Source organism: Mustela nigripes, chromosome X (genome assembly GCF_022355385.1).
Source record: "Mustela nigripes isolate SB6536 chromosome X, MUSNIG.SB6536, whole genome shotgun sequence".
Taxonomy (NCBI): domain Eukaryota; kingdom Metazoa; phylum Chordata; class Mammalia; order Carnivora; family Mustelidae; genus Mustela; species Mustela nigripes.
In genome coordinates this window covers 106,852,341-106,924,429 of record NC_081575.1, presented here as the reverse complement: position 1 = coordinate 106,924,429, position 72,089 = coordinate 106,852,341, and the positions used below count along the sequence as shown (strand labels likewise).

Below are 72,089 nucleotides of genomic sequence, written 5' to 3'. Positions count from 1 at the left end.
ATTATCTCCTCTTAGCCAGTCTTTACTGAACCATCTGTCCTTTAAGAGCCATTCTTCTATCTTCTATCTTCTATCTTTACAGAATAAAATTTCACCTTCAAGACCACAATGATCTTCATCAGTTCTTCTCAAATATATGCTTACTTCAACAGCTCAACTGGATCTGCACAAACCCAAAACCTCAGGTCTCCCATGACCCAGATAATTTTCAAGGCTTCATGTATCTGTTTACACACAGAATTCTTTACACTCAAGCATGGAGTGACTGGGTGGCTCAGTTGGTTGAGTGTCCAGCTCTTTTTTTTTTTTTTCCAACTCTTAATTTTAGCTCAAGTCATGATCTCAGGGCTGTGGGATCCAGTCCCACATCAGGCTCCATGCTTAGGATTCTCTCCCTCTCCCTCTTCCTCTGTGCCTCCCCACCCCTGCTGGTCTCTCCCTCTCTCTAAATAAAATAAAATAAAATAAAATAAAATAAAATAAAATAAAATAAAATGAATAAATAAAAATAAGAAATAAATAAAAAATTATTTATACAGAAACAGAGTTTAACAACAAAAATAGTTAAAAAGGACTTCTAATCTCTGCTTGTGCCCCTCAAAAGAACACTAACGGTGACTAAAATTAAAGAGCTGAAAATATCAAGTCCTTATATGTCAATAATATCACAACGCAGCTGGAAAAAAATATTTAAATATCAAGTCCAGGCAAGGACATGGAACAACCAGAACTCTCTCACGTTGTTGGTGGGAAATGTACATTGGTACATCCCCTTTGGAAAAATATTTAACAACAAATACTAAGATATAAATATGTCCATTCTATGACCCAGTAATTCCACTCTGGTTATATACCTAACATAAATGAGTGATTATGTCTACACACACACACACACACACACATATACATTATGTATACACACACACACACACACACACAAACAAACAAGAATGTTCATAGCATTTATCATAGACAAACTCTGGAAATATCCAGATGTCTTTCAAGTAGACAGAAGATAATTAATTTGTGAAATACTACAAATAATCTGTTTCTAACTTAAAAAAAATAAAGGTAACTTTTGCTACCTACCAATAGTATTGATATCTTTTTCTTTAAAGAATTTATTTATTTATTTGACAGAGAGATCACAAGTAGGCAGAGAGAGGGGGAAGCAGGCTCCCCGCTGAGCAGAGAGCCTGATGTGGGGCTCAATCCCAGGACCTCAGGATCATTACCTGAGCCACCTAGTCACTCCACCAGTACTGATGTCTTACAGATGTAATGTTGAGTGAAAGAAAACAGACACAAGAGAGTACATACGGTATGATTCCATTTTTAGGAAGTTGAGAAAATAGACAAAAACTAATCTGTGGTGATAGAAACTAGAAGAGTGATTACTTCTTAGGGAGCAGACTGGGAAGGGGATGAGGAAGGCATGTGGGATGCTGGTATGTTCTTTATCTTGATCTTAGTGGTGGTTACACAGGTGTAGACATATGTAAAAATTCATCAAGCTCAATCCTTAAGATTGAGCTTAATCCCAGGTTTGACTTGGCTTTTCACTAAATCTTTCCCTCTTGCTCACCACCTCTCAGGTCCAGCTTCTCCTAGGTCCATCTTATTCTTCCAATTCTGCATCCTGAAAGGTCTCCAGTAGGATGGCAAAGACAAAATTCTCTTTACTAGACAGTTATGGGGAGAGAGGTAGAGAATCCTCAGCCAGTAATGTATCATATCTTCTCATACACTCAGCTATGAAGTTAATTAAACTTTCCTGTGGAAAAGGTACCACTGAGTAATTATTTCTTTTTAATGATAATGGGTACCCGTACAGACAACAGACTCCTCACTTAAAATGCGGTAAGCTTTGATCTCGCTCTTCTTAGCAATATCTACTAGCCCATACCAGGACCTCCATGCCTCATGGGGTTTTTTTGGCTGAAGGTTATAAAGGTAAAACTGGGAAACAGCAGGACTTCTGTAGAAGGGCAGAAAAGCCAAATTGCAATTTCCTAAAATAGGAATATTGGCAGCACATGTCAACTTTAAAAGGAACTGGTCATTGGCACAGAGCACAGAAATAATCAATAGCACTTGCCTGGTATAAGTCCCCAATGTTAAATTTATAGTCTTTGACCCTTTTCCCCTCAACCTAGGGCCTGAGAATAGCTGGGGTTCGGCAGATGTATTCTTAAAGATCTGCAGTAACTTACCCCTTTAAAAGAAGTCCATAATGGGTTACCAGGGGCTGGGAGGAGGAAGGAATAGAAAGTTATTATTTAATGGGTTCAGAATTTCTCTTTGGGATGATGAAAAAGTTCTGGAAGTAGTGATGATGATTATATACCATTGTGACTGCACTTAATGCCACTTTGAAATGGCTGAAACTGTAATTTTTATGTTTTGTATATTTTACCACTATTTTAAAAAAAACAGGTCTGCAGAGACTTCCATTTCCAGTAATATAGCATGTTAGCTATCCTGGAAAACTTCCTAGGACAAAAATGCATAAAATATTAGAAAAGTATTTTAAATATTTCATAAATGCATGGTTGAGGTAGTGGAAAGTAAGGGAAATCCTCAAAGGTTTTGGGTTTTTTTAAGATTTTTTACTTATTTATTTGAGGCAGAGAGAGAGAGAACACAAGCATGGGGACAGGCAGAGGGAGAGGGAGAAGCAGAGTCCCCGCCAAGCAGGAAGCCCATGTGGGGCTCGATCCCACGACCCTGAGATCATGACCTGAGCCATGAAGGCAGACACTCAACCGACTGAGCCACCCATGCACCCTTCAAAGATTTTTTTTTTTTAAATTCAGGATGAGAAAACATGAATTCAGAGAGGGGAGTAAACTTTAAAACCAGTGGCCGCCCTGATGTCATCTGCTGACCTTAGCTATTTGAATGTGTCCTCAGTAGGAACAGAAGGTGTAGAAACTGGACCCTTGGTGAGGGAACTAGAGCAGACCAACCATCCCCAGAGTGTGACATTAAAGAAGAAACTCGCCCCTCCTGGCCTTGGCTATAGATGATGGAAGAGAGGGAGAAAAAGTCTCCCTTGAAATTTTCTGACTACAAACTAGCCTCCAACAGCTTTGGAGCCTGTAAGTCTCTGTAACTCCTATTGATCCCAAATGAGGCTTCTTTTCAAATACCATCTTTCTTTTAGATGTGAAAAAAAAATCATAATAGATAAACTTTTCAGGTAGTGAAAGACCCTGGAGCCGCACCCAAGAATCGAACAGCACGCCTCCACTGGATGCAAACTGCAAGAGGTTTATTGGTTACACAGGCGCCTGCGGACGCATTAGCCTTTGTGGACTGAGCGTGCCGGGATAAGTTGGGGAGCAGATTATATAGGGCAAGGTTGGGGTGGCGGGAAGCGAGTTTACAGAAGCAGATGCTTGGTTACAGGGATCTGATTGGTTAACTTAAATCAAGCATTGTCAGGCACTGGGTTTAAGGCAAGGACACAACGGTTTGTTCTGGAGGGCCTTGGCTCAGCACTCTGGAAAGTCCCAGGTACACTCTATTCCTCATTTGTCTTTTCTCTTGACAGACCGGGTGATCACACACAATAGACATCCTGGTATGTGTTGCCATCTGGCTATGGGGACAATCAAGCCTTCAGCAAGGGGAGAGGGGGTGCTGTGGGGACATCAGGTTGCTAAAACAAGCCTTTACCAAGGAGGAAGGGGGTCTTTCAGTAGAATTCACTTAATTCGTTCACCTGTTCTCCATATGACGTATTTTCCAGACCTCTCACCCCACTAACAGTCTTTCTTTGGGTACTTTCTGGTTTGTTCCAGTATCCTCTTCAGGAATGATGGCCACAAGGGGAAATAATAACATGGATTTGGCTCAACCTGAACGGAGTGGAATAGGACTGTTACTGCTGGTGATTGGTGTGATACTTATCTACTACTTGATAACAAATTACACCAAAACTGAGTCCTCACCATTCTGTGGGTCAGGAATCTGGGCACAGCTTAGCTGGGTCCCCTGGCTCAGGGTCTCTCACAAGGTGAAAGTCGAGTTGTCATCTGGGCTGCAGTCATCTCAAGGTTCCGTCTGAGAAGGATCTGCTGCCAGCCCTGCTCATGAGGTTGTTGGTCTGAAGGCTTCAGTTTCTCACTAGGCGTTAGGCTGAGGCTGCACTCAGTTCCTTGCCTCTTGACAGGACAGCTTAGGACATAGTAACTTGTCTCATCAGAGTGAGCGAGTGAGAAGAGCGAGAAAGAGAGAGAGAGAATAAGGAAGACAGAAAGCACGGTCTTTTTTTTTTTTAAGATTTATTTATTTATTTATTTATTTGACAGACAGAGATTACAAGTAGGCCAAGAGGCAGGCAGAGAGAGGGAGGGAAAAGCAGGCTCCCCGCTGAGCCGAGAGCCCATGCGGGGCTCGATCCCAGGACTCTGGGATCATGACCCGAGCCGAAGGCAGAGGCTTTAACCCACTGAGCCACCCAGGCGCCCCAGAAGGCACAGTCTTTTATAACATAATCATGGAAGTCACACCCCATCATTTTGACAGTATTGTATTTGTTAGAACCACGTCACTAGGTCTAGTCCACACACAAAGCAAGGGGATTACACGAGGCATAATCACCAAGAGGCAATGATCATTGGGAGCCATTTCAGAAGCAGCTTATCACAACTGGACTCCACACCTCTAATCCATCTCACTGAGACCTAAAAAATTGATGATTTAGATTTAAGTGACCCCTCAGGTTAGTGGGGTCTTTAGGTACTTTAGTAAATGTTACTCCTCTCTGGAGGAACTTACCTTAAGCTCAGGCATTAATTACTTCCACCAGATAGAATTCCAACAAACATGAGTTTGCAATAAAAAGGGAAAAAAACACACATTATCATGAGCAATAATTAGCAGAAACAAAGGATCAGAACAGCCAATATTATAGATACTGGAATCACCAGATACACAGTATATAATGAGTATGTTTAATATGTAAAATTGAAAACATGACTAAGGAACAAGAGAAAGTAAAAAAAAAAAAGCAGCAAATCAGATTTGAAACAAAACCAAATGTAATTTCTAGATATTAAAAATTAAATAATTAAAATTGGAAAATCAACAGACTGGTCAGAACAGCAAATAAACACAGCCAAAGTAAGAAATAATGAACTGAAAGATGGATTTCAAGAAACTACCCAGCATGCAGCATGATAAAGACATGGAAAATATTAAAGAGAGGGGAAAAAGACATGGAGGATAAAGAAACTATTATATCTAAACGGACTTTCAAAATGAAAGGGGTTAAAAGAATGTTCAAAGTGAGAATGGCTAAGAATTTGCCACATTTGATGAAGATGACAAATCCTAAAATTCAGCAAGCTGAATAGTGCCGCTCCACATTCATCCTTCTGTTCCCAGCAAGGGAGCCCTGGGGTTGGATGTCTGCAAAATGCTGTCCTAGGCTCCTTTAGCAGATACCTTCCTTCTGGATTCCACCAAGAAGGGGCATTGGTACCTAATCATAAGTAGAAAGAGGGTAATAGTAGGAGTTCTTCTCTCACACCTGCTCTCTTATTTTTTCTCCTTCTGGCCACAAGCCCTTGGGCACAACATCTCCAATCATCCAGCCCAACAATTCCTGGGATGGTGGCCCCCCTCTCCTCGCCTCCAAGATTCTGGTAGCATAACCTCCTCCCTTTGGTGCCTTGAGCCCTAGAGATGTAATAGCTGCTTTATGCTTTCCAATCTCCCAGCTACCTCACCTTTGTTCCTCTTTCAACCTTCCAATATATGTGTAGCCAATTCCCTTATAAAATCCTGTTTTGAAGTACCTAGTGTGGTTGCCATTTTCCTGCCTGGACCCTGACCCATATCCCAACAAACTCCAAGCAAGTTAAATAAAAAGAAATGCACATCTAAACATGCCGAAGAGGAACACCATAAAGAAGACCCATTACCTAAAACAAGAGACAATTAAACTGACAACAGACTTTTTGACAGCAGCTAGAAGCCAGAAAATAAGTAACATTCTCAAAATGTTGCATGAAAATAACTTTCAACCTAGTATTATATGCCCTATGAAACTATCATCTAAAATAAGAGGGAAATCAAGATATTTTCAGACAAGCAGGAAGAGATTACTTTTAGAGCCTGCTGGATTAGATAACAGGGATACACTGGAGTTTTGTTTAAACCTTAGAACTTAGTATTTGGGATTTTGTTTCCCCCTGAGCCTTGTCTTGGAAGTCCAAATGGCTGCAGCAGAGCAAAATATACCACCCCAGAATATGCCTTTTTGGCATATTGATTATTTTAAACTAGTTTGGTGGGGGGTTTTTTGGTGTGTTTTTTGTTTTCTTAAACAACTGACACAGAGGATGCTCTGAAAACAATACAAGTTACCCTTTGTAAGAAAGAAACATTTACAAGGGGAATCTCTCTGTGTAGGGGTGTCTCCCTCTGCACCAGAAGGAGGAGGAAGACTCTTAATCTCTAGAAACTCTTATCTGTGCAGAAGGCAACAATTTAAATCAGCTTAACAGCCTTACCCTTGTTCGTTGTGCTTTTCCTGGTCACCTCCCATAACTGGCTTCCCCCACCAACGTCTTTTGTTCTTAGCAGAAGGTATTTAAGATAGTAGCTTAGGCCATTTCAAGGAGTTACTCAGTTTTCCTGGGTCTCTCCCCTGTATACAGGATGTGTACATTTTATTAAGTTTCTGTTTGCTTTTCTCTTGTTAATCCTTTATTATGGTGGGTGAGTCTCAGCCGAGGAACTCAGAGGGTAGAGGGAAAATTATTTTTCCTTCCCTATATGGCCAAATGCCTACTTCAACATAATTTCTGGAAACTGAAAATTTGCACAACCAGTGATCATATGACAGAGTAGATATCATCATATATAAGTAGTGAAACAATGTAAATATTATGAATAAGGTATGTCACTGAATGTACTGAAAATATTTTAATATTCTTTCAAACATACACACTTGCAGAGACTAAAATAACTTGAGGTGAAAAAAATTTTACGTGCAAAGTTTATTTATTTATGTATTTATTTAAAAGGTTTTCTTTATTTGACAGAGAGAGTGAGAGAACACAAGCAGAGGAAGCAGAGAGACAGGGAGAAGCAGGCTCCCCACCGAGAAGGGAGCCCAAGCCTGATGGGGTCACGTGGTACTCAATCCCAGGACCCCAGGGATCCTACATGCTATTTTAAATCCATCGTTTGATTAGCAAATGTATACCCATTACTGAAGAGTAAAATGCTATGATAATTATAATTTTTAAAACCATCAAGCATATGGGGCGCCTGGGTGGCTCAGTCGTTCAGCAGCTGCCTTCGGCTCAGGTCATGATCCCAGGATCCTGGAATTGAGCCCTGCATCAGGCTCCCTGCTCAGCTGAGAGCCTGATTCTCCCTCTCCCACTGCTTGCCGCACTGCCTATTTGTGCTCTCTCTCTCTCTGTGTCAAATAAATAAATTAATTAAAAAAAACTATTAAGCTTATGTAGAGAACCAATTAAGAGTATGAATTGCTTGGCCTTTGCTAGGTTATGATGTAGCAACAAATTCTAAAATAAAGAACTGTATTTAATTTTTTTCTTCACTTCCACTTAGGTTGTAAGCCTTAGAAGAAAAAAATCTCACTAAGGAATTATTCACATCTTGCAAGGGTAAATTAGCAACAAAATGTCAGTTTACCATGTCAAAATTTCACAAGCAGGAAAAATTCCCAAGTCCCCTTCTATAGCATCCTTGATATATATATATATATATCTTCAGTTTATACATGAAGAAAGTAAAGCAGAAGAAGAATAAAAGAAAATGCTAAAGCAAAATGAGATCTCAAAACCACATTTTATTCTCACGTGCAAATCTCTAAATAATAGACTTCTTGAGAAGGCTTTAAAAAGAGAAGTCCTAGGGAGCCTGGGGAGCTCAGTGGGTTTGGCCTCTGCCTTTGGCTCAGGTCATGATCTCAAGGTCCTGGGATCGAGCCCTACATCGGGCTCTCTGCTCAGCAGGGAGCCTGCTTCCTCCTCTCTCTCTCTTTCTCTGCCTGCCTCTCTGCCTACTTGTGATCTCTCTCTCTGTCAAATAAACAAATAAAAAATCTTTAAAAAAAAGAATAGAAGTCCTTATAGTTCTATTAGGGAAGCTAAAAGTTAAAGAAAATCTTATCAACAATATTACTACAGATCATAGGTCAGCACGCTTTTTCTTTGAAAGGCCAGATAACATTTTAGGCATTGCAGGCCATTAGGTCACTGTCACAACTACTCAGCTCTACCGTGGTGCAAAGGTAGGTAACATGCAAACAGAGATCATGGCTGTGTTCCAGTCATTTACACAACAGGCAGAGGGCTAGATCTGACCCTCAGGCCATAATTTGACATCTACTACATACGATGAACTATTTTCAATAGTCAAAGATGAAAGGGGGTTTTTTGGTATTTGCTGAAGCTATGAATGCTAGTTCTTAAGTTCCTTCTAGAAAATGTGTTACTGGAAAATTTCTTGAATAGTGTTCTGTATGTGGAAAGGCTACAATATTGTTAAATGTGCTACTTTATCTAGGACATCAGACATTTGGATATGCAGAAACAATTACAGGTCATATTTAAGTCAGGTGATATGGTAGATTAGTAATGAATTCCACTCTGCTTCTGTTCAGTAGTTCTGACTGAAGAACTACTTGTAAGATGGAAAACCAGTTGTAAAATGTGTCACTATTATTAATAATAGAACTAACATGGTAAAGGCTAAGAGTGATTTAGGAATCATAAGTATACAATGTTTTTTTGATACACACTTCAGTACTATAATCAGAAAGCCATTATCTCTGTCTATAAGCAGAAGGATAGTGGACCATATCATCACACTTCCGTCAAAGACAAAGGTAAAAGATGTCCAAAGATTTGGAATTGCCTTGTCATATATTTAACAAGATGTCTAAGCGTGTTTAGAAGCCATCTTGAACAAAACCAAAATTATGTGCTTTTTGGATGAAAACAGTACATCTTACTAAAACTGCTTTCAGAGAAAGTACTTTGCTTGCTGGAACCTGATGAAGGAACCAAACTGATATTTTCAGAGTACACGTATGTGTTACATGATAGCTGCTAAAAAGATTCTCTTCTCACTCCACAAAGATGAAGACAATAATGTACACGAAGTGAAACTGAAATGCAGGTGGAAAAACCTAGATGATTGGTTTCTTGAAAGCAATTATCTTGCTCCGTTAGCACATTTTTAGAACAAAGGTTTATACGATCTTTTTAAAAAAAGATTTTATTTATTTATTTGACACAGAGAGAGAGATCACAAGTAGGCAGAGAGGCAGACAGAGAGAGGGGGAAGCAGGCTCCCTGCTGAGCAGAGAGCCCTATGTAGGGCTCGATGCAGGGCTCGATCCCAGGACTCTGAGACCATGACCTGAGCTGAAGGCAGAGGCTTAGCCCACTGAGCCACCCAGGCACCCCAAGGACAAACATTATCTGCATGACTGTAAAGCAGCAGTTGAGGTCAAAAAGTCTATATACATTAGGAATGAAATATAAGTGAAGACAGCACTTTCAGAGGAGATTCAGAAAATATTTTCTTCAACTGGCACTAGAAACTTCCATTTGTGGGACTGCTTAACCAAACTGTGCCATCTTCAGCAACCATACCAAGACTGGATTTAAAATGGAGAGAAGGGGCACCTGGGTGGCTCAGATGGTTAAGCCTCTGCCTTCAGCTCAGGTCATGATCTCAGGGTCCTGGGATTGATCCCCACATCGGGCTCTCTGCTCGGCAGGGAGCTTGCTTCCCCCTCTCTCTCTGCCTGCCTCTCTGTTTACTTGTGATCTCTCTCTGTCAAATAAATAAAATTTTTTTAAAAAGATCTTTATTAAAAAAATGGAAAGGAGTCTTTACCTTAAGTCGGTTCCTTTTAAATGGAAAAGAAAGACTTAGTAATTGTGTGGCAGCATCAACACTAGCAATATCCCATAATCACAGCACTAACCAAACATTTTGTGCCACCATACCCTCCCTAGGTGAGAGTGAATGGCTGTTTAGGCTGTAGATTACACTACTGTGTATTTCCAGGTGTTCTTCTCTCCTTCCAGGTGATGACACTCCATCTGCTCTTCTTTTTTAAGATTTTATTTATTTATTTGAGAGAGAGGGAGAGAGCATGAACAGAGGGAGGGAAGGGAGAAACAAACTCCTTGCTGAGCAGGAAGCCTGATGCGGGGCTCGATCTCCAGGACCCGGGGATCATGACCTGAGCGGAAGGCAGACGCTTAACTGACTGAGCCACCCAGACAACCTCTCCCTCTGCCCTTTTTGTTAAGTACAACTATTTGACCACTTTTGGCTAATGAAACATGAACAGAAGCAACATATGCACTTTGGGGCCATAGTACTTTACTGCCAGTGGTATATACTCTAGTCTTTTCTTTCTCTGTCCCAGTAAATGCTGAACCTCATATTGAGCATAATAAAATGGTCAAGTCTCCATCAGCATGTCAAACAATGATGGATACAGAGAACAAAGAAAAAAATAATTCTTTGCTATTTTTAGCCCTTGGGATTTTTTAAAAGATTTTTTTACTTTAAATTTTAATTTACTTTAAAGATTTTTTAATTGGGAGCACCTTAAAAAAAGAAATATTTCTGCACAAAACATCAGACTTTAAAAATCTAAATACTAATATTCTTCATAATGAATTTGTAATAGTATTTTAAATTAATATCTGATGTTATATCTCAAGTTGATCTGGTATCTCAGAAGTTTATTGAATGATGTTGATATTCTGCTTCAGCCAAATATTGATTTTTAATAATGAAGCTATTTTACATTCAGCAAAAATACATATCTGATGCCCCCTCTAAAAATGATAAAATTATATGAATAATTTTATAATAATGGAGGCTATGTGTCCTCTATTTAAAATAGTTACCTGACAGGGGTGCCTGGTTGGCTCAGCCAATAGAACATGTGATCTTGGGGTCATGAGTTCAAGTCCCAAGTTGGGTGTAAAGCTTCCATTAATCAATTAGTTAATTAATTACCGACAGAAACCTGAAGCGACTTGTAAACTAGGTCACAAATTTGTTTTTAGGAAAAATACTTTGATCTTCTGGGATTCAGGTATTTTTTTTTTTTTTTTGCTGCCATCTTGCATCCTCTATCTTGTCTCATCTGCTGCCACCAGCTGGCTTCCACCACTGATAAGTTCCAGAAACCAGCAGGATTCAATTCAGTGTTTTGTTTTGGCTGCTGGGTCCCTGAACATCAAGTCAGCTGAATAAGTAAAGTTTTAGGTTGGGAACAGAAAAACACAATCAACTCATTTCCTACATATTTAGGTAATCAGATAGCCACACAGTAGCTGGTACTTGTCCCAGCAAGGGGTCCAGACAAGGCTCCAGGCTAACAAAAAAAAAAAGATCTTAAGTTCTTATTCTCTTCCCCGGGAAGAACAGTGTTAAAAACTGCAGTCATTATGTAAGAGTGAACAAAGACCAATTCAAACACAATAGCCTACCAACAGTGTTAGTGCAGTTTTAATAACTTCAGAAGTACAAATTCCACAAACTTAAAACATCTTTTTTTTTTTTTAAAGCTTAAAGATTTATTTATTTGTCAGAGAGAGAGCGAGCGAGAGCAAGCACAGGCAGACACAGTGGAAGGCAGAGTCAGAGGGAGAAGCAGGCTCCCTGCAGAGCAAGGAGCCCGATGTGGGACTCGATCCCAGGACGCTGGGATCATGACCTGAGCCGAAGGCAGCTGCCCAACCAAGTGAGCCACCCAGGCGTCCCTAAAACATCTTTTAAAAATAAAAATACTATGGCAGCTGGATGGCTCAGTTGGTTCAGTGTCTGTCTTGGGCTTCGGTCATAATCCCAGGGTCTGGGACCCAGCCAGGACTGAGCCCCAGGGTCCCTGCTCATGGGCTCATTGGGGAACCTGCTTCTCCCTCTGCCTTCTGCTTGTGAACTCTCTCTCTCTCTCTCTCAAATGAATAAATAAAATCTTTTTTTAAAAAAGTAAAAAAATACCTAAATTTCTTTCATGCTTAGTCTTGAAAATTTTTAAACAGTAATGTATTTCAATTTTTTTCAACATTTATCTTCAGTTGAGACTAAAACACTTGAAATTTAAAATTATCCAAAATTCAGAACGTGAAATAAGTATAAAAGAAATTTATTTTTTTAAGGTTTTATTTATTTATTTGACAGAAATCACAAGTAGGCAGAGAGGCAAGCAGAGCGAGGTGGGGGGGCAGGCTTCCTGCTAAGCAGAAAGCCCTCTGCGGGGCTCGATCCCAGGACCCTGAGATCATGACCTGAGCCAAAGGCAGAGGCTTTAACCCACTGAGCCACCCAGGTGCCCCAGTATAAAAGAAATTTAAATGAACTTTCAAGTGATGGCTTTTACAAGTTTGTAGCAACTATACTTCTGAAACTATCAAAACCTTAAAGTACACTAAGACTGTTGGGGCACCTGTACATGGAAAACTGTGGGGTCACAGAGTGCTTGAATATAAACTTTTATAATTTACACCCAACTACATCCAAAATAAGTTGAAACATTTTATAACAACATATATGCACACATGTATGCAAGGAGATGTAAAACTGACTTATGAGGTCTCTTGGAGCTGGAGGGACATGGTGTTAAATTATTAAAACTTTAGGAAAAGGATGGGAGAATGAGGCAAATTAGTAGCAATATCTGTAATACAGCTTTCTAGTATTATACTGTCATTTTTCAAATTGGAAGCCGTTTATATATGAGGGTCTATTTTTATTAGGGATACTTGTTCTTAAAATAGTATTATGTTCCCTATATTAATATCGATACTATTATTGCTAATGATGCTTCTTTGGAAAAGTTGGCTTACAAAAATATGAACATTAAGAGAATGCAGAAAAACATTCCATAAATAAGGGTTTTCTTTCCCTTTAGAAGTCATTTAGTTTAGTGATTCTCAATCTCATCTACACAGTGGAATGATGTAAGGACCTTAAAAAAATAGTGACTCGGGTCCCACTCTGAGCTTCTGATTCAATTAATCTAGGCTGCAAATGGACATAGGAAGTTTTAGAAGCCCCACGATGATCCTACTGTATAGCCAAGGCTGAGAACCACTACTCCAGGTCAACACTTAATCAAGTATAGGTCAGCATACAAATATGTGCAGATATTTGGAGCTCCAGTTTTTAAACATAGCACCAATCTCAAATTTCGTAATGGATGGGATTGCAAAAAGGACCTAACTTAATCAACAACATGGATGAATCTCAAAAATATTGTGTTGGTGGATGGAACTAGAGGGTATTATGCTCGTGAAATAAGAGAAAAACAAATAGACGATTTCACTCATGTATGGAATTTAAGAAACGAAACAGAGGCTCACAGGAGAAGGGAGGGAAATATAAGATGAAATCAGAGAGGGAGACAAACCGTATGAGACTCTTAATGGTAGGAAACAAACGGAGGGTTACTGGAGGGGAGGTGGGTGGGGGTTTGGGGTAACTGGGCAATGGGCATTAGGGAGAGCATGTGATGTAATGAGCCCTGGGCATGATATGTAACGAATGCTTCGCTGAACTCTACCTCTGAAATTAACAATACACTATATGTTAACTAATTGAATTAAACAAAAATTTGTAAATAGAAAAAAATTATGTTGAACAAAATAAGCCAGACACAAAAGAGTATACTTACTGTATAGCTCTATTTATACAGTTTAAATACATTAGAACAAGGGTGGGTGCGGGGGACGGCCTGGAAAGAGAAAGGAAGAAAATTCGTGAGGTGCAAATGTTCTCTATTTAGATTAGGGTACACAGATACACACAGTTATCAAAACTAACTGAAATGGACAATTGAAACCTGCACTATGATTTCGCTTTATGTAAACTACACTCAAATTAAAAAAAAATAATAATAATTAAATCTGGATGCCTATGACAGCGTCTGCGAGACGGAGACATGACCCGCTGTCTTCACACGACCCCAAACTCTCACTGGCTTAAAAGGGAACAGCAAAGCCCGGACCAGAACTGGAGAGAGAGAATACAGAGCCAACAGCAGGGAGGGCCAGAGCCTAAGAAATCGCTAGAGGGCTGGGCGCGGGAGCCGAGCAGACGCACCCGCCTCGGTTCCAGGGTGTGCCACGGAAATAAGCCCCCGCGCCCTTTTCCGGTGCGCGCATGGCTGGTTGTGTGCTTTCCGGAAGAGTCCGGGGGGGAAAGGTCGCCACCGGGAGAAAGGAACCGGTAACAGCTTGGTTCCTGCGCGGATGCTGGGGCTGTAGGCGTCGCGCTTTCGGCTCGTTGCGGCTCACAGGGAGGAGGACGCCCGGGCTCGCTTATCCCTCCGCTGCCTCCGCCACTGCCATGATTCCAGTGTCGCTGGTGGTAGTGGTGGTGGGCGGCTGGACTGCCGTCTACCTGACCGACTTGGTACTGAAGGTGAGGGCCTCGGGCCTAAAGCCCAAGCCCGCGGTTTCCAGGGCCGGGCGCAAGGCCCGAGGCCTTTCCCCCTGGCTCGCGCCTCCCGGGCTGGAAGCCGCGGGGCCAGTACCCACGTGCGCCTTTCCGCGTGGCGCCCGGGCCCCGTGGAGTAAATAAAACACGGCGGACCGCGGGAGGGGTGTGGCGGTCTGCGCAGCTGCCGCAGTCATATTGCGGGGCGGTGCAGGCCCCGACGCCTTCGGGTCCTGCCAGGGAGGCGCCAGTAGTGGGCTAGGGAGGGCCTGGGCTTTGCCAGACCCCGCGGCAGCACCTGGGAGGAAAATAAAAAGCCCGCCTAGAAAAGGCATTGTTCTCCCTCATTGTCTTTAAGGCCACGACCCTCCAAAGACTGTGGTACTGGAATGAATCTAAATCAAGTTGCGATTTAGACCAGCGGTCTCAAACTTGAAAGTGTATACAATCATTTGGGGTCCCTGTTAAAAATCGCTTTCTGAGTCAACAGGTTTGGGGTGGGGCCTGAGTCTGCATTTGTAAGCAGTGCCCAGGTGTTACCGGTGTATTTAGTCTATAGCCCATACTTCAAAGTAGCATACTCAGGTAATAAGCATTTAGATAACCAGGTTCTGACTACTTCAATTCTAGTTTGCACCCGCTTCTTCACACTACCCTCCTTCCCCACCCACACATACACCCCCGGTGCATGGTCCACTGTTTAGCTATTTGGGAAGGGTAACAGAAATTAGGCACACTTGCCTGACCACGTGTTTCAAGCAACCTTTGGAATGGAATAGTGGCGGGGGGCGAAGGTAACAATAAAGTCATTACAATATACAGATTTTATTCCATAGTACCTTTCTTAAGTGTTTAATAAAACCTTCATGTTACAAATACCGTTCTAAATAGAATATTAGAGTTTAGTATTGTGTGTTTTAGGTGTAACAGTAAAATGAAATGATACCTGTGCTGCTTTCTTGGATTTAAACTTGCAAGTGAATAGGTTTTACAGTAGAGTCCGTAGAGCAAGGGCTGGGTTCAGCCACTTCCCACCCTTTGTGACCTTGGCCAAATTACTCTCTGTGCCTGGGTTTCTTCATCTTCAAAATGGAGTTAATAATAGTGAGGATCTTTTGAGATTGTAGAGGGAATTACATTAGTTCGTGCACATAAGACTTTGCTACTCAACCTGAAATTCAAGGACCAGCAGCACTTTATCTGGGAACTCGTCAGAAACGTAGAATCTCGACCTACAGAATCAGAATCTGTGTATTTACAAGATCCATAGGTGCTTCCTCTCCAAGTACTTGGCATAGTGTTTAGCATATCATAGCAATACCGGCCACTGCTTCTTTAAACAGGGATTCTGTTGTTTAGAAAAAACAAAGCCACATGATTTCTTCATGTAGCATATGTGACAAAAATCCAAAATAAAAAGAACTTTTCAAACCTCTACAGTCTCTGGTCAAGTGTGTGAGGTGGTCAGGTTACTTCACTTTCAGTAATAACCCCCTAGGTCCCCAACAGAGCACTAACTACCCCTTGAGCAAAAAACCTAACTCTCACTCAGAATATCTGCCTGGGGAATGGAGAGACCTCAAGTTCAGGAGTCTGCACACCTTCGGCTCCTCTGCTTCCAGCTTGGTCTGCTGTTCCACGGTTGGTTCTTGTCAGATTTCCTCAGTAGACATATACTGAAGGAGTGTGTCACTCTACTTTCCCAAGTCCTGGGAAACAAGCAAGTTTTAAAAAACTTCACCTGAAGACTGAGAACAGAGAACATGAATGGGTCCAAAGGCGAACAGATACCTGTATTCGGTTAGATCATTTCTTATGACAGATAGGGCTGAGGTATCTCCTTCCTTCGAGACAAATTTCTCAAATGGATAACAAAAAACTTACTGTAACTGAGGAGTAATAGGGGTCAGTGTCAGGATATATAAAACAACCTTATGTTATTCAAAATCCTACATTACTCAAGGACTTCAGACTTCCCTAAAGATAAAACTCTTGTTAGGCTGTGTAGAAGCAGATCCCCTCAACCCTGAAAAATCTAAGTTACAAGACCCAAGATGGCTTTATGTAGGTTTTGTACTTTTATATGATCAAAGGCAGCCTAATTTCTTAGGGTTGTTGCTCATAAGAGGATAAAAAGCACTGATTCCAACTAACTTGTTCCCTGTGTTGGATTGGTTGGGGGTCTTCTTAAATTATAATACAAGATCTCTTTTTGTTGTAAAAAGGCTTCTAGAACTCTGCTGTTCAGTGTGGTAGCCACTAACTACATGTGGTCATGGAGCATCTGAAATGGCACTAGTCCAAATTGAAATTGCAATAACACTGACACTGGATTCAAAGACTTACATACGAATAAGTAGATGGAATGTAAAGTATTTTAGTAGTTTCTTTTATTAATTACATGTTGAAATGGTATCTTAGATATTTTTAGTTTAAAAATATATTTAAATTAATCTGCTTCTGTTTACTTTTTAAAATTGGGAAATTTAAAATTACATATCTGGCTTGCATTTGTGGCTCATGTTTCTATTGGACAATGCTCCTCTAAGCAGAGTTCAGCAAACTTTTTCTGTAAAGGGCCACATGATACGTATTTTAGGCTTTGTGAGCCACATAGCATCTCTGTCACATATTCTTGGGTTTTTGTTGTCTTTTTTTTTTTTAACAATCCCTTGAAAATGTAAAAACCATCCTTAGCTCACAGGCTGTATTATGTGGCTTTGACTGTCTCAATCAATAGTACATGTGACTTGATCTCAGGGGTCGTGAGTTCGAGCCCCACACTGAGCATAGAGTTTACTTGAAAAGAAAAGAAAAACAGGTTGTGGGCCACATTTAGCCCATGGACCATAGTTTGCCAGACCCTGACCTCAACAGACCAGCTAGTCTGAGACATTTAATATTCTGAAGAATAAACATAAAGCTTTTAATTTATAAGTATTTGGACAGTCAATATCTTGTTTTCCTATAGAAAAGATTTTTTTGATTTTCTTAAACTTCATACATGTTTTTCAAAACTGAGTGATACAGAACTTTTCTTTCTCTCCTAGTCATCTGTGTATTTTAAACATTCCTATGAAGACTGGCTGGAAAACAACGGACTGAGCATCTCCCCTTTTCACATAAGATGGCAAACTGCTGTTTTCAATCGTGCCTTTTACAGTTGGGGACGGCGGAAAGCAAGGATGCTTTACCAGTGGTATTCTTCATTTTCTTTTTTTGGCTTAAATCAGTCATAATCATGAGAAATGCTTGTTAAATGAACTATTTCCATTATTTTCCAATCTACTGAGTGTTAAAATGTCAGTAGTATAAAACTTTTCTGGTTTTATATGAACTTAGGAGATTACATCATTGTACTTTTGCATACATCAAAAATCAAGGTTCTGTATCTTGATCTGGGTAGTAGATGCATGGGTACACATGTAAAAGTTCTGTAAGCTGTGTATTTGAGACTTGGGTACTTTACTGTGTAAGTTATACACTACTAGAAATGAAAAACGAAGAAGAGAAATGCAAAAAAGCGCTTTCCATCAGGAAACTAATTCTGTAGAATTCTGTCCCCTGTCATCACACATAGAAACGAAGGTCCTGGGAGTCATAGGATGTCCAAAAGTCTGCAGGCTTTTTCCTATACCTCTTTTGTGATCCCCCTCCAGGGGAATGATACTTAAAATATGTCACAACCAGTAAGGCATATACACACACCAACTGGGAAAATGGCCAGCCAGATTGTAGCAGCAGGGTTTTGAAGTCCCCTGGCCATGCCAGGCATACCCCTTTATTTTAACAAATTTCTTCAATCAAGGACCATATAGTGTTTATTGTTAAGAGGTTTATAAAAATCTCCTGGACACCTTAGAGACTGACACATTTTATAGCTGGCAGAATTTCTAGTGTGGGCATAGGAGGCCTTTGTCTAAATTCCTTTTTACTAGAAAGTTAGCTCCAACTGGAATAGAGCTAAATGTAAAAAAAAAATCATTAAAAAGCAAAAAAACAATAGCAGATCAAACAAGATAGAAAGAAGAAAGTAATAAAGAGCAGAAATCAGTGCAATAAAAATTATACAGAAAGAAAATCAGCAAAGCCCAAGTGTTGGCTCTTTGAAAAGATTGATAAAACCAATAAACCCATTCCATAATTATCAAGAAGAAAAGAAAACACAGGTAACTAAAAATCAGAATTGAATGGTTAGTATCAAAAAGATAAAAAGTAGCAGGCATTAGCTAGGATGCAGAGAAAAGGGAACCCTAGTGCACTGTTGTTGGTAATATAAATGGTGCAACCACTGTGGAAAACAATATGTAGGTTTGTCAAAAAAAAAAGGAACTAAAATACCACCAAATGGTAGCTACACTTATAGTGAACACAGCATAATGTATAAACTTGTTGAATTGCTGTGTTGTACACTGAAACTAATGTAACATTGTGTGCCAACTATATGTCAATTTAAAAAAAAATTTTTTTAAAGAGTACCATATGATCCAGTAATTCCACTACTGGATATTTACCCAAAAGAAAACAAAAATACTAATTTAAAAAGATAGATGCACCCCTGTGTTTATTGGAGCGTTATTTACAATAGCTGTGATGTAGAAGTAGCCCAGATGTCCATCAATAGATGAATGGAGGGGCGTCTGGGTGTCCTAGTTAGTTAAGTGTCCGACTCTTGGTTTCAGCTCAGGTCATGATCTCAGGGTGGTGAGTTCGAGCCTTGTGTCAGGCTGTGCACTGGGTGTGGAGCCTGCTTAAGACTCTGTCTCTCCTCCTTCTGTTTCTTTCCACCCCCTCACCTTTACCCCCCCCCAAAAAAAATAAATAAAAAATAATAAAAGCTTTAAAAAAAAAAAGATGAATGGAGGGGCTACTTGGTAGCTTAGTCAGTTGATCATCCTACTCTTGGTTCCGGCCCAGGTCATGATCTCATTGATGGTGGGATCAAGCCCTATGTCAGGCTCTGCGCTTGGCAGGGAGTCTGTTCAAGGCTTCTTTCCCTTTGCCTGTCCCCCCACTGACTCTCTCGTTCTCTCTTTCTCTCTTGAATAAATAAATACAACCTTTTAAAGAAAGATGAATGGATAAAGAGGATGTGGTATATATACATAATGGAATATTAGCCATAAAAAAGAATGAGATCTTGCCATGTACAACAACATGGGTGGACCTAGAGGGTATTATTATAAGTTGGGGAAAGACAAATAGTGTATGATTCCATACACTATGTAGAATGCAAAAACAAAACAAAAGAACAGCTAACAAAAACTAAGCAGACTCTTAAATACAAAGAACAAACTGTTAGTTGCCACACAGGAGGTAGGCAGGGGAATGGCTGAAATAAATAAAGAGAATTGAGAGGTGCAGATTTTCAGTTACAAAATAAGTCACAGAGATGAAAAGCATAGGGAATATAGATGAAAAGCATAGGGAAGGGGCGCCTGGGTGGCTCAGGGGGTTAAGCCTCTGCCTTCAGCTCAGGTCATGATCTCAGGGTCCTGGGGTCGAGCCCTGCATTGGGCTTTCTGCTCAGCAGTGAGCCTGCTTCCCCCTCTCTCTGCCTGCCTCTCTGCCTACTTGTGATCTCTCTCTCTCTCTCTCTCTCTCTGTGTCAAATAAATAAATAAAATCTTTTAAAAAATGCATAGGGAATATAGTCAATAATAATGTAATGATATAGAATGGTGACTACACATAGCATGATGAGTATTGAATATTGTATAGAATCAATATGTTGTATAACTGAAACTAATACAGTATTATGTTAATTGCACTTCACTTTAAAAAAATCAGAATTGAGAAAAAGGCACATTACTGCCTATTCCACAGACTTTTTAAAAAATGAAACTATTGTGAACAATTCTGTGCCTATAAATTTGATAATTTAGATGAAACAGACAAGTTCCTTGAAAAACTTATAAAAAATTCAAAAATGTAATAGATTATTGCCAATTATAGAAGCGTAATTTGTAATTATTAAAACAGTAGAAGGAAACTTGTTCAATTTTACCATGTTAATATTTAAGCTCATCACAAAATATAGCTAAAATAAAATGCAAACAAAAGAATTGGCAGAGGAAAAAAGATATGAATGTCTACAATGTCAAAAGAGCTTTCATAATTATATGAGAACGAGATCAAAACAGTTCTTTGTAAATGGGCGAAAGACATGAGAGGAAAGAAGCTTTTTATTGGGAAGAGTATTCAGCCTCTTCAGTTATGAGAGAATCATAAATTATTACAATTGCTTGGAGAGATCCATGCCTGTGCCTCAGTCACATACCTAAAATTCAGATAAGAAAACGAGGCAGATACAGTGAAATTTTAGCCATTATTTTGAAGCTGTGAAATGTGGCTTGTCGATTAATTTGTTAACCCATGAGTTATATGGAATTGTATGTTTATGTGATTTTGTTTCCTCCCAACAGGTTCAATTTTGGAATGGTGTTTGGTGTAATTGCCATGTTCAGCTCTTTTTTCCTCCTCGGGAAAACACTGATGCAGACTTTGGCGCAAATGATGGCTGACTCTCCCTCTTCTTCTGCTTCTTCCTCTTCCTCTTCTTCTTCCTCCTCTTCTTCTGCTTCTTCCTCTTCGTCATCTTCCTCTTCATCCTCTTCCTCCTCCTCCTCACTTCACAATGAGCAAGTGCTCCAAGTTGTGGTAAGTACCTTGTTTTTGCTTTTTAAGTTTATCGCAACATAAATAGAAGGTATTTTATCTAGCTAGCATAACTCCTCTCCATGTTATAAATATGGAAATATATGAAAAGTCTCACGATTTCTCAAACTGCCTGCTTAAACAAATATATTAATGGGAATCTAGGAAGGATTTGTTGGAATATGTGGTAGCAGTAGTAGTAGTGGTAGCAGTAGCGATGCAACAAATGCACCACCATCGACTGTCAGCAATTACACAGATACTTGATTTAATTCATGTTGTCTTCTTGAGGTCTTAAATGACTGTTTCTATCAAGAAATGAGCTGGCGTATTTAAGATCTCTATACTGAATAAATGCATTGCATTTTAGTCCTCTCCTCTGAATGGCTTTCAGACTCTAACCAGTAATATCCTTTTATTTAAAGATAAAAGACCTTGAATGGTCACTGTGATTTCCTGATGGGAAGAATATGCCGAATATTACTCCTTTGACTATAAGCTATTTATAATAATTCTCACTTGATAGCACACGTATAAACCTATATACCTTACTGACACATGTCTCCAGAGTGTAGAAGGGTGCTTTACCACTGAGTAACTTTTATTTCAGATTTTTTTACATATATGTTTTTATTTCCAGGAGTCACGGGTGTTATGTTCTTTATCATGCTTTTATTAATGGAATAAACGACTTAAGAACTAGTTACCAATTTTTTTAACTCTTCTTTTTGTGGTTTCTACTAGGCTGGGCCACCGTGGGTAGATTTAGAAGTCATTTGTAGAGAATGATAATGAATCTCACCTATGGTCATAGCTCTTTTTTAGAGGGTCAAAGGATTTGCTAGGTGAAGCCTCAGAAGAAATGATTTATTTCTTCAACATTTACTGAATGTAGTCTGCCTCGTGGCCCTATGCTGAGTCCTGCTTGCATGGGGAACAAAATCCAATCCCAGCACTCATGGAGCTGTTAGTCTAGAGGGACAGCTGCTGTGATTGTGCTACAGTTCACAGAGTACCAGGTACTATGGTACAGGGAAAATGCATGCTGAGATGTCTCTGGCACTGGGAAGAGTGGAGAGGAGACCTTTAAGGGAAGGATAAGAAAAGTCCCCATAGCCTCTAAGGAAAGATGGCAGTTGAGATCCCGGTAACAGAAACATATTTGCCTATTTAAGATCTCTATACCATATAAATGAATTGCATTTTAACCCTATGTAAAGTGTTCCCCATTAGGGAGGGGGGAATAGTAGAATAATAATAAAACCTAGGTAATATACAGTGCTTCCTGTGTGAGGTTTTTGTGCCCATTTTATTCTTATTTTTCCATTTTATTTTATTCTTATAACAATCTAGAGATAACTATCTGATCACAGAGGAGAAAATCAAGGAAGACAGATGTTAAGCCACTTACTTGCCTGTAGTCACAGCTTGTAAATGGTGGACCCACCACTGCCCTCAGAGCCATTATGCTCTACTCCCTAAGGAAAGACCAGTAATTCTTCAAGGAACTAGAAAGTAACTTTCACCTATGTCTAGGTGGTATATGGTGTATGGCATATGGTGTAGAAGATAAGATGGGAAATACAGATAGGGTCTGGGTTATGAAAGACCATTCTAAGAAGTTTTTATCTTGGGGGGCATCTGGCTGGCTCAGTGAGGCTGGAGCCATCCTAAACTCGGCATTGGTTGTTGCGCGCTAAAGAAGAGGATAGTAGAAAAAGAAGCAGGTTGAGAGGAAATGTGATCATTCACCTGTCTGCCCGCTAGGATTAGAATAACAAAAGTGTAATTATTATTTCTTCTTTCTGCTTCTCAGTTTATTCATAGAGTTCACAAAAATACTGACTGTGTTAGAAGAGTCATGCTGCAGAACCATGAAAAAGTCAGCTGTCCTCTGTAGTCCACTGTGCATATTTATGTATACATTTAAGAATGTTAGGTCTCGGGACGCCTGGGTGGCTCAGTTGGTTAAGCAGCTGCCTTCGGCTCAGGTCATGATCCCAGGGTTCTGGGATCGAGTCCCACATCGGGCTCCTTGCTCGGCAGGGAGCCAGCTTCTCCCTCTGCCTCTGCTTGCCTCTCTGTCTGCCTGTGCTCACTCGCTCTCTCTCCCTCTGTCTCCGACAAATAAATAAATATAATCTTTAAAAAAAAAAAAAAGAATGTTAGGTCTCCTGGTTTTGGTTAGAGTTCTTGTAGCTCAGAGAATGTACTTTCTGTTTACATTATAATTCCCTACAGCCTCATTAAGTATTAATTCCCAAAAACCTGGCACTGTGTGTCATTGAGAGATCAGAATTTTGGTACATCTAATACCCTGTGTGATCATGGCCAAGACAGATGGGCATTCGCATACTGTTGCCAGCAAATAAGACCTACCATCTGTTAGTATAGTCACACACTCAAATCCTTACCTTATCTCATCATTATATCCATAAAACAATAAAGCAAAAGGGGTGCCTGGGTGGCTCAGTTGGTTAAGCATCCAACTCTTTTTTTTTTTTTTAAGACTTTATTTATTTACTTGAGAGAGAGACAGTGAGAGAGAGCATGAACGAGGAGAAGGTCAGAGAGAGAAGCAGACTCCCCATGCAGCTGGGTGCCCGATGCGGGACTCGATCCTGGGAATCCAGGATCATGACCTGAGCCGAAGGCAGTCGTCCAACCAACTGAGCCACCCAGGCGTCCAACTCTTGATTTTGACTCAGGTCATGATCTCAGGGTTATGAGATCAAGCCCTGTGTGAGGCTGTGCACTCAGCATGGAGTCTGCTTGTGATTCTCTCTCCCTCTTCCTCTGTCCCTCCCCCTGCTCATGGTCTCTCTCTCATGCACACACTCTGAAATAAATGAAATCATTTAAAAACAATAATAAAGCAAAAGGAACCAATGTCCTATTGAATCCAGCCTACTAACGTATTTGAAATGAAGGTAAAATAAGATAGGTACTTTGTGATATAGAGAGAATGTATAAGAATTAATCTTGGGGTGCCTGGGTGGCTCAGTGGGTTAAGCTTCTGCTTTCAGCTGAGATCATGATCTCAGGGTCCTAGGATCGAGCCCCGCATCAGGCTCCCTGATCAGCAGGGAGCCTGTTTCCTCCTCTCTCTCTGCCTGACTCTCTGCCTACTCGTGATCTCTGTCAAATAAATAAATAAATAAATAAATCTTTAAAAAAATTAATCTTAAGTACATAAATTTAAAAGAGAAATCAGAGAAATGGAAACTAGTGGTCTTAACAGGCAGAAGACCTCTGACAACATGGAAACGGAGCAGGTATGAGGAAGAGCATACCCTGATATTCTTAGAAAGAGTTGCTTAGGGGGCACCGGGGTGGCTCAGTGGGTTAAAGCCTCTGCCTTTGGCTCCGGTCATGATCCCAAGGTCCTGGGATCAAGCCCCACATCGGGCTGTGTGCTCAGCGGGGAGCCTGCTTCCTCCTCTCTCTCTCTGCCTGCCTCTCAGCCTACTTGTGATCTCTATCTGTCAAATACATAAATAAAATCTTTAAAAAAAAGAGAAAGAGTTGGCTAGTAGGGGCTGAGTAAAGAGAACTTCAGATAATGAGCATCAATAATATTCATATTTTTTGAATCTAGGACTCTAGGACTTTAGTTTTAAGGAAACACTTACAAATATGCAAAGAAAGTATTCTTCAAAATCTTACCTTAACATCATTTATTATTATGAAGAATTAGACACAACCACAGTGTATAATTGAGGAATGCTTAAGTTATGGGATTGTCATATAGTGAAATATTATGCATACATTAAAAATGAAGGTTATGAAAACTAGTTTCATAACTAGGGAAAGACACTTGCAATTAATGAATTTAGAAAGTGATCCAAGAGGTGCGCCTGAGTGGCTCAGTGGGTTAAGCCTCTGCCTTTAGCTCAGGTCATGATCTCAGGGTCCTGGGATCGAGCCCCACATCAGGCTCTCTGCTGGGCAGGGAGCCTGCTCTCCCCTCTCTCTCTGCCTGCCTCTCTGCCTGCTTGTGATCTCTGTCTGTCAAATAAATAAATCTTTAAAAAAAAAAAGAAAGAAAGAAAGTGATCCAAGCAACATGGCTTGAATCTCCTCTTCAGTCACTAAAGGAGACTTAAAAGTGAAACTCCTCTATGCACAAAAATAAATTTCAATTGAATTAAAATTGAAACACAAAATCATAAGAAAGCAAAAGATAAAAACGGGCTTCTGCTATATGAACACAGAATTAGGATGACATAAGCATAACACTAATGGCACAAACCATGAATGTTGATAGATTTGATGACATAAAAATTTTTATATATCAAAAAACTAAAAGTAAAATTAAAATCAGAAGAACTTGTGATATGTATTACAGAGGACTGATCATTGATACTTGAAGTGATCTTCCACAGCAATAAGAACAAAAGAATACTCTAGGAGAAAAAACTAGTAAGTCATGAGTAGACTGGCTCACAAAAGACCTGTCAGTGGTCAGAAGCAGGGGGAAAACTGAGCTTTAATAATAATCAAAGAAATACAAATCAAACAATGAGATACTTTTTATATCCCTCAAATTACAGATTTGAAAGACTTGAATAATACAAGTTTGCCCAAGGTTATGGAAGGGTCTGCTTCTGGAGAACAGTTTGATATGTATCAAAGTCCTTTAAATTTTGTGTAATGACAGCATTTATTACCCACATAATATTAAACATGGGGCAAGAATATTTTTTTTTAGATTTTATTTATTTATTTGACAGAGAGAGAGATCACAAGTAGGCAGAGAGATGGCGTGAGGGTGGGGAAGCAGGCTCCCTGCTGAGAGAGAGCTCTATGCAGGGCTTGATCCCAGGACCCTGGGATCATGACCTGAGCCAAAGACAGAAGCTTAACCCACTGAGCCACCCAGGCACCCCAAGGATTCTTATATAATCCTCAGAATTTCCCCTTATGTAAGTGTGGTTATTTCCGTTTTAATAGTGAAGAAATTGCAATGTTGGGGGTAATAATCCAAACTTCCTTAAGGTCACTTTAGCTAGTTAGAGATGGATCCAGAATGTCAAACCCAAGTGACATGTGTCCAGAACCTGAACCAACCATGTTTGTCTAAGAATTATTCACCCAAAATATTTGAATATATATGCCCAAATATGTTCATCACAATATTTATAAGAGGAAAAACTTTTTAAAATGATTAAATGCCTAACAGTCTATTTTATAGAATGCAATACAGCTATTAAAAATCACATTGAACCAGAAAACACTCATGGAAAAATGTTGATGATATCATTAAGTGAAAGGGGCAGGTTTCAAAACCAGAGGTGTAATAAAAGTATAATTTTTTAAAATGCATATATATATATATTTATATATATGAAAAGACTAGAAGGACATAAATTAAAACATCGAGAATGGTTTTTTGTTTTGTGTTTTGGGAGCAGCATTATAGGCTTCTGTTTTTCTTTGAATTTTCCTGTTTTTCCTGCTTTAAACACATTTTATAATTAAAGTAATAATAAGACAGAGGAGGAATTTCCTCTAGAAGGATATTTTTAGGGTCCAGCTCCTGGACTATGAGAAACAGATGCTCAGTGTGTGAATAATATTAAATGCGTGGTGTGTCCCACTTAACCTAATATATGGAATTTTTCCTTAACAGATGACATAACTTGGGAGTGGTTATTTACCTGACAAGATGATTCTTGGGTATATAAAAAACTATACCATATAACACTTACAGCAGCAAACTTGTTTTGTGTATTCAGTGATACGTACATGCACATCATCTTGGGAGCATGTGCTTGCAGGACAAGTTCTGCTGCTTTGTAAGTCCTTGATATGTCTGTACGTTCCAAAGGACTTCTTTCCTGCATTGAATGTTAATGTAAAAATTGTATGTATCATTTTGATATATTTTTCTGACCAATGTACTAGACAAATTATTGGCATCAAAGAAATGGAGGGCAGGGTGCTTCCACTCCCACACCAGTGAGGCACTTGATTACACTACCCTGATTCCCAGTGCTCATGTAATTTAAGAATACTAAAATGAAAACTCATTGATGGGAGGCAGGAATATCCTATATTACTCACCTAAGTACTTGGAACCTTGCAATAAAAATTCAGAGAAAGGACTAGGAATTGTAACAAGAATTTCCCAATCAGGCTTCCAGCTCCAGAGGCTAGAACAGTTGCTGACTCTGTCGCTGTCACTCCACATTCCCTGGCACTTTGCCTGCCTTCCTAATTCTTTCCCATGGTGAAGACTTCAGGACATGAAAGTTTTGACTTTTTAACCTGGTGTTCACTGTTATCTTTAGATTGGTGGTGTGCTTAATTCGAAAACTGCCTAGTTCGAAAAAACTGATGTTTTTACTTTTATTATGATAGAAGTAGAGAAGTAACCACTGATAGTCATATTACTTACTTTTTTTTAAAAAATTATTCTTTATTTGAGAAAGAGAGCACAAGCCAGGGTGGGGGTTGCGGGGGAATCTCCAGCAGATTCGGTGCTAAGCACTGAGCTTGAAGTGGGGCTCGAGGTGGGACTTGATCTCATGACCCTGAGATCATGACCTGAGCTGAAACCAAGAGTCAGATGCTTAACCAACTGGCACCCCCACTTTTAGTTTACAGAACCTTCAGCCTGGAAGTTTAAGCTTTAACACGGAGTGAACATCGTGGTTTCTTTGTGCCCACATGTGTATTTATCATTGTGTCTGTGAACAGGTTCCCGGTATAAATTTACCAGTCAACCAACTGACCTATTTCTTCGCTGCAGTTCTCATTAGTGGTGTTGTACATGAAATTGGACATGGGATAGCCGCTATTAGGTAATGATATATTTCTTTCTACTACATGTAATAACTTTTTACTTAGGGTTTATTACAAAAATCTGCTACATTTGATAGATTTTTTTTCTTTCTGTGAATATTGCCTGGTGCATATCCACATTATTTTGAGGTACCTACTCTTTTATAAAGATTAATATGTTGATGAATACTCAGTTAACTATGCACATCTATAATCTAGGTCTTTCTATCCTTTGCCAGCCTTCTTATATCTTCATGGTGCTTCAAGATTTTCATCAAACCCTGAAACCCAATCTTTTTTTTAAAATTTTTATTTATTTTTTAAATTGCTTTTCAGTGTTTCAGAATTCATTGTTTATTGTACCACACCCAGTGCTCCATGCAATACGTCCCCTCCACAACACCCACCACCAGGCTCACCCAACCTCCCACCCTCCTCCCTTCCAAAACACTCAGTTCCTCAGAGTCCACAGTCTTTCATGGTTCATCTCCCTCCAATTTCCCCCAACTTCCTTCTCTTCATCTCCCCATGTCCTCCGTGTTATTCCTTATGCTCCACAAATAAGCGAAACCATATGATTATTGACTCTCTCTCTGCTCAACTTATTTCACTCAGCATAATCTCTTCCAGTTCCATCCATGTTGCTAAAAAGTTGGGTATTCATCCTTTCTGATGGAGGCATAATATTCCGTAGTATATATGGACCACGTCTTTATCCATTCATCCATTGAAAGGCATCTTAGTTCTTTCCACAGTTTGGCAACTGTGGCCATTGCTGCTATGAACACTGGGGTACAGATGGCCCTTCTTTTCACGACATCTGTATCTTTGGGGTAAATACCTAGCAGTGCAATTGCAGGGTCATAGGGTAGCTCTATTTTTAATTTCTTAAGGAATCTCCACACTGTTTTCCAAAGTGGCTGCACCAAATTGCATTCCTACCCGCAGTGAAGAGGGTTCCCCTTTCTCCACATCCTCTCCAACACATGTTGTTTACTGTATTGTTAATTTTGGCCATTCTAACTAGTGTAAAGTGGTATCTCAATGTGGTTTTGATTTGAATCTCCCTGATGGCTAGTGATGATGAACATTTTTTCATGTGTCTGATAGCGTTTGTATGCCTTCACTGGAGAAGTGTCTGTTCATGTTAGACAAAGGGCTGATATCCAAGATCTATAAGGAACTCCTCAAACTGAAACCTAATCTTTGTATTTATCATTAGGTTAGAATAGTAACTGCTAAACTTGAGCCCACCTGTCTGCCTTCGTAGTACTTTGTTTGACTTACTGGCTGAAATGCTCTCCTGCTTCTACTCACAGCCTATGCTGGTCAAAGCAAGAACACTGAAAGCTCTGGGATTGTTAACAAATATCATAGCCTGTCTAGAAACCCAAGTAGAAGATAAGAGAGGATGAGACCTGGAACTTGCTCAAGTATCATACCATGTTCTTGTCTTCACTACACAAATATGTCATTGTAATTATACCTGAGCATTTTAAAGGTTCCTAAACTTAGAAAGTTGTGATAGGGAAGCACAGTGCCCGCTTCACTCCCTCTGATAATTACTGCCATGATGAACACACATACTGATGGGAATGTATTTTATCCCCTGGGTGTGTGTACCAGATAAAAGGTTTTATAGAAGAAGATGAAATTTCTTCTTACTACTTTCCCATTGCTTATGAACACGAGTCTGTTGGCTGTCAATAAACTCTCATCTTGACAGAGCGTATACTGTTACACAAGTGTGACATATAGTGGTTTAAGTAGGAGGCTACTTTTTTTCTCTCTCTCCTTTGCTTCCATATTTTTAGCATTGCAGCTTTTAGGGTTTTGCATATAAAATCATTGTTATTAACAGTTTAATACTTCAATGCATGTTTGTGAAACAGTGTGAGTAATCTTATAAAATCCAACTGACAAGTGAAAGTCAATCAGTACTAAATGACAGCACAATATATTTGGGGAATTTTTTTTTTTTAACATAGCTGTTTGGCCTTATGAGACTATTAGAAGTAATTCCATTTTTAAAGAATGAATTGATAAAAAATAGTCCTCTTAAGAACAATCTGAGCATTATGTATTATGAATTAACAATAATTCAGGAATGTACTTCAATAAACCTACACTTTTATTAATAATGGCTAAAACAAATATAGATACTTTACATTTTTTGTGTCCTTCTCTGAAAATAATTCAGAGTGAACCATAAAAATGTTTTTCATTTAGTTTCTCACAGAAATATTAACCATTGCTTTATATACGTGACTAATTTCAAGTTATTTGCTCAGCCTGTTGGTTTCAAAAAGTTTTCAAAGTTTTAAGCCTATTTCAGAATGCCCTTGTTTTACATAATGCAGTTTCATAGATAACCAAACCCATACACTACTGTAAAATTATAAGATAAATATACATCATATGAGTTTATTTTTCTCAATTGTCCAGAGAGACTTGTTAAGCAAGAATTTAAATCACAGTGGCAAGTTTTAAGATTAAATACATTATTAATTTGAAAACTGCAATACTAGTAGTAAATTCCTTTTTCTTTATGATTTCTTAGGGAACAAGTTCGATTTAATGGCTTTGGGATTTTTCTCTTCGTTATTTATCCTGGAGCATTTGTTGATCTGTTCACTACTCATTTGCAACTTATCTCACCAGTCCAGCAACTAAGGATATTCTGTGCAGGTAACAGACTTAAATTTCTTTATTCATATGCGTATCATTATAGAAAATATTCATATCACAAATGAAAACATGTCACCTTTTGGTTGATAAATTCAGTTTGTAAGATTCTCAGTTAAAAGTAACAAAACAAGGGGCTCCAGGCTGACTCAGTCTGAGAAGCATGTGACTCTTGAGCTTAGGGTTGTGAGTTCGAGCCCCCTGTTGGGTACAGAGATTACTTAAATTTTATTTTTCTTAAGTAATAAAGCAAAATAATTTATATTCCAGTATCTACAAAAACAACAATTTTTAAAAGGTTGAAAGTAAAATGAACAGGACATACCATACAAATGTGAACAGGAACTATATCTACATTAGGTTAGTTAGACATAGGGGGTGACTTAATAATCAAAAGGTGTGTAATCCACAGTGAAAATGTAATCATTGTGAACTCACTGCATCAGGTAACAAACCAGCAAAACAAAAATGAAAAAGGTACAAGTGCATGGAAAAAACAAAAATGTAATAAAGGAAGCTCATCTCATCTCTCAGTACATGGCAGAAAAGTATGAAAAGTCAGATCATTAAAACTCAAATTAGTAAAGTAAAATTCAATAAATAGATCAAACTATATATCAACACAGCTTCTTTTCAAGTGACCATGAAACATGAAAATTGGCAAATTTAGTTCAAAATATAATTGCAGTATATTTAAAAATGATAATGACAGTTGTAAAAGTTTGCTGAAAGGAAAATTCACTGTCTTATGCAGTTATGAAATAAGAAATGAAAATAAGTCAGTTAAGCATTCAACTGAAGAAGTAAGGAAAAAACTATAAAACAGTTAAGAAGCAATATAATTAATAAGAATGTAGGTAGAAAATTATAAATTAGGAAAAAAAACAAACTTAAGTCCAAGAGGCTTTTTGAAGAAAAAAAGGAGTAAACATGGTAAAAAGCAGTATAGACAGAATTTGCAGCCAGATTGGGGAATGATAACTGATACAGAAAAAAATTAAAATTATAAAATTGTTCTTTGTTCATCTCTGCCAAAAATTTTCTAAAACTGGGGTAATTATTTAAAAGTATAAATGATGTAAACTCCAGAGAAGATAGAAATTAAAAAACCTAAATAGGCTAATTAATTACAACGGGAGAAGAAAGTTGATGAAGAGTGCCCCTGAAAGTTTCATAGGTGTAATTCTTTCCAGTCTTCAAGGAAAGTTGGCTTTGTATTTAATTCCAATTCAGTATAGATTTTCCGTATCGCATGGAGAAGGAATTTTTTTTTTTAAATTAGGCTAATAGAACACTGATACATCCTGTAAAGTACCAAAAACTACATACGGTGTCTCTACACAACACAAGTATGGCTCAACAATAGGAAATCTATTTGAAACTGTTAAGCTTTATTTACCATTAGGGGAAAAAAATCTTCATCTCAGCAGATATCGGACTCGGTATTTAACAAAATTTACCATCATTAATGGCTAAAAAAAAATTTCCTTAGTAGAAATAAAAATAGCCGGATACTTCCTAATGACATAACACTAACACGCATTCTTATTAAAGGACAAGACAAGCAGTCCCATTATCGATTATCACTGATACTATGAAATGGGTCCCTAAATGTGGGTCAGTACAGGAAGAGGGAAGAAAAGGCAAAAATAATGTAAGCCTTTTTTTCAGGTACTATTACATACTTTGGTGGGGGAAGGAAAAGGGAAAATCAACAGAAAGGAGAAAAATTCAGTGAAGAACCTGGTTTACCGAATTAATAGTCAAAAAACAATAGCGCGGCATTCGGAGTGGGGAGGGGAGGGTGACGTGTTCATGAGGACTGGAGCGTCCACGAGCGCGTAAGTGTGAACGTAAGCACGCGTTTGTTGAGGTAGTGGGAAGCGCATGCGCCTGGCGCTCCCAGAAGCACTCGCGTCTGCCGAGTCCTCAGCGGCTTCAGCGGAGGCTGCCGCGTGTCTTCCACTCCTTCCGCGTCTTTCGAATCTTTAGCGGCTTCAGCGGAGTCCTCCACGCGTCTTCTACTCCTTCTGCGTCTTCCGAATCTTTAGCGGCTTCAGTGGAGTCCCTCGCGCGTCTTCCAGTCCTTCCGCGTCCTCCGAGTCTTCAGCGTCTTCGTGCTCAACCGCCCACCCCTGCCTCTGGCGCTTGCGCTTTCCGCTTTCCGCTGGAGCGCTTCGCTTTTCTGTCAGCCTTTAACACAGCCTTCCAGCCGCCCGCTCGCTTTCCGGGAACCAGAGCCTTCATGGAGCTCCCAGCCATGGCTTCAAACGACACTCTCTACATCTCCACGGAAAGTTCGGAGTTCCTTACAGATATTGTGGAGCTGCACCAGATCCATGTGGAGAGCGCCCCAGTAGAGACTGTCCCTGTGGCGTCCATCCCCATGGAGACCATCCCTGTGGAGACAATACCCGTGGTGGAGGCCATTCCTTTCGAGACCATCCCTGTGGAGGCTATGGCGATGGAAACCATCGCAGAGTACGAGATTATCAGCGGCAATTGGGTCCACGGTGGCCACCACCATCCACCTCTGATCGCGCTGCAGCCACTCTTTACCAACAACCCGAACCAAGGGGACCACGACCAGGATATCATCATGGTGCAGACACAGGAGGAAGTGGTGGGCTACTACGAGTCAGACAACCTGCAGGCCCACAGCAGTTTCGAGGACCAGGTGGTCCTTCCGGTTGATGAAGATGAATGCTTCCAGCAGACCCTGGCTTCCTTGTCTGCCTCCGCATCCTCATCAACCCGCAGCAAGAAGCGCAGCAGCCAAAGCAAGAAGGCCAGCTGTAAGAAAAATTACACGACCAGTGAGCCGCGGGCGGGAAGTAGCAACTCCGAGATGGGCGCCAAGAAATGGGAGCAGAAGCAGGTGCAGATCAAAACTCTGGAGGGTGAGTTCTCCGTCACCATGTGGTCCCCGAGCGAGAAAAAAGACGATGAGACAGGACAGATAGAGAGCTCAGCTCCTGATTATTCAGAGTACATGACCGGAAAGAAGCTTCCTCCCGAAGGATTACCTGGTATTGATCTCTCAGATCCTAAACAACTGGCAGAATTTACTAGAATGAAGCCAAAAAAATCCAAAGAAGATGCGCCAAGAACCATAGCTTGCCCTCATAAAGGCTGTGTGAAGATGTTCAAGGATAACTCTGCTATGCGGAAACATCTGCACACTCACGGTCCTCGAGTCCACGTATGTGCAGAATGTGGCAAAGCTTTTGTCGAGAGCTCAAAACTAAAACGACATCAACTGGTGCATACTGGAGAGAAGCCCTTCCAGTGCACATTTGAAGGCTGTGGAAAACGCTTTTCCCTGGATTTCAATTTGCGTACACATGTGCGAATCCATACCGGAGACAGGCCCTACGTGTGCCCGTTTGATGGCTGTAGTAAGAAGTTCGCTCAGTCAACTAACCTGAAATCTCATATCTTAACACATGCGAGGAACAAAAACAGCCAGTAAAAAGAGAAGACCCTTTCTAAACTTGGGAGGTGTCTTCTAGGAGTGTGATTGCAAATAAATATGCCTCTCTTGTGTATTGCTTCTAGGAAATAATTTTTTTAATGATTCCTACACATCTAAGGGTCATGTTTTAGTAGACTAGTAAAAGTGAAAGTAAAATTTTTAAAAAAGTATTCTTTTATATAAAATACATGGTTAAGATGTTATATCTTGTTCTGTAATGCTATTTGAAATACATGGTAGTTTTGTAAAATTTGGTCCCAATAGGAGGATAATTTGTGAACGTCATATCAAAAGACAGTTCATTACACAGCTCTTCTAAAAATGGAACTTCTTTTCAGGGTTTTTTAAAATATGAAGCTCATGTATTGCTTGCAAGTTTTTAAAATTCTGTAGTTTCCAAATGTTCATATTTATACTTTTAGGAATATGTTTGGTAATTCTTTGTATGTTTTTTTCTGAAGATTGATAATGTTTTGCATGCATAACAATGAACAATTACATACGTATATAGTTTCCTGTTTAAAAAAAAAAAACGTAGGTTTTGTTTGCTATCTTAATTTTGGTTGTATTCTTTGATGTTAACACAAAGCTAACTTTTAACTGCACTGTTTTCCTTGGTCTTGAATTAGATGTGACTTAAAAGTATTGGTCAATTTAAATCTATTTTAGTCATTTTATTTCCCCAAAATACTGCTGGGTGCTGCTGTTTAGTATAATTTCTTTGCATGTTCAATTAGAGAGTGGTGCTCAGTTGTAGAATATATTGTATATATATTGACTTTTTAACACTTGATGTGTATATCTTGTGTAATAGAAAAAGCAAAAATAAAATACCTCTTCTGAAGAAGGAAAAAAAAAAGTGCCTATATAAATACCATAGCTAGAAAACAGAGACAATGGGGAGGGTGCTACTGTTATTGGGTGGGTGGAGGCTAGGGATGTTGGTAAACATCCTGAGGTGCACAAGATAGTTCCCCACATCATAGAATGATGTGGCCTAAAATGCCACTGGTGTCACTGTCAAAAAACTCTGCTCTAGAAAAAGTAAAAGTTGTAACAAAGATTCCTTTGGTATACTTACAAACAAATCATTAATGGACAAGAGGTTGTTTAAATAAGGGAAATGTGTATGTTCTACCACCCTTATTGCCACTTAGCCATCATGGGCAAATCTGGAGTTTAGCGGGGTGATGTGATACCAGCTGCATCCCTAACAAGAGAAAAGAAGCTGCCCGGAGATTCAGGAAAGCAGTGCTGCTCTGTGCCCCGCCCCTGTTTGGATGGGAAGATGTTAGGGTCTATGCTATGGTTGTGTGGTGGAATTATCCTGATAAGGGAGAAATAGTGAGAGTGTAACTCTCATGACAATCTGCTCATGGACTGTCATCCTGAGGAGTTGGGGAAAAGCTGGATTTAACACATGTTAGCAGTGGCAAATCTAATCAGTGTTGGGGATGGATTATCTTGTGAAATTGTAATGGGACTAGCAATTGACGGGGGATTATAACTGTATGCCTAAGTTTGTTTCACTAGAGTAGATTCCAGTGGGCAAAAAAAAAGTTTTGTTTTAATTTTGTTTTTTAAACGAAGCTATGAAAGCAGTATAAGAAAACACCAGGTGAGTATCTTTATAATCTTGAACTGGGAAAGACAACACAAAGGAGCAATTTGACCACACCAAAATGTAAAATGTCTGCATAGGCAAAACTATAAACCAAGCCAAAAAACAAACTGGAAGAAAAATTGTAATACCTCTTACAAAGGATCAAATTCAGGGGCACTGGGTGGCTTGGTTGGATAGGATCTGCCTTACTCTTACTCTCTCACTATCTCTGTCTCTCTCTCTCTCAAATAAATAGTCTTTAAAAAAAAGGACCAAATTCTTCAATATATACATTCAGGCATAGTATATACAAATTAGTAAAAAATATATATATATAAACACGTGAGGGATAGAAATAGTTCTCAACAGAAATACAAATAGTCCTTTAATAAACATGGAAAATGTACAAGCTTAAACAAATCACAACAGGTTTTACTTCTAACATAGCAGATGACAAAATCTAACATCATAGCATCCAGTGTTACAGGGTAAGGAAACCTATGCCAATTATGAGAATATTAATGCAGACTCATTGGAGATCAATTGTTTTTTTAAGATTTTATTTATTGGGGTGCCTTGGTGGCTCAGTGGGTTAAAGCCTCTGCCTTCGGCTCAGGTCATGATCCCAGGGTCCTGGGATCGAGCCCCACATCAGGCTCTCTGCTCAGCAGGGAGCCTGCTTCCCTCTCCCTCTCTGCCTGTCTCTCTGCCTACTTGTGATCTCTGTCTGTCAAATAAAATCTTTAAAAAAAGATTTTATTTATTAAGAAAGAGCACAAGCAGGGAGGAGAGGAAGAAGCAAGCTCTCCACTGACCAGGCAGCCCATTGTGGAGCTTGTTCCCGGGACCCTGGGATCAGGACCTGAGCTAAAGGTGCTCAACTGACTGAGCCATCCAGGCAGCCCTGGAGGTCAATTTCAGTGCACATTTTTTGACCCAACAATTGCATTTCTGGGTAACTTGCCAAACCCCCACAGATGCATACTTAGATATATAACAATATGAACAAAGCCTTTTGTTGCAGCATTGTATGAAAAATGTAAAACAACCTAAGTGATCATTAGTAGGGAAACTTATAAATAAGTCCGTATGTGTTTTTTTTAACATGGATTACTCTAATGGATATAAGAACTGGGCATTCTGATAAATTAGTAAAATAATGGATATAATAAAATAAAGTAGTGGATTTAAGAAATGGGCTAGATATGAATATGCAGCTGAGGGGAAAGTCCAAAGTACATACATGGAAAAGCAAAACATAGTTTCCAATAAATGGTTTGATACCATTGGTGAATTTAAAAGATTTCTCTCTGTATAGAACAGAAAAGATTGTTTACCCATTGTGTCCTGGACTAGAATTACTCGATATTTCTGGAATTAAGCAGCTTAAAAAACTCAAAAAGTGGAAGAACATCTTAACAGTGTGAATAAGGTACATGAAACATGTCTTAGCCAGTGTTTGACTACTATAATAGCTAAAAATAACAATGGCTTGAACTCGTGAAACTTCCCAGATGTAGGTAGTTCAGCACTGATACGTTAATTCTGTTATTTGGAGGACTCGGGCCCTTTCTATCTTGTTAGCTCTGCTATTCCCAACACGCAGCTTCTACGTCATGGACTCAGGTTTATCTCCATCATAGCTCCAATGTAGCTGTAGTGCTGTCCCCATCACCTCCACTTATATCCTGTTAGCCAAAGTGGCATATGGCCATACTCAGCTTCCTGTGAGTATAGGAAATGACTTTAGGTTACATCTCTGTCGTTATAAAACTGATTCTCAACCACTGGTGCTGTTACCCTCCTGGAGACGTTTGGAATGTGTGGGGCATAGGGTGCATTCTTTGGGTGCCTCAGTGAGGAGAGACTACTAATGGCATTTAGTGGATGGGAGTCAAAAATGCTAAATATCCTGTAATGCAAGGGACAGACTTGTACAAAGAATTGCGAGCGAGGTTCAGAGTGCTGGTAGAGCACCCACCCTGCTGCATGAGAAATACTGTAGAAGAAGGAAAGGCTAGGTATGGAAGAGAAGGATATCTAGTGGATATGCTAATGATTGTTTAAGCCCTCTCTCTACAGGGGAGAATGAGGAGCTCTCATATGTAGTATTTGCTGGTTTCTGTGGTATAATTACTCCTGCCTTGGCCAATTTCAAGGTGCCAGCCCAAAGTCCCTGAAGGAGGAATTAGGAAGAGATGTACACAGTCAGCTGTGGCGAGCTGGTAGGACCAGCCTCCAGCACACCACTGAGTTCACCTTAACCTTCTCTGTATTTAAAAAAGAAAGAAAGAAAGAAAGAAAACCTCTGTATATACGGTACATATGGTTATAGTCTGTGACATGGTGTAAGTTACTGTGTTTGGTCCATCAATAGTAATTCTCCATAACAAATTAATTCTTAAAACACTCCCTTTTTCCAAGTATCATTTGGATTTCCATAAACCAGCTCAGCAAGAATGTTTTTTAATTTCATCTTTCATTTGAATAGCTTTGAAATTTTTTTCAAAGATCACCAGTATGCTTTAGTTAATAATGTATACATTTTCTGAAAAGAGGATGAAGCAAGTAAAATATTAATTCACTTTATATTTTTACATATATATATATATTAGAATATATAGATGCTACTAATGTTAAATCATATTAGTATATGGTCTTCCTAATGTGGTATTAAAATGCTCATTTTACATTTCAGTACCTGAAATGGAAGAGGCCTCTAACTGAACATCTTTCCTTAGTACTAAAGTAGATCTATCTGCTTCACAGCTTCTTGTGATTACTTCGCTAATTTATCAGAATGCCCAGATGTTACGAAGTCACACACCTAGATCATTCCTGTACCCGGTTGAGCTTACTCTTTTTTTTTTTTTTTTCCTCTCTTTTCAGGTATCTGGCATAATTTCGTCCTTGCACTCCTTGGTATTTTAGCTCTTGTGCTCCTCCCTGTAATTCTCTTGCCATTTTACTACACTGGAGTCGGGGTGCTTATCACGGAAGTTGCTGAGGTAAATAATGAGGATTTTGTGGGGTGTTCATTTACCAGACTTCATGGTATAACACTTGCATTTTATGTTAGGAACATATATTCAAGTTTTCACATGCAGAATGTTCAGTTTCTCCTGAAGAAATTACTATAATCCTTTTAAGTTGAGCAAAAAGTATTTTGAAACCCATTGGCTTTTTAAAATTACTTAAAATTGTTTCTGTTCTGAGTTATAAATAAAGAGAGTATCAAGATTTTCTGCCTGTACTTTGTTGATAAAATGCATCATTTGCCTTTACTGTTTATTTTTGTAACTGTGGTTTTTGAGTCACATGTCCTTAGTCCTAAGTAAAAAGACTGAAACTGATGGCCAGAACATTTCATAGGAGTTTAAGTTACTTTCTTCAACTCTTCATTTCACTGCCTTAGGCAATAATTACTACAATGGCATCAAGTCTTCCATTCAGACCTTCCGAAGAGGAAAATTACCTTTGTGAGTCCCTGGCTCACATGTTCATTGTGCTGATGGTATTGTCTGCATATTTGGGAGTGTGTTTAGATAAGGACTTGTCTTATAATTTTATCCACTGAGGGTATACAAGATAACGAAGGCATTCTGATGACTACTTACACAAAAAAATTCTAATAGTTTGGGAAAAACTTTATCATTTTAATCTTGATAGTTGGCAAGTAGGGTTTTTTTTTCAGTAATGAAAAATTCGGAATCTTGGAAAAGTAGGAAAATTGTTAGGTATTTTGTTAATGTTCCAGGACTATACATCTTGGATTCAAAGCCGGCTTATTTTTTGCATTGGTGAAAATATTGTACCTAAGTAGCTCAGTGTCTTTATTATTTGGTCAGATTAATCATAGCTTGTCTTCATACGTTATCTGATTTGGTTGTACCCTCTTCCCAAGGACTCACCTGCCGTTGGACCCAGAGGCCTTTTTGTGGGAGACCTTGTCACCCATCTACAGGATTGTCCTGTTACTAATGTACAAGATTGGAATGAATGTCTAGATACCATCGCCTATGAGCCCCAAATTGGTTACTGTATTAGTGCATCAACCTTACAGCAGTTAAGCTTCCCAGTTAGAGGTGTGTATATTTCTTCAGTATAATATAATGCTTCAAGCAACAGTACTTGCCATTCATCAATTCTTAGACCATGTCTATAGATTTATTTTGTTCTAATTTCTTTAAAGCAAATCAGTAAAGTACTAGTAGGCCCAAACTAGGAAATTTTCTTCTTGGTAAGTTGGGTACTAATATTTTTAATTGTTACTGAATTTCTAACTAATTTCATAATACTATATTTGACTTCTAGGACTTTGGTATCTGATTCTTTGTTCATTTAGAAGAACTTGTGTTAAGTCAGCATTCAAGCTCAACCATAACCAATTAACTAAATTCCAGTAATTAAATACCCCCTTGCTGTATGGGTAGTATATCCAAAGCTATTTGGGATAGAGTTATTCTATGTGGCAGGCATCTAGAGGAAATCATTTTGGCATCCAAAAATAGCACTCTGAGGTCAGATCTTTTGTTCTGTGTAGCAAGTGACAAGGTGAAACAACTTTATTCTCAGAAGCTGCCAGATTTATTTTGAATTCTTTCAGCTCTGAAAAATCAGCCTCCCAAGTCTTTATACAAAATCATGGGGCCCAGATTATTGTCAGTGTTGAAAAACACAAATTTTGTTCACAGACTATATTTTTAAGTCAAGAAGTACCCTGGATGCTTGTCCACATCTACTCGGGGCTAGGAAATATAAATAATCAAGAACAACTTAAGTACTGTGTGCAAGAATGGCAGAGTAGTAGGAACTGATTTTTAAATTTTTTTCAAGTGTAATCTTCTATGTATAATACAATCTTAAGAACTTTTATTACTATAAAAGGTTGTCAAACATACATAAAAGTCAAGAAAGTAGTATGGGGGTGCCTGGCTGGCTCAATCGAAGGGGCATGCGACTCTTGATCTTGGTCAGCGTTGTAAGTTGGAGCCCCACATTAGGTGTAGAGATTACTTAAATAAATAAAACTTTTAAAAAGTGAAAAGAAAAAAATAGTAGTATAAATGAAACCTCCTGCATCCTTCTCCCAGCTTCAGCAATTATCAGCATTTTGCCAGCTTTTTTTTTTTTTTTATCTAATTAGCCCACTTTTGGGGGGAGTATTTTAAAGCACATCCCAGGCATCATATCATTTCTCCACGAACTTTAGCATGTCTTTAGCATATGATGACCTTTTAAACATGACCATAGTACTGTTATTCACATCTAAGAAAAATTAACACCAATTTGTTCTACTAGTTAGCATTCACGTTTTCCTAATTGTTTTTCTCATAGTTGGTTTAGGTTGAATGGTATGCACTTTAAGTGTCTTTGAACTTGGAACAGTTCCCCCTCTTGGGGGGGAGGATATCATTTAAGAAACAGTCATTTGTTTTGTCAAATTGCCCGTATTCTGGATTTGTCTGGCTCTGTGTTATCCTTATGATGTTGTTAATATGTTCAGTTATCTCCCAAATCCCCTATAAATGGTCATTAGGTTTAGAGGCTTGCTTAAATTCTGGATCCATCTTTTGAGGGGGTGAAAATATTTCATAGTTGTTGCTCACTACTTCCTATTGCATCATGTCCAGAGGCACATAGTGTTACACCCTGTGGTAATGTTAACTTTGTTCAGTGGGCTAACCTGATTCTTGAAGGTTGAAATATTTATCAATTTTTCTTGTTCTCAAGAACCATTTACCATCTTCCCAAACATTTCAGATGACGCAAGGTTGGTATATGTCCTATAATGCATTCTTCTCTGAGAAAAATGATACATTATCTCATACTTCTTAAGTCCTTTATAATTTTCCTCCCAATTTCTTTAAATTTGATATAATTTCTATTGAATTACAAAAGCCAAACTGACACAGTAATCAAGTCAAGTTCTTTCTAGTAGAACTGTTTTATTTAGGGTAACTGCATTTCAGAAATTTAAGGTATTGTCCTTTCCTGTCAGACAGAATGGAAATGAAAATCTTCCTGAAATACTCTGAAGCTCTTATTTACTTTCTGAGTATTTCACTTTTGTGGGTCATAATGCTGTATTTTGGAGATGTTTGTATAAACACCTAAAGCAGTGATTATTCTTTGCACACTAATAAAAAAAATCAGCCCCCAAATAATTCTTCAGTATTCATTTTATCTCCTTAGAAGTGACTGTATTAGGATACAGGTTGGTTCTACATGATGACTGTGTCTGATAAACCTTTACCTCTATTTAACCATTTTAAAATGGAGTACATATATTTAGCTAGCTTATAGGAATCCTAATGACTGTAAATGTAACTTCAAATAAATACCAGATTAATTTTTAATGGCAGACTTGACCACTGGGGCTGTGGACATTTTTTAAAAAGCTATGGATTAATAATAGTATTTTAATACCTAGATATGGTTTTTTTATCCTTCATTATAAACATTGGGGAAACATACAGCTAAATATGGTAATACAAAGTGGCCAGTAATCCAAAAGTGATGATTTGTGTTCATTTTGGAGTGGAATTTAGTATACATAATTAAAATTCTAGGAATTTACACCACTGCAGAAAAATAAAGCCACCTTAGAAAGATCTGACCCTGGAAGTGCATGTAAGCTGTCCCAACCAGTCATATCTGGCCACTTACCTCTCATGGTATATTATTAAATTTTTTAAAATATAATCAAGCAGACTGGAAGTTCTCCTTAAAAGTATTAACAAATAGATTTCTGTCAAGTTAGAAAAATGTGGTTAATCTACCTTGTGATTTAAATTGTTTAGACCTACTTTTTTTTTTTAAGATTTTTATTTATTTATTTAACAGACAGAGATCACAAGTAGGAAGAGAAGCAGTCCTCAGAGAGAGAGAGGAAGAAGCAGGCTCCCAGCTGAGCAGAGAGCCCAATGCGGGCCTCGATCCCAGGACCGTGGGATCATGACCCGAGCCGAAGGCAGAGGCCTTAACCCACTGAGCCACCCAGGCGCCCTAGACCTACTTTTTCTTCTGTTAATCCTTTCCTTTTTTCTCTTTCCTGAAAGCATTATCTTGAGTAAGAAAGGCTGTACTAAACAAGTCCACCATTTGAACTACATTTTCAGGATCATGAGATTGAAAACTAAAGGCAGCTGGATGGCTCAGTTGCTTTATAAGTGACTGCCTTCAGCTCACGTTATGATCCCAGGGTCTTGGGATCAAGTCCCACATCGGGCTCGTTACTCAGTGGGGGAGCCTGCTTCTTCCTATCCCTCTGCCCTTCCCCCTGCTTGTGTGCTCGCTCTCTCTCTCTCTCTCTGTCAAATAAATAAATAAAATCTTTTTTAAAAAACAGCAACTGCTCCCTAAAATGAAGCTTTGAGCTCAGATTCAGATAGCCCCCTTGAATAGCCTGCATGCCTATTCGGAGGAGGCAAGAGTATATCCCTGTAACTGCCTGGCAATGAGAATATTGTCCTGTCCCACATACCTTTACCTCAAGTGAGAAAAGACCCTTTCCCACCTGGTTTAAGATGATAAGAGGAAAATTTCAGAAAGACTTTCCATATATTTTGAGTACCTAGATTGTTTTTATGCCTGAATCTTCTTTAATGTTTGGAGTAAAGTATCTGTTTTTCCATTGTGAACATCAAGTTATGATCCAAAGGTTTTTTTGCTATCCTAAACTGAAGAGATAATGTGTGTGTGTGCATGTGTCTGTATGTGTAAGTTTATAATTTTTTAACTACCGGTTACTAGGTGATGCTGATAAAAATTCTACTGTGGAACTAAGAATAAATAACTAGGCTTGCCTCCCTATGTTGGAGCCCTAACTACATTTATATATTTAGTGTAAGAAAATTGTTCAGTTCATTTTAGTAATATAGAAAGTAGTAGGGGAGCGCCTGGGTGGCTCAGTGGGTTAAAGCCTCTGCCTTCAGCTCAGGTCATGATCCCAGGATCCTGGGATTGAGTTTCACATTGGGCTCTCTGCTCCGCAGAGAGCCTGCTTCCTCCTCTCTCTGCTTGCCTCCCTGCCTACTTGTGATATCTCTCTCTCTCTCTCTGTCAAATAAATAAATAAAATCTTTAAAAAAAAAAAAAAGAAAGTAGTAGGGACTATGAACTGTAGATTGAAAAAGTCTCTTATTTCCAGTCTTATTCTAAAATTAACCTCTGGTAGGGTACCTGGCTGGCTCAGCCAGTGGAGCGTGCAACTCTCAATCTTAGGGTTGTTAAGTTTGAGCCCCACATTTAGGTGTAGAGATTACTTTTTTTAAAAAAAATTAAAAATATAATAAAATAAGCCTCTGGTCTAGACCAGTCTTTAGAGGCTAGACTATGTCAACAACTGTGTAGAGGCCCATCTTAGTGTATATTTAGAGTATGCAGATTCTCCCTGTAGTAGAATTCTGCCGCTGATCTGTTCTTGAATTACCTAATTGTCTCCCAGACTGAGGAGATTTAAAGGACAATTCTAATCATCTAGAGTTAAATTCAACCTATGAATGCCTCCAGGGCCTCTCATTGCAATCTTGAATTCTCGTTCTAAAGTAGAATTAGATTGGTCTTTCATCCTTAATAAAACTATGTACACTAATGTGAAAATTGTCTGTGGCATTCCTATCTTATAGGTTAAGAAATGAGTTACAAAAACTGGCTTAGCAACTTGTCCTTAAATGTGACCCAGTAGAAAAGATTATAAAATAGTTTTTAAAACTACAACTCCTTTTAATGGATAAACAGAAATATCAAATTTACTTCTCAAGTCACAACAAAATATTTAACTCTTTATTGGAAAATTATGTTTGTCAGGAGGTATTTAAACTTGTCAGGATGGCCACAGCCATGTATTTATGTTTTGGTTGGAGTATTCATCATAAGAAGAAGTCACAACATAGAGGTTGAAAATTGATGATAACCCAGAGGCCAAAGCCAACTTCAACAGATACATTTGGTTTGGTCTGTGTAATTTTTTTAATATGAATATCAATTAGATGCCAATGATTAAAATTCAAGAGGTTTCACATGAAAGTACAGATTTCAGATTTCTTTTGGAATAAAATAGATGATCTGTGAAATCAGGGCCCCAAGTTGAGTAGCCTAGCTGCTAACCCTTTAAAACAGGATGTATGTTTCCTAATTCATCACAGTCCCAACACTTCCTATTTTTTCCAAACACTATGCACTTCCTTTATTTGCTTCCTGGTCGGCCCCTTTAAGCATTTGTGTTACCAGACATGCTGTATCAAAAGTGATATCAGATTCTTGACTTTCAATTCTGTATTGCATACATTCCTCCAAGAAAAGTTAGTGATCAAGCATCAGATGTAAATTTTGTAAATAATTACTAAAACAAAGGCAAATGTAGTCAATGTATATTGAGTTATGTACCTTATGTAAGATGGAGAAATTTTTTTCTCAAGGAGCTCAATCTAGTCAAGGATATAGACCATGTGATAGGGATTGAGGAGTGTATTTGTGATGAGCACTGGGTGAGGTATGGAAGTGTTGAATCACTATATTATACCTGAAACGAATATTACACCGTATATTAACCAATTGGAATTTAAATACAAACTTTTTTTAAAAAGAAGCAGACCATAGCCATATTATTGCGATACAAGGTTAACTGTGGGTAATGACGGGAATTGGCGGAGTTATGGGAATTGGTGGCAATCAGTCTTGACTGAGAAGAGGAGGGCAGATTTCATAGCAGCAACCCCTGAGTTGGGCTTCAGCAGTGAGTTTAATTTCAGGAGGCCAAGATAGAAATGAACCTCGTAACCATAGACTAGAAAGTGGTCAGGGAACTGCTGGTAATTTGGTTCAGCAAGTTAATGGTATGAGATAAGATGATAAAAGTTTCTAGTCTCTCTATTTTAGTCTATGGAATTTAGCATTATTTGGGAGCAGTACAATCTTTGGAAGTTTTGGATTAGAGGAGTTATAGTCTCATAGTTCTACATTGGAAGGTTAATCTGAAGCATTCATTATGTAGGAAAGGCTTGCATGTGTTGGCTAGCTGGTGAGCAAACAAGACTTACTAGGATTCTTCAAATGGGTCACATGAGAGGAAATAGAGTCTATACTCAAATGGGAATATATAGGGAGAAAAATAATAAGGAGGTTAAAATTGGTGGGACTTGGCAACTAATCAGAGAGAACATTGAAATTGTAGCCTGAATTGGTAAAAAATAAAAAATCCTAAACAGCTTTTTACCTTATACTTTACAGTTAGGGCTGATGAATGATTTCAGGCACAGGTTTGTCTGTGCCATTAGATAGTCACAGTTTGCTTTCATATTTCAAAGACAACTCATCATCCAAAATTTAAATACCTGTTCAATTATGCTAAGAAAACAAATCAAAACTACCCACGCACCCAAGCAATGCAGAGAAGAAACTGATTTGTCAGCTAGTTTTTGTCATCTATGTTTGGTTCTTAGTTTTATGTTGGCCAAGGAAAGATGGTGACAGTCTAACCAATACAAGATGTATTTTTTCCTCTCTTTTTTAAGTAGGATCTGGGTGTGGAGCCCAGTGCAGGGCTGAACTCTCAACCCTGAGATCAAGACCTGAGCCAAGATCAGGTGTCAGATGCTTAATGGACTGAGTCACCCAGGCACCCCTCAAATAACCCAGTTTTTTTTTTAACTGTTTTGGGGTGTCTGGCTGGCTCAGTAGTAAAGCATCTGACTCTTGAGCTCAGGGTCAGGAGTTCAAGCCAACCGTTGGGTATAGAGATCACTTAAATAAATAAAACTTTTTAAAAAAAAAAAACCTTAAAAGCAAACAACAACTGATGGCAAAAATAGAAAATCTTTATAAAATCACATTGCACATCGACTAAGATTTTCCTGCCAGTGCTCCTGAAGACACTCTTGTAATAGAAAAACTTCCTGTGGACTGGAAAAATGTACTTTTCTTTTTTGGTAGTTCTGTGGTAACTTTGCTCTTGAGTCTATCTTCCTCAGCACATCTGAGTATGGTAGTGCGAATATAAGATTCTAAGTTTAATTGGTCCCTGTTGTGCATCGATTTATGCTTTACAAGTTTGATATGCTGAATACAGGAAACCTTCCAAAATAAATACATGGAAATAATTTTTTATCCCACCTGTATCAATGACTTAGCTTTCTTATTCTGCCCTAAATACAAGTGAGGCAGTCTAGCAAAGAACTTTTTTTTTTCATTTAATTTATTTATTTTCAGAAAAACAGTATTTATTACTTCTTTTTATTTTTTTACCACACCCAGTGCTCCATGCAATCTGTGCCCTCTATAGCAAAGAACTTTTAAAAATAAATGAATAATGGGAATAAGTAGTTGCCCTGTTTCCATTGTCTTCCAAAAACGGTAACTGGATTACTGGTAGGCAGTCAAATACTGCACATCTCTGGGGTCAAATTGGGCTGCCCTGATTTTATGAGGAAAGCCCCAAGGTAAGCATGGAGGTAAGATAGATAGTTGCTATAATAGGGATTTTAGGGATAAGAGCCTCTTAGGCATCCTCTCGCCCATTCTGCTAACACTACAATGCAGGAACTGAGTAGTAATCCTAGATCAGTAGCATTATAGCTGCTAATAGTGGCTCATTAAATATTTGTGCTTGACCTGCTGGAGTTATTGCAAAACCTGCTGAGACCCTGGAACTCCAGCTTTATTTGTAGGTAAGTTTTTGTGAGGACAGGTAATCTAGGGTAAGTACTGCTTCTTTTTTAAAAACTTATTTGTTTGACAGAGAGTTCACAACTAGGCAGAGAGGCAGGCAGAGAGAGAGGGGAGGCAGGCTCTCCACTGAGCAGAGAGCCTGATGCCGGGCTCTATCCCAGGACCCTGAGATCATGACCTGAGCCGAAGGCAGAGGCTTAACCCACTAAGCCACCCAGGCGCCCCTATAGTACTGCTTCTTGATTCCAAACCAGACGCATCTCTTTTTGTAGTATCATGTCCTTTTTTGTACCATAAAGTCACTGCAGCAAGTAGCCTGTCAAACTGAACCCTCAATCATACAATTGTTTCCAAATTTATGTGCATTTTACTTACATTTTTTGTCTTGAAAGCAAAATTTTTATTACAGATGTACTTCTGGGGTAGCCTGGGTGGCTCAGTCATTAAGCATCTGCCTTCAGCTCAGGCCATGATTCCAGGGTCCTGGGATCGAGCCCCGCATCGGGCTCCCTGCCCACAGCAAGCCAGCTTCTCCCTCTTCCACTCCCACTGCTTGTGTTCCCTCTCTTGCTGTGTCTTTCTCTGTCAAATAAATAAGTAAAAAAAATTTTAATGTATTTCTGTATAACAGATTCTAAAAAATTATTTCTCTTCAGCATACAAACGGCTAGATGGTTCGACCGAATGCTGTAACAATCACAGCCTCACGGATGTGTGCTTTTCCTACAGAAATAACTTTAATAAGCGTTTGGTGAGTTGTCCCTTGCTTGTCTGATACAGTCTTTACAAAATAATCATATAGATCTAAAATGGAATCTCTGAAAACTTTTCCCTTTTGCTTCGTGTTGTTTTATTAACATTTCTACATTTCACTTGTCACATTTCAACTGAGACTTTTCAACAATTTACAGGTGTGATACCTTATTTGGCCAAAGTGGAATATTTGAATCTAATTTATAGTAGGTGCACATAAATGGCATTTCTTCTCTGTGAATTTGTTCCTTATATTCTCTGTGACATAAAAGATATTAAAGACCTATAACTTTCTTGTTAGTAAATTATTTTTAGTATTGACTAATTAATATTTTGTTCATAGCACACATGCTTACCTGCCCGGAAAGCAGTTGAAGCCACGCAAGTTTGTAGAACCAATAAAGATTGTAAAAAAAGTTCAAGTTCAAGTTTCTGTATAATACCTTCTTTGGAAACTCATACTCGCTTAATAAAAGTGAAACATCCACCTCAAATTGATATGTTGTATGTAGGCCATCCACTGCACCTTCACTACACAGGTGAGTGTTTATTGTGGTTGACCCCCAAAATCATTAAGATGGTATATATTCTCTCTCCATGGCAGAAACTCAGTACAAATCCTATGTTAATTTTATTTATATAAATGTGACCACTTTTCAAAGTCTTATTGACTTGTTCTTAAGTGTTGTATGAAATTTACCATTAGGAAAATAATCTGAATTTATGAAGCAAGATGGAGCTGATTCCCATGTCTGCCTATAGAGAGTAATGTATTTTCTTTTCACCACCATTTATTCCCAAGTCACATAGTTGCGCTCTCAGATGTTCTCTGAGAGCTTTTTACATCTCTCTAAACTCCCAAAACAGTGGCAAGGGCAACATATCCCAGAGAATCCAGGAGTTATCGTGTTAAGACTATAATTTGTGTGTAACACATGAATTTTATATGAATATAAATTTCAAAACTGGGCCAGCATAATTGTTTCAACAGTGGCTACATGATTGGACTAAATAGATAGCTTCTCCATATGGATGAAGATCATATGATCCAACTCATTTTGCTCTTTTTTTATAACAATTGCATTGAAATATAATTCACATACCATGTATTTGACCCTTTTAGAGTGTACAATTGAAGAGTTTTTAATATATTCAGAGTTGTGTCGCCATCACCACAATCTAGGTCTAGAATATTTTCATCACCCCAAAAAAGAAACTCCATATCCATTAAGCAGTCAGTTCTCATTTCTTCCCAACCCCGCCCCCCACCTCTTGGCAACCACTAATCTACTTTCTATAAGTTTGCCTGTTCTACATTTCATATAAGTAGAATATTTTGTGACTGACTTCTCTCACTTAGTATAATATATTTAAGGTTCATCCATGGTGTAGCAAGCAACAGTATGCCCTTCCTTTTTATGGCCAAATATTCCATTCTGTGGACATACCACATTCTCTTTATTCATTCCTCAGTTGATGAATATGTAGGTTTTATGTTACTCTTTAAAATGCTCTCCCATTGCTTCATAGTCATATTCTGAGTTACAACCTGGGTCATTCTTCTTTTTAATTAATAGTTAGAATTAATATGATTTTAAGGTTATACCTCTTTGAAGGATAAGGACTCTTGATAAATTCTGCCATAGTTTTTAAGTCAGTCTCTGTATTTGGTAGTCATACTTGGTATACAGTGGAATATAAGTACACACTGGAACATGAATTTCTATATTCCACTATATTTATTAGGTATTCTAGAATAATTGTTTTATATGTGGGGCATATAGGCTGCCTGCATATGTTTGGGAAGTGCTTTCTCAACCAATTTAATAGGCTAGCCTAATTTTTGACCATATAGAAAAAATTTTTATAATACTGTTACTTACCTGTATGAACAATATTCATTATTCCTTATTTTTCTTTTTTAGTGAGCATCACCAGTTTTATCCCACGTTTCAACTTTCTAAGCATAGATCTGCCTGTGGTTGTGGAGACATTTGTCAAGTATCCTTTCTGGTGTGAAGAATGTTTTTAAAAGTGTTACTTGGAACATGATCAGGCTTACCTTGAATAGAGCATGCACGTACCTTATAATATTGATTGATTGCTAACAACTAAAAAGGAGACTTTAAAGTTGAAAAAGATCAAATTGTAACTAGGAGGGAAGAAGTCACGGGAGAGAGAGAGAGATCTGGGAAGGAAAAAAGTTAAGATATGGAAGAAAAGGAACCGAGACTATAAATTGGAAGTTGAGAGTTGAATTTACTGATCTAAGGCCCCTTAGTAAGTTTATAAAGATTGAAAGCTTCAATTTCTACCACGGTGACGAATTCTGCCCTGTCTGAGCCTGTTAACTCTGACTAAATGGAGGAATGAGAAAAGGAGATCGAATTGGTTTCCACTATCAAAATAGCAATTCAGAGGACAATATCTTGAGTTCTTCAGCATATTTTGTTTGAATATAAAACTTGATTTTTTAAATCCATCATTATGAGGAATCTGAACAAACTGAGCAGTTTGTAAGGGTTCTTTCTTTTTGTCACTTTTTTAAAAACTTTCTAGATTTTAAGTTTATATCTAAGTATGGATCTTTTTTTTAAATTCCATTGTAGTTAACATTACAGTGTTATATCAGTTTCACGTGCACAATACATATTTTTGTCGCTTTTAAATCATCTTCATTTCTTTCCTCAATAATTTGCAGAAATGTGAAAGGGAAAACAAATGAGCAGTTACTGGAAAATATGTACAGTCAAGATTGTACCTTGTAGATTGTACTTTTGTCTCAGAGATTTATGATAGACATAACCTTATAGATGATAATAAAATAGTTATAGTTATATTAACTCTATCACCTCATAGATAATAGTAAAACAGAGTTGAAGGGGCCAGAATCTTCATGTTTCCTAAGATAAGTTAGTACTTTGTAAGGATCAAAAAGTGATTTTCCCTTATTTCTAATTAATTAATTTCTAATTAATTTCCACATTCCTTTCCCTCCTTGTGTCATTAGAAGATTGCAAAGACTCAATCTTCCTCTGAGTTTGTTATTGATTGCTTTAGTTTGCAAATGGTTGGCCTTTATTTTTCTAGTCAAGGTTTTTGAGCTTTAAAATAATATAAATGATTTGTTTGAAATAGTAGAGATCTGGATTGCCTGGGTGGCTATCAGTTGAGCAGCCAGCTCTTGGTTTTTGGCTCAAGTCATTGTCTCAGGGTTGTGGGATTGAACCCCTCATGGGGCTCTTTGCTCAGTGAGAAGTCTGCTTCAGGATTCTCTCTCTCTCCCCATCTGCCCCTCCCCCTTGCTCACCCACATTCTCTCTCTCTCTCTCTCTCTCTCAAATAAATCTTTTAAAAAATAAATAAGTAAATACCAGGATCTAAGAAGGAATATCCTATACTAGTGGGCAGAAATTTAAAGAAAGGAGGGAAGTCAAGTATAATCTCAAATGTAGTCCTAGTAAAATATCTTCTTCTGATTATTAAATGTGTGTTTTCCACTCAGACTTCACAGTCGGCTCCTTAACTCATTTCAACCAGGTACCTGATTTCTCTCTCAGGAGCTTTGGCTATTGTTAATGCAGTGCCCTGCTTTGCCTTGGATGGTCAGTGGATTTTAAACTCTTTCCTAGATGCTACCCTTACCTCAGTGATTGGAGACAATGATATCAAAGATCTGATAGGATTTTTCATCTTGCTTGGTGGTAGTGTACTTCTGGCTGCCAACGTGACCCTGGGACTCTGGATGGTTACAGCACGGTAATGTTTGCAATCATCATGCAGAATTATACTTTATATGAAAGAGAAAGCATTTCCTTAAAATTACATTTTAACCAACAACTTTAAGCTCCTCCTGTATCAGAATATCCAAACTCTGGAATGGGGGATAAACAGAAGAAATGAAAGGCATAGTCCCTGACCACATCCTACTTTTAAAGACTGAACTTAACAAATTTCAGATGCTTGTGAAACAATTTCTAAACAAGTGAAAATTTATATTAAACCATTCCATGTGACTGCATATCATACTGCAGTAGTGTAAAGGAGAAGAGATTTGGGTGGAATTAATTGGGGCAAACTTTCTGAAAAAGCATCATTAACCCAGATTTGAAGAAGACCAAACTCTGGCCAAGTGGAAGGGTGAGCATTTCCTTGGCCTACATCTCTTGTCTTTTTTCTTAGTTTGAAAAGTATTTTGAGATTTATTGATATATTATTTTGTACGCTGACAACTGAGGTCTGATTACAATTAATAAAATTCTATAAAAGCATCTGCTGACATGAAAGGGAAAATCTTTGTTAAATGATACCAAATAAGGGAACAAAGTAGGAAGTAGGGCTTACAGTGACACATGCTTTGCCCTACAAGAGTTGCCTCTTTGATAAAGTGTCCCCGTACGTACCCTCATAAAGCAGCACTGTGTTCTGACATTCAGAGTGCGCTATAAGAAGTATCTTCCACTTGCAGCATGTGAGCTGAGGAAGTTAAAGTTGAGCATCAGAACTGAGCCTGGTCTTCTTCCAGATCACGAGACAGATCTGCTGCAGTCCTGGTTACCATTCTCCACAAAGCTTTGAAGCTCAAAACCCTTTCAGGGTAGACGTTTTCTCTTGTGCTGCTGGGGTTATCTGGGGCCTCGGTCCTGGGTTCTTGCCTTCAAGGAGCAACTACCTTAAGCTCTCAACCATACTCTGTCCTCACCAGCAGCTTCCATGTTTCTCTGTATTGACTGTAAACACCCAGTCCTTGCTTTCCATCTTTCTCCTAAGCTACCTCTATGGGTCCACAGAAGACTTGGTAGTGCAGTGAGAATGACTACACATGAGTACAGATGTGGATTTGCCAGAGCCTGGGAACTGACTCTTGAGCCCAAAAGAGCCCTGAGTAGTTCAAGGTCTTTTGGACTGGAGCTGGAACCCTGGAAGACCCAGGAAGTCAACAGGCCACTGTGAAGCTCTTGGTCTTCTAAGTGTCTGAGCGTACTGTTCTTTGTTGAAAAATACGTGCTTCCTTCATACACTCAAGAACATTAACAACTGTGTACCCAACTTTTTCACTAAGTGAGGCATTCCATGGGGTTCACCTTTTTCTGATTATTAAGCTGCTCTTCAGCAATAAAGGTTTTTAATTTTTAAGAAGTTCTTTAGACTGTATTGCAAGTTTGCCTGCCTTCTTAAATAGAAATTATTTATTGAGTATACTGTTAAGATTTTATGAATGACTTGATGTCATCAGTTATTACCACTACTAAAATCATACAAGTTATTCTTTTATCCCAGGAAAAAGGTGGTTGTTGTATTCTTAGGTAGATAGTCATTCAGGATCAAAGTCTGTTAGCAGAGAGCTCAGACCTGTTTAGATAGTAGAACTTGGAGAATACCATGAAATACTTGCATAATTAATTTGGTAACATCAACTATGCAGTTTACTAATGAACATGTTGTATATGTGCAGGTCAGTTTTTTAAAACAGAAAAAAATTTTAATAGAGGAAATCCTACGCATTAACTTCTTTTTCTGGGTGGGAAAAAAAAAAAACCAACAGCTACAACCAAACACCTCACTTTCTTGTAGCATTTGAACATCTTGGTCTCTTGCTCTAAAGGGTTGGGATTTGAGAACCACTCTTATTAGGATAATGAGTAGATCAGTTGCATTTGCATAGAAATGGCCTCATCGTGTAAGAAAGGAAATATTATCTGTTGTCTCTTAGCTTGATTGTGGGCACTTCTAGAGCAAGGACCATGCCATACTCAGCTTTGCATCCCTGGCACAGTGCATGAGACATCATAAATACTTAATAAACGTGGTCGAATGAATGATGAATACTGGTATTTATGGATTAGAAAAGCATGTTTCTATTTAAGTAAGCTATGAATAGTATTATTGAATATTTACTGTAAATATATGTTAACAACAAAATAACTTGGAAAGTCTTTGTGTCCCTAGTATATTATCATCTTTATGAAAATAACCCATTTTGGTTAATATAGAGCAATTAGAAAAATGAATTACTTTGAGGATTTGAAAAAAAATGTGCTTTCTGTGTTGTCACGTTGTTCAACAGTACTTTATTTTCAGTGTTCTGCTCTACATTGTTTACATTTTCCACAGTTTTTAAAATCACCTACAATGTGTAAAGAACGTATATATTCTTTTCATCTCAGTTGGAAAAGACATGCGTTTAAACTTGACCTTTTGATAATCGTTCTTATAGGGTCATTGTCATCTATTCTAACAGCAAATTTTAGACAGGCACTTCATGGATACATGGCTCTCCATCATCAGTTTGTCCTGTGGTATTTATTGAATGTCCACATACTAATTAATGGTGCACAGGTATTTTTTTCTACGGATCTTTCTTTCAACTATGCTGTAATTCATTCCTAGTATTCAAGTTGAAGATACCATAGCCGCTGGCATTTGATGTTTAGCAATAAAAGAATAAATGTGTACCAGCACTCTGTGTTTTATCATATCTATGTGTTGTCTTTTTTTAAAAAAAGTGTTCTTCTCTACCAAAAGTGTTCCCTTTACATACAGTGTGATCTTTGTTTTTAAATTCTCGTTTCTAAAAGCAACCTTCAGTTTCCACTCAAGCAGTCCTTATATGAAAGTTGTTGCAGGCCACAGAAAGAAGTCTTAAAAAAAATTGTATTTATTTGAGAGGAAAAAGATAGCAAGAGAGAGCATAAGTGGGGAGAGGAAGAAGCAGGTTCCCAGCCGAGGAAGGAGCCTGATGTGGGACCCAATCCTAAGACCCTGTGATCATGATCTGAGCCGAAGGTGGACACTTAACTAACTGAGCCACCCAGGCACCTGAAAGAAATCTTTTTTAAATAAGATTCCTGGGCTCCCACTACTGTTTTAGAGGACTGTTACTTTTCCTTTCAGTAGTGTCCAACAGAAGTCTTCTCTATTTCTTAGGAATTCATGGAAAAGTATTTCAACTCTGACATTTGGTTCATCTTGAACTTTTGCTCTAGCACTCCCTCCCTTGTCCACAGTGCCAGCCTCAATCTCTCTCTCCCTCTCTTCCTCTCTCTCCCCCTCCCCACTGTCTCTCACTTTCCCTCTCTACACCTCCCCCCACCACACACACACACACACACACACACACACACACACACACACACACACGGGCACATATTCTCTTTCTAGATTACCTAAAGGCCAGATAAAACAGACTGGGAATTTAGCCCAAATCCCGATTGGCTGGCATCATTTCCCTCCTCCTTTTTGCCTCTGATCCCATTGTGCTACGATTAAGAGCCACAAGACTAGATGACTATTATCGAAACCACTTTTTTTAGCAGCTGAAGATAGAATTAAATACTATAAAATCTACCTGTTTAACATGTACAATTCACTGGGTAAACTACTTTTCTTTCAATGACTACTCAAAAAAACAATAGTATACATAAGCTTTAGTATAAACTAACTTTTAAGCAAATGAACATGTGATATAACACTGGAAAGTAAGAAAATGTTTCATTTATTTCACAGCTTTTAACTTGCAAGTGGTTTTCAATACTAGAATAGAGTTTAAATAAATCATTTTTAAGGTTAAGCATGTAAAGGGGTACCTGGCTGGCTCAGTCAGTAGAGCATGCAGCTCTTGATCTCAGAGCTGTGAGTTCAAGTCCCATGCTGGGTGTAGAGATTACTTAATAATGCATGTGAAGGTGCCTTGGGTGGCTCAGTCGGTTAAGCATCCTACTCCTGATTTTGACTCAGGTCATGACTCAAGGCTGTGATATTGAACCCCATGTCAGGCTCTATGCTGGGTGTAGAGCTTGCTTAAGATTCTATCTCCCTCTCCCTCTGCCCTTACCCCTGCTAAAAGAAAAAAAAAGAAAAGATAAAGCATGTGGATATATTTTCTTTGAGACAATACAGTTTTTTTTTTAAGTTTTTTTTTTTTTAATTTGACAGATCACAAGTAGGCAGAGAGGCAGGCAGGGAGCCGGGGAGTCAGGCTCCCTGCTAAGCAGAGAGCCCAACGTGGGGCTCCATCCCAGGACCCTGAGACCATGACCTGGGCCAAAGGCAGAGGCTTAACCCACTGAGCCACTCAGGCACCCCGAGATAATACACCTTTTTAATCAGTGTATTTGCAAGCTCCTCTTGGTGTTTTGGCCATATCTTAGTTTTATTTAGCTAAAGATTGATGGATATTCAATAATCATCCCTTCTTATTAACTGATCGTTTCTCAGATTTTTCTGCTGATGTGCTCTTGACACTCTTCAGAAGAGAGAAAAAATGCAGAAAGATCTAAGAATAGAACCCTCTAATTGGCTGTCCATCCTACAAAATTGAAGTCTTGCTTTATCTTAAGTTTATGTAAATTTTGCACTCAGTCTAGTATCTAAAACCAGTTCTCTTAAAGATACGAAACTCTAAACAGTGAAAGAATTAGATGCTAAGAATATTAATATTTTTTCCATATCTAAAACACATTGATAGAAGCAGTTTATAACAGCTGATCTGTAGACTAGTGACAGTCTATGATGGTGTTTTTGTCTATCTCTAGTGAAATGAGAAAAATATGTTAAATCTAATTACAAAATAAGGCAAATATATTTTTGTTGTTATAAGGTGCCTGCTACCCTTTATCAAGGAGTTCTCCTTTATTTAGATTATGGAAACATATACTTATTAACTTAGCACTTCTAGATTGCTCTGCAGAATGTCTAACTGACCCTCATCAGCAAGGCATGAGGGTTCCATGTTTCCCCATGCCCTTGCCTCCACCCGAATTGTCTGACTTTCATGTTCTCACAGATGTGTACAAAATGTATTTACTTTTAATTGGCATTTCTCACTTAATAAAGTTGGGCATCCATATACTTGTTTAGCCACTTAGATTTTTCATTTTGCCAACTGCTTATTGATATCCTTGGCCGGGCTGTCCATTGAGTTTACTAAATTTTTCTTATTGATCCTTAAGAATTTTTTGTATATTCTAGATTAGGAGTCAACAAACTGCAGCCTGCAAGCCAAATCCTGCTCACCACCTAGTTTTGTAAATAAGGATTTCTTAGAACATAGCCCCATTCAGGGGCCCCTGGGTGGCTCAGTCATTTGAGCCTCTGACTCTTGACTTTGGCTCAGGCCATTATCTTGGGGTCTTGGGATTCAAGCTCCTCTTCAGTCTCCGCACTCAATGGGGAGTTTGCTGGAGATTCGCTTTCTCCCTCTGCCCTTCCCCTGCTCTCTCGGTCTCTCTTTCTCTCTCTCTCTGAAATAAATCAGTATTTTTAAAAAAACACAGCTACATTCATTCATTTATATATTGTGTATGGCTCTGTTCATGCTACAACAGCAGAGCTGAGCAGTTCCAACAAAGAACATATGACCTCCAAAGCCTAAAATATTTACTAACTGTTTATAGAACAGCCCATGTTCTAGATATCAATCTCTTGTCCATCTTAGATGTTGCAAATAATTTTTCCATCTGTCACCCATTTATAAGTTTTATTCATGAGGTTTTGTCATTGAACAAGTGTATCTTTAGTTTGATACAGTAAAATCCATTAATTTTTTGAGTCCTGTCCTTTCCCAAAGTCACAGTAATATTCTACAATTTCTTCTATTTACTTTAGAGTTGTACTTTCACAATGAGATCTTTGATTTCTACAATATATGGTGTGAGGTAGGAAATCCAGGTTCCAGGTTTATTTTTCTATGTAGCATGACCTATTTTTAAAAATAGATATAACAGGGGTGCCTGGGTGGCTCAGTGGGTGAAGCCACTGCCTTCAGCTCAGGTCATGATCTCAGGGTCCTGGGATCGAGTCCCACATCGGGCTCTCTGCTCAGCGGGGAGCCTGCTTCCTTTCCTCTCTCTCTCTGCCTGCCTCTCTGTCTACTTGTGATCTCTCTCTGTCAAATAAATAAATAAAAATCTTTTAAAAAATAAAAATAGATATAACAGTATTTTCCTTTTTAAGATTGTTAAAGCAGTTTACATGAAATTCTTAATATGGTGCCTGGAATGTTCAAGATATTATATACTTAAATTACTTATTTTCATAATGCAGAATTATGACATAAATTTGCCTTGACATCCCTGATCACACAGTGGCAGATCCTGCCTCCTTTTGATATGCCTCCTTGGCTTCCACGGCCTTTGGGCTCGCTCTTGTTGTCCAGATGTTTTCCAGTCCTTGACCCTTTAAAATATTTCTTCCTCCAATCAAAATGAGCCAAAAATCATAATACTTAAGATGTTGGCTAAAGATTTTGCTCAGTGAAACAATTCAAAATGACCTTTGTGGGTATGTGTACTGATAGTAACTTGGGCATTTAAACCTGCTCTTACCCAAACATTTTAACTCAGAAGGACACATTTTGATGAACCAATATGAAAGAGAATTTGAGATAGAATGGACTTTGAGGACTACATCAGATTATAGAAAGCTGTCTACTCTGTGTAAAGTTTAGGATATTGTATTTCAAAATAAGCTATATTTTTTACGTGTTCATTTTATTTTGCATTAATTAATTAGAAAAGAGGCTAAGCTTTCTTTTTTAATGTGTGTTCTTATGTTGGTTTTTAAATCCACATCATTTGTCCCTCTTTCCCTGCAGTAATCATCACCTTCTTACTACTTTTCATTACTCAGGACTCACATTTGTTGCAAGAGTTTACAAATACATTTGACCATACCTTACCTTCTCTTATAGGTCCCTGACTTTAATACTTTATTCCGAACATTGTTTTCTTCCCTTTCAGTCACTTTGTTTCCCTCCTTTAATGGCTTCTAATTTTCTTTCTAGGCTGTATGTATCACCAGAAATCCACAATGGGAAGTGGATAGCACTTTGCAATTTACAGAATGTTCACTTCTCCAGTCCAGGGCATCCCCTTTTTGTTACAGAAATACCTGGGAAAAAGAAGTTGATAATCAGGAATTTACTTGGAGAGTATAGAATTGGAACAGAATGAGGGAGATAAATGTGATTCCTTTGGCCTTTATAAGAAAAACAATTTTCTTACTAAAAAAGAAATACACATTTGTTATAGAAAACACCTTAAAGTAAATTGTAATTGGAAAAATAGGATTATATTATAGATTAACTGGTAAACTGCTTTTTAAACTTTATCATGTATTATAAACAATTTTCAATGTTATTAATACTCTAGTGTTATTTAAATGGATATATAATATTGCAGCATTGAATGTACCATATTTTTTTCTTTTTTGTTGTTGTTTTTAAAGTAAGGTCTATGGCCACCATGGGGCTTAAATTCACAACCCTGAGATCAAGAGTCACATGCTCTACCAACTGAGCCAGCCAGGCACACCTGAATATGGCATAATTAACCAACCCCTATTATTTCCAGTTTTGCAGTGTTATAAACAGAGCAGTTAGGGACATACTTATAACTGAGTCTTTTTGCATATCTATGATTTTTTGGATAATTCTAGAAACTCTTACAATAATCTTAAGAGAAAAATCACTGCCTCAAAATGTGAATGTTTTATATATACATATTGCCTTGTTGCGTTTACATTTTTTCTCTTAATTAGATATGTAAAATAGCATCTCATTTTAATTTGCATTTCCTTGATTAGAAAAAAGGTTGAACATTTTAAAATGTATTTATTGGCCATTGTGTTATTTTCATTTATTGCTATCCTTTGCCCGTTTTTCATGGGAATGATTATTGTCTTACTGCTTTTCACCATAAGCTCAGCTCTGCCATTTGATTTGTTACATGTGAATAAATTAAAACTACATTTAAGTATAATGCTAATGCTTATTTTTACATTTTTATATATCCTGATGTGTCAACCTTTGCCTTATGTTTTCTACCTTTGGTGAAATGTTTTCAGAGTCTTCTCAAGATTTCATAAATATTCACAAACATTTTATGATCATTTTATGACTTCATTTTTTTCAAATATTATAATCTTTAATTTACAAGCAATGTCTTTTGATGTCGGTGCAAAGTAGGAATATAACCTTGTGCTTTGTTATCCCCAAATGATCAGCCAGTCATCTGAAAGGAGATGGCTAGTCTTTTTTTTTTTTTTTTTTTTTTTAAGATTTTATTTATTTATTTGACAGAGATCACGAGTAGGCAGAGAGGCAGGCAGAGAGAGAGAGAGGAGGAAGCAGGCTCCTGCTGAGCAGACAGCCTGATGCGGGACTTGATCCCAGGACCCCGAGATCATGACCTGAGCCGAAGGCAGCGGCTTAACCCACTGAGCCACCCAGGCGCCCGGAGATGGCTAGTCTTAAGAGATATTTCATGCCAGCCAAGAAGTCATGAATTTATATCCTTTGGAGAGAACGGATATAATACATGAAATTATCGCTCATTTAATAAACCATTCTTATTCATATAGGAGGCAGCTATTTATTATTAACTTTTTCAGTTTAGTAATACAGTGAATTGAGAATATGTCTTGTACTTTAATTGACAAGAGTCCTTAAATCATTTTTTTCCCTGAGGCATTTTTAGTTTTATTGAAATAGTGTTTCTCATTCCTAAGCAATATAGATTAGCAATCTGGAGATTATCCTTAATATATATATCATTATCTAAAAGGTATTGTTTTCATCATCTTCTTAATTATTTTTTTTGCTTCTTAGATTTTCAAGCTTTAATTCCTCTCTCTGTGGATTGTTTAATATTAGTCTTTAAAGGTTAAAAAGAAAACTGTCTTTGGAATAGATGTCCAAACTTTAAAGTAAGTATCTTATCTTCATCTGTTTTAATTATATAATGATTAAGTTTGAAACACTGCATTCCTTGATTACTTGTTCACATATATGCATTTTTAGTCATAATTTAAAATCATGAAAATAAGAGATAATGAAGATATTATGAATTTGTATTTTATTTCTTATAAAATTTGAATAAGGGTGCTTTTTTCCCCATTCAAAATGTTTTTCCTCTGAGATCATTGTAGTTGGTTTTTAAATTTGCCAAATTTTAGAATATGACTCTTGTAAATGCGCTATTCCAGGAGATGGTTATTGGATTTGAAAGTTTCCATTTTTTTGCTTATTCCCTTTCTATAGCCACTAGAACTGATACAAATATTCTTCCATTCATTTAAAGAACCATTTATTGCATACTTACTGTGTCCTTGGCACGGTTCTGGGCTCTGGGGATACAGCAATAAATAAGTCAATTTTTTTTTCTTTTGTATTTTGTAAGGAAAAAATACCATTTATTTTTAAAACAAAATATATATGCTAAGCATTACTAAATGTTGCAGGCATGGGGTGACAAGAGATTAAGCCAGGAAGGTTGGTAGAGGCCAGGTCCTACAAATATGTTTTGGACTTTAGCCTAATTGCAAATGGGAAGTGTTTGGAAGTTTCAAGCAAAAGAGTGACATAATCATATTTGCATTTTGTGGATCACCTTGACTAAGGCTAAAGCATAGATTGGAGGGAGGCAAGTCTGGAGGCAGGGAAATTAGTTAGGAGACTATTTCACTATTTTTGGCAAGAGCTGATGGTGATATAAAATAGGATGGTGATAGTAGAGGTTGAAAGAGAGAAAGACAAATCAAAAGTAGGATTCACTCTATTTGATGGTTTCATGTGGTTTAGATTCAGGAAGGAGTCAAGAAGACTTCAGGTTTCTGGCTTGGACAATTGAATGGGGGCTAGGGAACACCAGACACGGAGCAGTTCAATTTGGAACTCTTGAGTTTGACTGCCTGGGAGAAGTTCAAGTAATTTGTTGGACTGACAGGTCTGGAACTCTGGAGAAACTAGTTGGAGACACCAGGTATAAGCTGATTTACCCCAAATATGTGATTAAACCCATGAGAATGGATAGTCTAGGAGAGAAGAAAAGGAAAAGGAAAGAGTAGGTGTCCTAGGACAGAGCACTCAGGAACACCAGCATTTAGGTAAAAAGGGTACAATGGAAGAGGAAAATGAACTTTAGAAAATTAGGAAGAAAATCACAAGTGAGAGTTTGGTATTAGAGAAACAAAGGGAAGAGAATGTAGCAAGAAGATGTCGATAACATGAGATGTTACTGAGAGAGGCTGCCAGATGTCCATTTAGCAGTTCATAGGTGATCTTGAGAGAGCAGCCCCAATACAGCACAGAAAGCTGAGCCTAGCTGTTGTGGATGGAGGGGTGGGGAGTGGGGGTGCAGGGAGAGACTGCAAATGCAGAAAACACCCAAGAAATTCCATTGGGCAGGGTGCCTGGGTGGTTCAGTTGATTGGGCATCTGACTCATGTTGGGACTATATGTTTTGGCACATGTTGTGATCTTGGCGTCGCAGGGTAGAACCCTGGGCATGGTGCAGAGTGAACTTGAGATTCTCTCTCCCTCTTTCTCTACCCCTTTCCCTGCTCATATTTGTTCTCTCTCCCTCACTCTCAAATAAATAAATAAATATAAATAAAATCTTAAAAAACAAAGTTCTATTTGGAAGGGGTGGGGAGAAATGGGACTTGGTAAAGGATATAGAGGAAAGTGTCAGTATTGTTGTCACTGTTTTAGCAATAGGAAAATCATGGGCATGTTTTTGGTGCTGATGGGAAGAACCTAAGAAAAAGAAAGCAGATCGTCAAGGGAGGAGATGGGCTCTAGAGCACAAGTAGAGCAATAGCCTTCAGCAAGAGAGATGCCCTGTGTCAGCGGGGGGAAGAGGAAACATGGATGCAAATAGAGTTATCTTGAATCCTAAGTGTATAGTACAGGCTTGGCACAGAGTAGGCACTCCAGAAATCCTTGTTGAGTAAGATGGAGTTCTATAGCTGCAAGGAGCAGTTGAGCCAACCCCCCTTCTAGATAAGACACACTGGCAGAGGTAATTGAAGAACAGGTACAGAGTACTCAGCTCTGGGATGATAGCACTGAATTTCCTGATTTTGAGAATGTTCTATGTTTACCTAAGTTCTTGGAAAACACAGAGCAGAAGTTTAGAAGTTGAAAGGGTCCAGAATAAGACAGTCTGGCATAAAAACGATTTTGAGCTAAAGACATTTGAGTTCCTAAAATGCCTTATCTGCCTAAAAGCAGGGCTTCCCAAAGGAACTCAGTTGTCATGAATCTTCTACCAGGAGCCCCTCAAATCTTTTCAAACAGGCATTGACACAAAACTATCATATCTCCCACCAGTTCTTTTAGGAGCCCATTTATCTTTCCGAAAAGCCATTTGTTCTTTCATAAGTGCCCTTTCTCCCCTCCTTCTGAGAAGTCATTTATTCTCCCATCAGTGACTCTGTGCTCCTATCTGTCCCCTGGTAGATGCCAGATAAGCCCCAAATTCAAAGTGCCTTGAGTCACATGTCTTTGTGAACTCCTGTGCTGTGTGTGTAAATAAATTTATTTTTTTCTCTTGTTTATCTGTCTAGTTTAATTTGCAGACATCAAGTTATTAACCTAACAGAATAGAGGAAAAGTTTTTTTTTCTCTGATAGACTGAAGGGGCATGATACGTGAAACTTACTCTCACATGGTTCAGAGGGAGAGATAATAAAGCCAAGATGGCAAAATGTTGGGTTGCCTGTGTGGCTCAGTCGCTTAAGCGTCTGCCTTGGGCTCAAGTGATGGTCCCAGCGTCCTGGGATCCAGTCCTGAGTTGGGCTCCCTGCTCAGCGGAGAGCCTGCTTCTCTCTCCCTCGTTCTGCCTGCTGCTCCCCCTGCTTGTGCGTGCTTTCTCTCTGTCTCTCTGTAAAATAAATAAATCTTTCCAAAAAATGGAAAATGTTAACAATTGTTGAAGCTCGTTGAAGGGCATGAGGGAGTCATTTGTATTTTTTTTTCCTTTGTATTCTTGAAATTTTTGTTTGAAGTTACTTCAAAATAAAATGATGTTTTTTAAAAAGAACCAGCTTCTGCATTTATTGAATCTCCACTTTTTAGCTTTCTGTTTTATTTGATTCCCAATTTCAACACTTTTTATTTCACAGCTTCCTATAAATGGCAAGCATGAGGGATTTTAAAGACAGAGCTGCTTTTTGGATTTGGGCAAATTATATCCTTGTGTTTTAATTTCTTCTTTTTGAGAATGATACCTTCAAAACTTTGTTGTGTTAACTGAAATAGTCACAAAGTTGGCACTCAATAAATGTTTTCCCCTACCTTTCCAGGACCAGTTCAAATTACAGTGCCCTATGGAACCTTCCCTCATCACCTCCAAGATAAGTTATTTTGTATCACCCCTACACTTAGCTAAGTGGCTCTTTCATACATTACATCTTTGAATTCTCCCAATAACCTCACAGTCATTTTCTTTGCCTTATAGATTAGGACACTTAATGAACTTAAATGACTTGGCTAGGCTCACACAGTCAGTCAGTAGAAATGTAAGGATGAGAACTCAGGTTCTTTTAGTTCCAACTCTTGTGTTTTTTGTTACACCATAATTTGATATTTCTCCTCAAGTGTTGTTTTTAACTGTGGTAAGACATACATAACAAAATTTGCCATTTTAGTTGTACAGCATTAAATACATTCATATTGTTATGCAACCATCACTACTGTCCATCTCCAGAACTCTTCATCTTGAAAAACTGAAACTCCATACCCATTAAGCAATAATTCCCATTCCCCCCTCTCCGCAGCCCCTGAAATACTACCATTTTACTTTGTGTCTCTGTGAATTTGACTACTGTGGCTACCTCGTATGAGTGGAATCATAAAGTATTTGGCTTTTTGTGACTGTCTTATTTTACTTAGCCTAGTGTCCTCGAGGCTTATCCATTTGTAGCATGTGTTTTATAAATATCTGTACTCATGGCATTTACCTATGATCTCCTGTGTCCTATTTCATTTCCTGGTTTATAAAGTCCTTGAGGGCTGTGACTCTTTGTTTCCCCTTGGTATGGCCACCATCATAGGGCCTAGGTCATAATGGTAGTCAATGAGCTCTCTTGAGCAGATGGCTAAAGCCATTCTATAAGGTAGAAAATGAGCCTCCTTCTTATATGGTACATTCCAATTTCACACCTACCCTCAGCTACTGGAGCCAAGAAGACGGATGAGCAGAACTGTTCTCTCTACTATTACAGTGGAAGGCCAGACATAACATTAAAAAATTCCCCAGGTTTGGAAGGATGGCACAGGAATTTTACTCATGGATTTTTAGCTCCCTGCTTACTGTAAAAATCATATATGCAGTAGTCTTTAAAAAGAGGAAAAAATCTTGTAGTCCTATGAATGAAAGTTTGGTAATGTTTGTTTTCTCCCCTGAGAAAAATAAAAGTGGCTTGCCACATTCTGGTAAGAATGAACTCTTTGGATGATTGGTCATCAATCCTTGATGTCATCGGAGTGGAGTGTGCTGGGGATACATTTGCCTTTGCCATGCTATTTGATTATTACATAGTTCCTATACATATTAAAGGATAAAAAGAGGAGAAATGGAGTAAGAAATATTTTGAGTCCAAGTTTTAGTTCTTCCACCTACTCGTGACTTCAAGGAGGGGAAGACTTTGCAGTCCCTTCTCACTAGTACACCCATGCCTTCACCCATGTGGAGTAACAGAACTTCAAGGGCCAACCTGGCCTCGGAGACCAGAGAGGCTGTAGTCTTGTCAGGAGCAGCCCCAAGAAACTCGAAGGCCTTCATCCCTTTGTCTAACAGAAGATGCTGCGGGACCACATGCCACCAGTCCTACTCCTGAAGCAGACCTCTCAAGGGGGATGTCCAAAAAGCAGAGGCCACCTGCTCCTTAGGAAGAAAGGCTCTGCCCCAACCAGCCTAACTCTTCTTCAAGAAAGGGTACCAAGAAGAGACACAGCCTGAAGCATTCACCCATGTGTTTCTGAGCCAGGATCTCTACCACACTTCAGACACTGGAGGCATAAAATAATTAGATTCAACCTGAAAAGTAAAGTTGTTCAGTACACTAAATGACTTCCCTCTGGGTGTCTGCAAAAACACAAGTTTTGAACATGCAGGCTCTGTGGAGATCAGACAACACACACTATCTCAAAGGATCTTCCTTCCTTTTTTTTAAATTTTCAAATCAAAATGGGAAGTACAGGGGCACCTGGGTTGCTCAGTCGGTTAAGCTTCAGCCTTTGGCTCAGGTCCTGGTTTTGAGCCCCACATCGGTCTCCCTGTTCAGTGGGGAGTCTGCTTCTCCCTCTCCCTCTGCCCCAACACCCCTACTTGTGCTCTCACACACTCTGCTCTCTCTCTCAAATAAATAAATAAATAAATAATCTTAAAAAAAAAAATCTGCCCGAGCCAAGAGATAAGCCAGAAAGAAGAACACAGCTAGAAAGTTTGAGGTCAAAATGGAGGCAGCCAAAGTCTTTCATTTTCTATTGTGTCGTATAATCCATGTTTCCAACTGTGTCCTGTTACAAGGAAAACAAATTCTTATTGAATTTATACAAATATATATTGCCATAAAAATATAGAAACACTCGAGGAGCCTGGCTAGCTCAGTCAGTGGAGCATGTGAACCTTGATCTCAGGGTTGTGAGTTTAAGCCCCATGTTGGGTACAGAGATTACTTTAAAAATAAAATCTTTTTTAAAGTTTAAAGTCTAAAAAAAAAATAACACTGACAGTTTCTGAATTCTGGGATCATGTAGGGACAAAAGATAAATGTTTCAATCTGTTCACAAAAGTACATTTTATCAAGTTGTTATATATCAATAAGCTTAAGAGTACTTTTTTTAAAATCTGGAAAAACAAAGCATTTTTTTAAAAGCTCAGCAATGTTTTAAACAAAGTCATAAAAATTGTAATTACCCTCCTCAGTTCATGTGGTTCCATGTTAGTACTTTTTGTTCTACTTAAATCCAGTTTTCCCTGTTTTAGAAATTCTTACTCATTCAGTTTTAGGATCTTAAGGTTATCAGAAACCTATACCCAGAGGTTTTCTATGAGTATTTTTGAATATGAAACACATTTGTAACAGCATCAGAGTAAAGTACCTGTAAAAGAACATTTCAAGTTAATTACATATCAGGACGTCAGATTTTTGGCATTTCATACCATTTTTAGAACACTCATCTTAATAACACATCTACTCAAAGTCTAAGAGGGTTTAGTACCACTTTTTTGAATTTGCTCCTTATGTGATTTAACATATCAAATAAGTCTAATTAGTTTAATGTCTCACAAAAACTTTAAAATGTTCCATGGGTCCATTTTAATACCACAGATCATGGCCAAAAGACTTTATTTTAGAATTTTGATTTTGTGGGGTGCCTGGGTGGCTCAGTTAGGTGTCCGCCTTCGGCCCAGGTTATGATCCCAGGGTCCTGGGATTGAGCCCCAAGTCCGGCTCCCTGCTTAGTGGGGGATCTGCTTTTCCCTCTCCCTCTGCCTCTCCCTGCCTCTCATGTGTTCTCTCTCTCACAAATAAATCTTTTTTTAAAAAAAGAATTTGATTTTGCGAAGTATGTTAAAAATATTAAAGGGTTTGAACATGTGATTAAATAATATCACAAATTATTACAAAATGGTATTTATCCATTTAACCAAAGTGACAATAAAATATATTAAAGGCAAATACAGAAGGTTATATAATAGTAAACAAAATTTAGCTTTTTTAATGTTAAGACTCGGGTTTTTTTTTTAATTTTTGTTTTGACTTTTTTTTCAAATAAAGACTTGACAAAAAGGAAATTATTTTGGCAAAACATAGAATCCTTGTTTTTTAGGCAAGTAACTTTAATTAATTTATTTATTTACTTACTTAATTTTATTTGACAGCGGAAGAGAGAATGAGAGAAAGCACAAGCAGGGGGAGAACAGAGGAAGAGGGAGAATCAGGCTCCCCACTGGGCAGGGAGCCCAGTGCAGGACTCTGTCATGACCTGAACCTAAGGCAGATGCTTAAGAGAGTCACCAAGGCACCCCTAGGCAGAAAACATTAAAGGTAAAGAAAAACTTTCATTTATAATTTTCTTATTAAGAACGATAGTTCTTAAGAATTTCTTATTATGACCAATAGTTCAAGAAAACTCCATCCTTTTAGTAAAGAGAAAGCACAATTCTCATTTTTTATATTAAAATTCATTTACTTTCTTAAATATATCTTAATCTTAGCCAGTATTGACCACACAAATTCCTTTCAAAAGATTCCTTTTGTATAAACCTTCTGCAATTCTTTTTACATTCCCATTTGTCCTCAGTTTTCCCACTTTATTTTTTTAAAGACTTATTTATTTATTTATTTATTTATTTATTTATTTATTTATTTATTTGACAGACGGAGATCACAAGTAGGCTGAGAGGCAGGCAGAGAAAGGGGAGGGGGGAAAGCAGGCTTCCTGCGGAATAGAGAGCTCGATGCGGGGCTTGATCCCAGGACCCTGGGTTAGGATTGACCTGAGCCAAAGGCAGATGCTTTAACCCACTGAGCCACCCAGGCACCCCAGTTTTCCCACTTTAAATGATCAGCCTCATTTTAGAACAAAATCATTTTCTTTCCCTCAACGCAACAAAAATGCATTTCTATTCCCTATACTACTTGTTATCAAAAACATATGTCATATTTTCCTTGCATACAGAGTTATTCCCCTTATTATTTCCAGTAGTCTCATTTACATTTATTAGAAATCATAACTTTTTGAAAACTTAGTTTCTAGTGAAAACTGGTAAGCAGTTCTGAGCCATCTGCTACACAATTATTCTTTACATTAGCAAATTTATGAATACATTTAATATTTCCAGAAATGTGCTTTTTCATAATATAATATTTCAATAAAACAAAGCCAAGTTTACTAATAGACCCGTATTTATCTTTAGTTTCTCTGTATAAGAGAAAAACAGATAAATTTCTGTTTAGTACTTGATGCTTTATTATTTTGTCTTATTTGGAAATGATTTAGGTATTCAATAAATGTAACTTAACTCATCATTTATTTAGCAAAAGTTTTTAAGTTTTAGGTTACCAAAGATTTTGAAACTACTTACAAGTTTACTTATAAGCCTTTGTACATCTATTTAATCTACTTGTTCTTAACAATTACATTTAGATTACCCACAAAACTTTATGAGCCATTGGACAAAGTCAACCATTACTCTGGGGTTTTTTGGACAAATTTTCCAGCAGAAATGACAGACTTATTTGACTTTCAGTGAATACAGGCAGACTATAAGTTTTATATTTAATGCTGTTAACTCTAAAAATGTGTATTTTAATTTAATCAACAACCTTAAATTAGCATTCATATTGAATACTTCCCCAGATTATGTGAAAGTGAAAAACATTTGGGTTAGTTTTTGTCATTCTGAGTTTTATATGCCTAATCTTACAAGCTCTTGCCTTCAAACTGGCTACATACATCCCTTTTACAAGTTAATTTTAGCAATACTGTTGGGAGTTAGTTGGACAGGTAGGTAGTCAGGGCCAGAGTCCCCAGCAAGAAAATATGGAGTCAGGACAGCTAAGATAAAACACTAACATCTCATTTTACAGCTTAGACAGGACCACACTAGCATTCTGCTTTGCAGCTTTTGCAGAAATGACTTCAGCAAAACGTCCTAAAATAAGGCAATTAACCACAAAGCATTTGTCTCTATTACAGGCAAGAGGCAATTAAGACATAAGACTCCAGATGTGAGCAAAAAGGACCATCAGCTCAGAGACATTAACCTAATAGGTAGACAGATATGTGGCCAAAGCCCTGATTGCTTAAGAAAGTTCTGCAAGGGGCACCTGGGTGGCTCAGTGGGTTAAGCCTCTGCCTTCGGCTCAGGTCATGACCTCAGGGTCCTGGGATCGAGCATTGGGCTCTCTGCCCAGCAGGCCCCTGCTTCCCCCTCGCTCTTTGCCTGCCTCTCTGCCTACTTGTGATCTCTCTCTGTCAAATAAATAAATAAGATCTTAAAAAAGAGAGAGAAAGTTCTGCAAAAGAATTCATAAAAATCCTTAACCTTAGAAACTCTGAGGGCAACCCTTTTGGGCCCACTTCTCCGGGAGCTTTATACTCTTGTTCAACAAACGTTGCTTTGCTGCCCACCACTCTGCATCTGGTCTACCTCTTCATTCTTCGAAGCAGTGTGACCCAGAACCACAGGCACTAAGGGGACAAAAATCATATAATATTTACATGAACAACCTATATACTTTTTTAAAAGACTATTTATTTATTTGACAGAGAGAAACACAGCGAGAGAGGGAACACAAGCAGGGGAAGTAGGAGAGGGAGAAGCAGGCTTCCAGCGGAAAGGGGAGGCCAATGCGGGGCTGGATCCCAGGACGCTGGGATCGTGACCCGGGGCCAAAGGTAGATGCTTAACAACTGAGCCACCCAGGAACCCAACCTGTATACTTTGAGCCTATGGATTAGGCTGGAGTGCTCCCCGTAAGTCTTGTAGGGAAAGGGAAGTTACAACAGGCAGGTGAAGCTGGGTTTTAAGAAGGGGCCTTTACAGGGCACCTGGGTGGCTCAGTGGATTAAAGCCTCTGCCTGCAGCTTGGGTCATGATCCCAGGGTCCTGGGATTGAGCCCCTCATTGGGCTCTCTGCTCTGTGGGGGGCCTGCTTCCTCTCTCTCTCTCTCTCTCTCTCTCTTACTGCCTACTTGTGATCTCTGTCAAATAAATAAATAAAATCTTAAAAAAAAAAGGGGAATTTACTTTGGATGTGGATTTATTTTTTTCTATTTTTTAAAAAAGATTTTATTTATTTATTTGAGAGAGCTAGAGAGAGAGCACAGGTAGAACAGCAGGCAGAGGGAGAGGGAGAGGCAGGCTCCCTGCTGAGCAGGGAGCCCGATTCGGGGCTTGAGCCCAGGACCCTGGGATGATAACCTGAGCAGAAGGCAGCTGCTTAACGGACTGAGCCACCCAGGTGCCCCTAGACATTTATTTTTAAGTCATAAGTCTAATTTCTGTTGTTTCATCTTGTCAAGGAGATCCCTAAGGCTAGCCACTATAATAATAAGACAGTTGAGAGCTGTCTATTAAAAAAATGTTCTTTTTTTTAAGATTTTATTTATTTGACAGAGAGAGACAGCGAGAGAGGTAACACAAGCAGGGGGAGTGGGAGAGGGAGAGGCAGGCTTCCTGCTGAGCAGGGGGCTCCATCCCAGGACCCTGGAATCATGACCTAAGCTAAAGGCAGACGCTTGACAACTGAGCCACCTAGGCACCCCTAAAAAATGTTTTTAATATAACCAATTTAAAGGCTCCATCCTTCAGCCATTGATGAGTAGGATGTATTAATAAACCAATAAGCCTTAACAGTTTAACTGGAGATACAAGGCATCCAAAGAGGGGTTAGATGACACAGCATCCGTGATTCAAAAGTTAACTTCTAGAATTCATCTGAGAAAGCAAAGGCCTTTCTTGCATATGAGGGAAGGATGCTGTAGGGGAAACGGTCTCTGGTCCTCACAAAATCGTGAGATGCCTTCAGTTAGAGACCTGGTCATCTGTGACATGGGGCAGGTGTTACTGGAATGGGACTTTCCAGCACTGACAAGCAAGGAAGGTTGAGATGACGGGGTTTCCTCTGGGCGGGAACCTCTTATGACAAACTTCCCACGGCCGGACAGAGAGAGCGAGCCTTGGATCTCCGTGTATTTGACTGGCCACCCACTGCACTCAAGAAAGTGCACCCTCTGAATGGTGGAGACCAAGAGAATATTCTCACTGCTCACAAAGCAAGGCTCTTAAAAGAGGACTTAAACTACCTCCATTTGACCTCAAACTTTCTAATTGATTAAGTTCTTCTTTCCTGTTTATCTCTTAACTCAGGCAAAAGACCTTGTGGGCAAAGCACTCCTGTTGGGAACCAAAACTACTTCAAGCAAGAAGGACTGTCCTGAGCCAGCAAGACCCTGCCCGTGCTTGACTTACAGGACAATGATCCACTTGACCTTCACTGCCCGCCTGCAGGTACGGACCACATTTGCCCCACATTTTCCTGATGTAAACCTGGAAGTATTTTTAGCACTTTGGTGATAGTCTCTGAGATGCTAATCCACTGTCTTCTTGGTGTTGGCCTCACTGAAATAAATTCCATTCTTGTTTCACCACCACTCCCTTCTCTGCCTTTGGATTTTCAGTGGCAAGTGGCCAA

At 38.6% G+C, this 72,089-nt stretch overlaps 2 protein-coding genes across 5 annotated transcripts; both read left to right on the top strand.

Moving 5' to 3' along the window:
• Positions 1-14,241: 14,241 nt before the first annotated feature.
• On the top strand, positions 14,242-60,841 carry MBTPS2 (membrane bound transcription factor peptidase, site 2). Of its 4 annotated transcripts, none has more exons than XM_059386170.1 (12): positions 14,242-14,451; positions 17,517-17,665; positions 20,892-21,126; positions 27,826-27,929; positions 30,470-30,597; positions 38,562-38,680; positions 39,577-39,757; positions 47,999-48,093; positions 48,439-48,634; positions 50,021-50,096; positions 51,636-51,854; positions 60,703-60,841. In XM_059386170.1, exons 1-12 carry the CDS (start codon positions 14,377-14,379, stop codon positions 60,752-60,754), a joined length of 1,629 nt encoding a protein of 542 aa, XP_059242153.1. In that variant the 5' UTR covers positions 14,242-14,376; the 3' UTR covers positions 60,755-60,841. The 4 variants fall into 4 exon arrangements, with proteins under 4 accessions (XP_059242153.1, XP_059242154.1, XP_059242155.1 ...); XM_059386171.1 differs by lacking the exon at positions 60,703-60,841 and adding an exon at positions 52,866-54,573; XM_059386172.1 differs by lacking the exon at positions 60,703-60,841 and adding an exon at positions 52,564-54,573.
• Positions 32,305-34,911, top strand: YY2 (YY2 transcription factor). The gene has a single exon (XM_059386174.1). The coding sequence runs from the start codon at positions 32,840-32,842 to the stop codon at positions 34,064-34,066; it is 1,227 nt and encodes a 408-aa protein (XP_059242157.1). The 5' UTR covers positions 32,305-32,839; the 3' UTR covers positions 34,067-34,911.
• Positions 60,842-72,089: the final 11,248 nt, after the last annotated feature.

Coding starts and splice junctions, on each gene's coding strand:
- YY2 (XM_059386174.1), top strand. CDS start 32,840: ATGGAGCTCCCAGCCATGGCTTCAAACGACACTCTCTACATCTCCACG.
- MBTPS2 (XM_059386170.1), top strand. CDS start 14,377: ATGATTCCAGTGTCGCTGGTGGTAGTGGTGGTGGGCGGCTGGACTGCC. Junction 30,598..38,561: donor ACTAAGGATATTCTGTGCAG/GTAACAGACTTA, acceptor CTCTCTTTTCAG/GTATCTGGCATAATTTCGTC. Junction 48,635..50,020: donor ACTGCACCTTCACTACACAG/GTGAGTGTTTAT, acceptor TTTCTTTTTTAG/TGAGCATCACCAGTTTTATC.